The following is a 55421-nucleotide window of genomic DNA, read 5'->3' on the forward strand; positions in this document are numbered from 1 at the left end:
CACACATCATTAGATTGACCATGAAATCGAGCTCAAGTTGGGACTATGCAGATAGCAGAAGGGTTCTTAAGGGCAGCAGTGACTGGCTGGGGAGGGCAGTGCCCCCAGGAGCCTCCTTTTCCATTCTCCTGGGTAATTGAAGGGTTACTATTTGCTGCCATGGGGAAAAGTAAAACATTGCCATGTGAAGCAGGAAGAGCCAAAAAGAGAGTCACGGGGTTCCTGGAATAGGGACAGAGTAAGCCAAGATTGGCTCTACAAACAGAATGAGGTGACTGCTTCAGGCAGAGGATACTGGGGGTGGTCCAGTGATGGAAGAGCCTCACGCCCCATAGCTGTTCCTCTCTGTTGGTGGATACATAGATAGAAAGCTGCTCACACTGACTGGCAGAAGCTCTCCAGAGTTTTAGGCAAGGGTGTCTCCTATCTGGAGAAACTGGGGGTTGAACCTTGGACCTTCTGCATGCAAGGTAGATGTTCTGCCGCTGCACTATGGCACTTCCCCATAGGCAAGATAGAGATTCATGGGTAATATGGTGGAGTCATGGGCCTGTGTAGTGGAGGTAAGGTTCAAGTGCCAGTTCAAGAGGAAGAACTATGAAAGGGAATCAGGGGCTTTGGGGAGGGGAAAAGGCAGAGAGGGGTTGGATGTCAGTGGAGAGAAGCAGAGATAGAGAGGTGTTGCAGAGAGATAAAGATGGTAGGGTGTTTTTGAGGAAGGAGAGTAGGAGAGTTGGAGCAGAGGACAGGGTTAGTGGGGTTTTTATTCTCCGGTCGAAGAAATGCCATATGCCTTTCACTGCTGCATCTGAAACTGAAATGGATGCAGTTCTCTTCATGAGGCCATTCAACACTCTACCCCAAGGTCCCCATCTTAGGGCCATGACAGCTTCTCCTGTTCTTATCAGAATTCACAGCTATTGCTTCAAAGTGAGAAAATTGCTTTTTGAAAGCTGAGATTCTTGGCATGCTAGGTGATGAATCTTGTACCAGATTCACGGACTCACATAGCATATACATACACAGTCCTGGGAATAGTTTGATTATCTCCACCCCCACCCCCCTTGGTAGGAAGAGACAACTTTTTGCATGAATCCAGTGATACTGAAAAACAGTGAGAGGCACACCATGGGCATAGCCAGGACTTTTGTTAAGGGGGGCAGAACCAGTGTGATTGGTCAGTTAGTTAAGTATATTTCTATTGTTTTACCCTGTGTGAGGCAGCTGGCCCTCCCTGCTCCCCCCCCCCCTTGCTATGCCCATGCCACACACACATCCAGCAGACTGGTGTGCTAGGAATGTGGTTTGAGCAGATCCATGCAGAGTTCAGCATGTATACCTAATGTGCAAGTTGACTTTCAGCTGTGTTGTAATCATGCAAACAAGTGGATTAAGTTGGAAGTCGGGTGACAGCAAAGCAATCTCACAACAATTCCACCACATACCGTACTCAGGCTTTGCATACTCGTGCCTTATGAACCTTTCTTGTACTGCTGCTGCACATGTCTAAATGTTTACCTGGTACCGAATACAGCTATTTTTAAATGAAATTGACCTAGTCAAAGGTATGTAGGTTTTATTTCTATATTATAGATGCAGGAATAACCAGTTTAAGCCTCCACATACGTTTTAAACTTTAATTGGTTGTGTAAATTAGAAAGACTAGTTTCATTGTCCGTGCTGGCAATTTTGTGTGAGAAGTTAAAATTTAAGTGAATTTTGCGTGCAAGTGGATCCTGCAACAAAATGTTGCAGTGTGGAGTACTGCTGTTTAGGATTCCAGCTATTTCATGCCATTCCCCTTCCTGTCTGGGTTTTCTCCCCTCCCCCATTGGTCTGGGAGTACATAGAGAACACTCAGTCCTCACTGGTCTGTTTGTGATTGTTGTACTCCCCACAAGCCTGCTGACACATCCCTCTTTTAGGGGGATGGTACTGTTTGGCTGCATAAGGACACTCAAAGCCGTTTAAAGTGTTCCTGCATAGAATGCCAGGCCACACCATTCAATTCTCCATTCCATCCCATCCCCTACTCACAGGTTTTTCTGTTCACCCAAAAAAGTTGGTTGCATTCTATAGCCGCAGAACATTGCTCTGTTCTCATTAGGCTGTTGGAGGGAACATTTCTGATAATTTGCACTTCTCAAACCTTGAGATTTTCCCCAAATCTGCCAATACCTCTCAGTTGCATGTTGGTGGTGCCATTTTGGCTATACAAACAGCAGCACTCTCACCTTGAAGATTAAAATGATCATATCAGGGGAATGATTACTGGAAAGAAGGCTGCTTTTGATCAATAAAAAAAGTAATTGGGTAAAGTATATATGTGTGTGTGTTCATTATTGGGAATGCCACCTGCTTTTTTACAAGTCCTATTTTAAAAATCTTACAAAACTGCAGGTGGCAGGTTCCATCTTGTCTTTTGAAGCTACTCCTTCCCACTTTTTCCTGGTCAATTTAGAAGAGGTATCCCAATATGTTGCAACCTAGGCATACATCACTGGGAAGTTTTCCTTTGGAAGGATTCCTTTATTCTTAAGAAAATGGGTGTAGATTTAATCAGTTAACTGTCCAAAACTCAAATAATTAATCCTGCAAGATTATTTAATTGAGGCTTTAGAGAAAAATATATAGGGGTCACTATCACCACAAGCATACAGCAATTGCATTTCTGCTTTTTCCACCATTTGACTTCTGAGAGGTCATTTTTCTAGTCGTATTATGTATCATCTGAACACATAATTCTTTCCTAATGTGTTTCCTTAGGGCACATATATATATATTACATACACATACACAAGAGGAGACAAACTAGGAAAGAATTATGCGTTGGAATAATGCTGCCAGTCTAATATTAAGCCCACATAACCAAGGAAAAGCAGCCTTCAGTGAGCATTTAACTCCATCCTCGCTCCTTGTTGTTTTCTGCTAAGTGACATAGCAGATGTGCAAACGCAATTAACCACACTCGCATCTACACGGGTGAGCTAAGGACAGCAGTTCGTGTTTTTGCTGGCTTTGGGTGACAACGGGAACCCACAAACTTACCACCTTCCTTGGGGAGGTGGGGCGAGTTTTCATCTGAACACCCCTCCAAAAAATGTGGATGCACACGTGGGGGGGGGGAGTGCGAGGAGGAGAGAGAGCGAGGTCGTCACGTCAACAGCCAGTTTTCCCTTGATGGCCCTCAGGATCCCGTGATGGTCCTCCTCAGGATCGATCCAGTCCACGGCCGGCTTGCTCGCGATCTCCCAACCCCGTTTTCAGGAGAAACAAGCCGCTAGGTGACCTCTTGTGTTGGAGAAGCTGGTCGTAAACATTCATAGAAAAGGCGGGTGTGTGTGTGTGTTTAGGCTGAGCGATAGAAGTGGTCTCCACTAGAAAGAATTTGGCCAGGAGAGACGGATCGAGGTTTCGTAACATTGTGGAAGTTCCCGGAAAAACAAAAAAACGTACACATGCTCCGCGATCCGCCGCCCTCCTCTCCCTTCAGAAGAGCGCGCAGCTGGGCGAGAGTGGCCCGGCGACGCAACTACCTGAGCGGAGGGAGAAGGAAAGTCGCCAGTGGCTCATGGCTGGCACCTTGCAGGGGAATCGAGGAGATGCAATCCCGCCTGCCTGCGTTAATTAGATAGTCGAATTAGCCGGCTCGAGCCCGGGTGCCATTTAGTCGTGGCTGAAGTTGTGCACGTGCTGCGTTTGCCCTGCATGGCTTCCTTTCAAAAGAAACAGAAACGATCTCCCAGCAAGGAGACTCTCTCAATGTTGGGTAAGGGGGGGGGGCAGCTTATCAAACTGGGACGCATCCAGTGCCGGATTTAAATTTAAGCTAAACAAGCTATAGCTTAGGGCCCCCCCAAAAAATTAAAGGGGGAAAAACCTGGATGTACATTTCCAAAATATAAGATAAAAAACAAAACTTACATATTTTGTTATGTGCAAATGGCTTTAGATACCTGTTAGGTCCATAAATTACCATATAGCTTATATATTCAACACAAAAAAACAGTGACAATTTGTTGTTGACAAAGGACAGCTGGACATATAAAGGGCCCCATTACCTTCAGCATCTTAGGGCCTCATCAAGCCTAAATCCGGCCCTGAACTCATCGTATCAATACAGTCTCTCGAGATATTATGTGAAACGCCGCACCGTTCAGGTCTCTCTCCCGCTCCCCCCCCCCATCCCCTTGCTTTTTGCAGCATAATTTTGTCCGCTCCTCTCCAGCTCCCGACGCGAAAAGCCGAAAGCGAGATCTCTCCTCTTCTTATTTTGCAAGGCGTTGGCAAAAGTTGTGTTCGAGCCGTTCCGTCGGAAGGGCTCTCTCTCTCTCTCTCTCTCTCTCTCTCTCTCTCTCTCTCTCTCTCCTCAGATCAAATTACAGAGTTCAAAGCAGTCAGCAATGATCTTCGCGAGAGTTACCGAAGTCTGCTGCGTTTCCTGCCCTCCACCTGCCTCCTCAAGTCGCTAAAAAGTTTGCTTCGGTGGGGTTGACTGAGGTTAAGTTGCTCAATCAGCCTACATTTTTCGATCCCTTGTTCAACTTTCAGAGAGGAGCAGGAAAAGTACACAGGGGGGTTGTGGTGTGAGAGAGAAAGAGAGGGTGAAATGCGGTAGTAGTTGCTCTACATAGGGAGAACCGGGTTGCCTGAGGGGAGAGAGCGCCTTCTGCGATATATGGGGTTTCTCAGAACTGCTGCCCAGGACATCCTTGGGACTCGCTGGGGGGCGAGGCGGCTTCGGCGGGCCGCTGCCTGAGAGGACCCGGGGCTGTAGCGCCGGGCGGGAACTGGGTGCGTGGTGGGACTATGGCTTCCCCTCCCTCGATCTATCGGCCTCTTATTTATTTTCCCGGAGGGAGGATGGGAACTCGAGACTTCGGACTCCCCTCAGGGCAGTTTGATTGTGGATGAGCGGGAGGCGCTATTTACATACGGGCGGGGAGAAGCGGCCCAATGAGAAAGCGCCATGGGGACCGCTCTCCCAGACGGGCAAGCGCCAGGGCCAGTAGGCAGCAGGAGGAGGGGCTTCGCGGAGGGGACTCGCGGCCAACGCCGGTAGCTCATGTCATTCCCGGTCGGATAACGCGGCGGCAGCGGTAGAAGCAGCAGCAGCAGCAGAAGCTGGCGGCAGCGGCGGCGGCGAGGGCAGGTACCCGGCGTTGGCTGGCGGGCCCGGCGGGAAAGAGGCGCGCTTTTCTCGCTCCCTCGGAGGGAAGGAAGGGGCGCTGCTCTTGGGTTGGCGGGACCTCCAGCCCGGTCTCGCTCCGCTCAAGGGGCCGCCTCAGCCTCTCTCTCGGCCCCCGGCCCCTTCGGAGAGGCCCCTTTCGCCCTCCTTCCTGAGGGGAAATCTTCCGGGCAGCCCAGGCACTGGCTGTCACCATGGCGCGCCTCGCACACCCTCTCCCCGCAACCCCATAACAACAGGCGCCGGCCGCTCACTTCCCCGTAGGATCCAAGCCCTGTTCGTTCTTCTCCCCGCCACCACTTCCCCAGCCAGGCGTTGCCTTGGGAGACTTGGAAATCGAATTTCTCTCACTCGCCGTCCTTCTATCCTTTGGAAGAACACCCCCCCCCCAAGACCAGCCCCATTCTTACTAAAAGGGGGGTGGGAAAGGAGGGGAGGAACAATGGCAGATGCTGTGTGTGTATATTGGGGTTGGGGGTGGAGGGGGCGATGTAAATAATGCAAGAACTGGGAGCAGGGCGAGGGTGAAGACGCTTCTAGCCCCCAAAACCACCACTACCAGCGAGCAATCAATTCTTCGGATGCTGATGACAAGACACCTGGCATTTCCAACCTGGGTTTAGAGAGCGTTTAGAAATAAATAAATACAAACGCTGCTGCCTCAGTCATTGCAGTGGAGCAGAACTGCGGAGAGAAAGTAGTGATGTTGTTATTAGCTCCCCCCCCCCCGTTAGTGTCTCCTCTTCATTATGTAAGGAGGAGGTGGAGATGGAGTTGGGGGGGAGGAATTTAAGCTCTCATGTTACTTCCCTTTTTTCATACTATCGGAGACTTACTTGGGTGATGGCTGATTTGGAGCTAGGCAACTGGACCTACTTAAAGATTTGAGAAAAGACCTTTGGAAGAAAAGCACCCTTTTGCTAAAGTGGTATGTTGGAAGTTTTGAGACAGAACTGATGTCTCAGTGTATTTTGTTGTTTCATGGGCTCCTGACTTCTTTGTTTTTAAGCTATAAGTGTAACTCAAAATAAATGAGCAGGGTTCTGTCTTTGTTTGGGAAATTGAGAATGAAAAGTTGACAAAGTTTATTTATTCCAAACAGCAGTATCTGTCCAAAGCTGCAATATATCATTTATTAGAGGGGCATTTCCTACTTGTATTTAAAAATGCTTATTTTTAAAACTTTTTGTCTAATCTTGCCTTTCGAAGCTTCGTGTAGATTCATCTCCAAAATGATACAAAGGCTCCTTATATAGTGGAGGTAGAAACACCATCATATTCCCAACATTATATACTTTACCAAAACAGTATTTGGAGTTTCCATAGAAATGCCCTAATGCATAAAAAGAGGGAGCTCTTAATCCACTAGAAAGTTTTAATGTGAAAATCCCATTGAAATTTCTAGCAAGAAGAAAACATTGCAGTATATGAGAGAGAGAGAGTACATTAGTCCTATTAAGGAGTTCCTAATCATTTTAGCGGGCCTGTGCAAGAGAACCACGCCAAAAATGGTTTCTGAAAAGGAAGAACAAATCTGTGGATTATTATTATTATTATTACAGTCAATATATGTGTGTATAATTTGCTTTTCTGCCCCAAAGCCCCCAAAGTGGTAAACAACATGTTAAAACAAAATAATTAATAAAAGTACAATAAAATGAAATAATAAAGTCAACAAACAAAGCAATATATCATAACATAGGAGGGCCATAGAGCATTTGCAAGCCAGAGGATTAAAGGATCCTCTTTCCAATCCTATAACACACACTTAGGGGGACAAAAGCCTGTACAAATTATTAGAAATACTAAAATGAATTTACCTCTACTAGAAGAATTAAGGTTGCTCTCAATATGATAGTAATCCAGGCTGGATTATATTGGTCACAAATGGCAAAATGCTAAAAGTAAACTTCAATAGCTTGTTTATTGCATATATTTGTTATTTGATGAACATACTACTAATAAATAGGCACATGTATTGATAACAAGGGATTGTAAAAACTATGAAAGGTAAAACTGAAAGGCTATGTAACTTATCTTCTGATCTAAACAAACAAGAATAAACTTCTGATTTGAATCCTTAGATACATGTTTCATAGTGCCTTTCAAAGAGCAACATAAATTATTTTCAACAAAAAGTATTCTAACGTCCTAGATCCTTAGCATGCTAATTGATTGAGTTATTTTTGTGTGAGCCGTCATTTTACACTTTCACTGTATTCATACTCCTTTTAGGAAGATGGAATTTAATGTAAAGTTCTAACAGACATTTTGAGTTTTAAAAATTCATTATATAACCTCTTTCTGAGAAAAAGTGAAGGTAGCCATGAGCCGTGTCTCATAGGAAAATTCTAAAATCTGTATTAGGGCAATGCCTTTGTTAGGCCAAGGAAATTTCACAAAATAATGGTAAACAAGGCAATGGTAAACAAGGCAATCTGTTGGAGAAATCTGTTTTTGGCTGATGGTACAGCCATGGAATCTGCATATGGTCATGGTGTTAAGATGAAATTGCGGAGGATGTAGCAGACATTCAAATGAGAGTATTTAGCTGCTATGCTGGCATCAGGTTGTACCGTGGCCTTCCAGGAACAAGAATAATAAAAACGGCTGTTTCCCAACCTCTGAAAATACAAGAACTATTATTACCCAGGTCTACCCATCCTTAGGTTAAACATATTGGTAGGTAGAAAACAACTACCTGTTGACAGTGGTCAGATGTGTATCCTTCAGGAACCAATACTAAGTGAAGGATAAGAGCATGCATTTCAGTGTTTAAATTGCCAGGAATTTTTCTGTAGAATACAAAAGTATACTAGTTGTACTTTATGAAGAGTACTCGTTTCTATGCAGTTTGTTGTCAGTAACCTCAAAATATACTTGTGTCTAGAATTGGGGGATGGGGTGGGGGAGGAGATAAAGGCAGATTGGTGGCCAGGAGTTGTGGATGAAAATCAATTCATCATGGAATGATAAAGCACCTTTCCCCTTCACAGCTTCTGTGTTCTCAAGAGTGCCTTACAAAGTATAAGGGGACTCAAAAGAACTAAAGTTATTGTAAACTTGTTTTGTGGAAACTTCTCTGAGTGCTTTTTCATTCTAGCATAAGTGAGATGGAACAACTAATTCATTCATCTGTTTTGTTTAGCAACCCAGTTGTTATTTTATTTGTTCCAGTCATATACCGTTTAATGGCTGAACTCTTTGAGTCACTATGGAGACACAGTTTATAGGATTGATTATGATTATGAAATATGCAAGATGTATACAAGGCTGCAACAACTGGTTTTATGCGAAGGCCTGGGATTTGGCTTACAACGAGTACATGCTCTTATACGTGGGTAGGCAAACTAAGGCCTAGGGGCCGGATCCGGCCCAATTGTCTTCTAAATCCGGCCCGCGGACGGTCCGGGAATCTGCGTGTTTTTACATGAGTAGAATGTGTGCTTTTATTTAAAATGCATCTCTGGGCCCTTGATGCATTGTGGTTCTTCTAGGGAGGATCTCAGTAGGTCATCTTATCTGGAATGAAAGAGAAACCAGTGGAGCTGAGTGCCGCAGTTTTGAAGTAGTGAAAACTCAGAACTGTTGACCAGATTATTGTTTTTGGTATAGATAAAGGAGGCCCATTGCGTTAGGTAGACTGAAAACAATCTTGTGCATTTAACTGAAATTGTAAATATTGTACTTTCAGTGCTGTGCTGGTAAGAAACAGTTCCTTGGGCTCAGAAGGGGCAATAGGTGTGCCTCACTCTTGGTCTCCTACACAACCATCTGATGCCTGTTTTTGATGGTGGGACTTAGCTCCCTGTTTGCCTAGGGGCAACTGCCACTACCTTGATACCTTGAGAGCCAGTGGTGTAGTGGTTAAGAGCGATAATTAAGACTCGTAATCTGGGGAACAAAGTTCGCGTCTCCGCTCCTCCACATGCAGCTGCTGGGTGACCTTGGGCTATTCACATTTCTCTGAAGTCTCTCAGCCCCACTCACCTCACAGAGTGTTTGTTGTGGGGGAGGAAGGGAAAGGAGACTCCTTTGGAGCCGCTTTGAGACTCCTTCGGGTAGTGATAAAGTGGGGTATCAAATCCAAACTCCTCTTCTTCTTGATAAGTGCTCCTGTGGCCATCTGGTTCAGCCTAGGATTGTTCACAGCATTCCTCCAATATCAACCCTCTTTGCTTCTCTCCTACTCTTGTGCATTGAGTTTCCCTCTCTTCTGGGAAAGTTTTGATCCTTTCAATCTAGTTCTGCACAAATATATTTTAAGTGAAATAATTTAGATTTATTTTCATATAAATCTGTTTAGAAACTAGACATAAGTAATCCATATTTTAAGTGTTGGCCAAGGAACAATATATTAAAAAATAGAGCATCCTGTGGCACTAGAAGGCTAACAATTGTATTACAGTATAAGGTTTTGTGCAGCCGAACCACTTCATCAAACACATGAAGTAAAATCCTTCCTTGTTTGTCCGGCCAATAAAAGCTTATACCATACTACATTTGTTAGTGGTCAGGGTGCCATAAGACTCAGTGTCTTGCGGTAAAAACAAACATGGCCACCTTTATGTATTTAGATAATTATATATTTAACAAAAAAAGAGCTGTATTTGAAACATGACTTTCCTTTGGCCTTTTTGCTTTGAATCTGTTCTGAGGGCAACTCTGGAAATTTCCGTTCACCCCCATTCCTAAATATTTTGTGCTGGTGGCTCAGAATTAAAGTACCGTATTTCATCTTTGTACAGAGCTGGTGCTTTAAAATGTTATTCTGTTTCCTTAAATGTTATAAATGCATCCAATTATTTTGCAGAGCAATCCTATACAGTACTCATTGTATGTTAGAAGTGGAGATACGCCACTGCTATGCTAGCAGAAGAGCCACCATATCCAAGGTACGCTTAGCTGGGGGGGACGGGGACACAAGGATGCCATTAAAATGTTGGACATGCCAATAGTGTGGCCTTTATGTTCTTTGCAATCAACATTTTGAAACACAGCACCAAAGGGGAGGAAGGAGAGCCCACACAACACAGTACCCACATAGCTTTGGCAGGGGACCTGCAGAGAACACACATAGCTCTTGCTCAGGATCCACCCAGGGAGGGAAATACATTTTTTACAAGCAGCCAAAGGGAGGGTTGGTGTAAAGTTGCATTGTTGAAGGGGCTATAGTTGAAGAGGCTATAGTTGTGGAGTGAATGGTTGCATCCACACCATACATTTAAGGCACATGCTCCCCCCAATCCTGGGAACGGTAGTTTGACTCTTACAGAGTTACAGTTCCCAGCATCCTTAACAAACTACTGTTTCAAGGATTCTTTGGGGGAAGCCACGTGCTATAAATGTATGGTGTGGACATGACCAGGGAGTAAAGGGTTCAGTGGTACCTCGGGTTACATACACTTCAGGTTACATACACTTCAGGTTACAGACTCTGCTAACCCAGAAATAGTACCTCGGGTTAAGAACTTTGCTTCAGGATGAGAACAGAAATTGTGCTCCAGCGGCGCGGTAGCAGCAGGAGGCCCCATTAGCTGAAGTGGTGCTTCAGGTAAAGAACAGTTTCAGGTTAAGAACGGTCTTCCGGAACGAATTAAGTTCTTAACCCGAAGGTACCACTGTATAGCATAATTGTGCTTCTTCCCTGTGCCATGCTTGCCCCACCCATAAGTCCATCCTATTCACGTGTTCTGTCAGTGTATCTGCCTTGGATGCTATAGTTGACACCAGTCCTGTGGATATAACTGGCCCCTGCTTGTCCTGTGTTAAAGAATACCTTGCAGCTTGGAGAGGTGAGAGCCACCACTTGTGTATGGAATCCTTGCCCTCCCTTCCACCTAAATCTTAGGAAACTGTTTTGGTGCTAGACCAGTGTCTGGTGTCAGTGATGGACTGCATGAGGGTGAACAAATTGATACTTAATCTAGACAAGACAGAACTTGTTCCTGGTTAGTTAAAAGGCACTTGTGCTGGATAGGGATTCATCCCTCCTGCCCCCCACCTGAAAACTTAGGTTTGCAGTTTGAGTATACTGCTGGATTCATCCCTGAACCTAGAACACCAGGTTTGGGCAGTGGCCAGGAGTGCACAATTTAAATTATTATTTTTATCTGTCATTGTGGAAACATATCTAGTGTTTGGCAAACATAACTGGGATGCTGCCAAATTCTTTTGCACCTCAGCTGGTAAATCTTGAGCATGACTGCGCCCTGAAATGTTTTTCCAGACCCAACTGAAAGGATGTTTCTATTGAATCAAAATTGAAGCACTGTAATACAGTTAGAATGCATGAGAATTACTGAGATTGGGAATGGTGAAACTGCAAGGATTCTTGCATTTCTTATTTTAAGAAGAAAGTTTCATTTTACTGTATTGAAAACTAATAAAATATTTTTGAGGGGAAGTAAGTTTCTACCTCATTACAGTTGAGAAAGTAATGGAAACATGGGTGAGCATATACTTCAGTAAAAACCTGACATGATTAAATAGATTAAAAAAAAAAAAAAACTTTTAAAAGCCAGTAATAGCTTTAGGTGCTTTAGATGCTTAACTAATGGCAGCATCCAAATTCCGGTGTTTCTGTTCACTCCATCTGGTTAGAGTGAAACAGCTGGGGTCCACTGTTTTTGGCAGCAGGTCTGCTCTTTTTGATCATGTATTCCTGTCTCACACTGTTGGGTGTGAATGGTTAGTTTTCACTGCAAAAATTACATCTTAAAAAACCCACAATATACACTCACACCTTTATGGGTATATGTGCACATAAGTAGCAAAGGGGCCTGATGGGAAAGGTTTGAAAGTTGTATATAATCAAAATGAGAGGGAAAAGTCTTGATAGGAGAAGGCAGTCTAATGTTGTCAAGCTTCACAGATATATAGTTAAAAGGTACCAAAATAAGATTTAAAATGGCTAGAAAAAGAGTCTCAAAATTTTAGTGTTGTGGGAACTTCCTTTTTTTGTGGATAAATAAGTGAGGACAACAAATTTATAAAAGGAAGATACAGATTATAACCATAGCATTCAGGCAGGCATTTACTGTGATGTTAAAGGGCTTACTATTTTTTTTCAACCAGTCAATATGCAATAAATTTATCTTATTTCAAGGTAGCATTTTTTCAAATCTTGAAAGCACAGTATCTTGTATAGCAGAGAATATGGTACTGTTGTTTTTCTATCTAACACAGCTATTGCAATGAATCATAGTATCATACAATTGTAGAGTTGAAATGAACCCTGAGGGTCATCTAGTCCAACCTCCTGCTATGCAGGAATCGCAACTAGATCATGTGGCCACTCGAATATCATGGACATCTATTGGATACGCCCTCCCATCAGTTGTCAAGGAAATAAACAACTACCTGAGAGGCAGCCCTGTTTAGGGAAGTTTTTAATGTTTGATGTATTTATCATGATTTTAATATTCTGTTGGGAGCCGCCCAGAGTAAACCCAGCCAGATGGGCTGGGTAATTATTATTATTATTATTATTATTACACGGAAGCAGATTCTGTTACCAGATTCCAGAGCAGAATTCTATGTGGAATAGAATTCAGTTGCAACTTCAGCTGCTTCCTGTGACATGAGCTGCTGAAAAGTAGTCTATTCAAGCTTCCTAAAATGTAATAATGGATTTACTTGTGGCATTATAGAATTAAAAGTACAGTAATATAAAATGGCTATGTGCCAATTGTGCAATGTGGTAATATGTATTTTTTAAAAGATATACCAGCATATCTAGGGGCTCCTTCAGACTAGTGGTCTTCTGTAGGTGTATTCTGCAACATGCCATTGATGCAATAATAATGCATTAGTGTTGGGTTGTTGTTTTTTACTAAACCATCCACATCCTGCCTGGTCCTAAGATGCATATGGCACTGGGTTGTTGCCACCTGTAGGGGCACTATTGTGCTATACTCAATCAAAACAGGACCAAAAAATCCCCACAGAATATTTGTGGTATAAAAAGTTACAGAAATTCAGCAGAAAGCTACGGGACACACACTGACTGGAAGCAAAGCGGTATGTCCACCCAAAAACGTCTGTAGGCATAAATGGTATTGAAAATGAGATACGGTAATTGCCTTGATATGAACACAAATCATAATGGATGCAGAATAAACTGATTTAAAAACGAAAATGAAAGACTCCATAGAGGGCCCACAGGCTAAGACCTATTGAACACAAAAAGGCTTACTGTGAACTCTCTTCTCTCTTCTCTTAGCACCCTCAGAGACAGACTAGGACTGCATTTTAATTGTACTGTTTGTGTGCTGTGCAGCTGTGTTGAAAGATATTCCAGAAAGCAATACTAGTGGCTGCTTCATACTTCTGCAGTTATTTTCTTCAGTTCCTTGTTTGGTGTAGTATCATCTTTCTGTTCAAACTAACTTTTCTTGGTATGGGTTAAATTGGTAGATGGCTTGAGGTGTAGTATTATTTTAACGGTATGTCTATGTTTTTGTTTAATATTCTATTACATGTCTTAAGCTTTTAGGATACACAACATTTGCATTTGAATCAATAAAAATATAAAGCACAATTGGGGGAAATGATATTGGTGAAAGTCCAAAGTATACAAGCCCTTTGCGGTTGATGCACAGGAGAACTTTGGAAGTGACTAGTTGCCTTAGATTTCCCCCCAGAAAAATAAAGAAAATCTGCTTTCTAGCTATCATTTGGATTTCATCAACAGTAGGGAAACTTTTTATAAATGGCATTAAAAAAAACCCCATACGGTTGAGCTTCTAAGCAACAGTTCTTCAAGGCTTCAACTCTGAGAGTTGTTATAAATCCCTGAAAACATGGTTAACAAAACAGTCAGTAATCAAATGGTATTGCTGAAGATAAAAAACGCTATGTTAAAAAAAAGTGAATTTTAATGACAGGGTCTTAGGTGAGTCATTAAGGGGTGGTGAGACTGTTGCATTTACAGTTAGTATTGATATAGGTCCTACTGGTCTACTTTGTTCCTTTGATTAGAAGTGATAGGTTATTCGTGATATCACACAGCTCAGTGTGCATATAAAGCTGGATCAATATATTTTAATAGGCTATTGTTTAATCTATGCTTTAGTTTTCTAAGAGAGTTTATTTGAATCCACCAGCAGATCATGGAATGCTTGTGAATGGATTGCTAGGTTGCCAGTGTAGTACTGTATCAGATGAGTTTCTTATTGGGAATCGTTTTAAATACTAGAGGCCTGTAGCACAAGATTTGGCTAAGAAGTTACAGTCAACACGTGTTATCTGCAATTTTGTTGTCTCCCAGCTCATAGTCCCCCACCTTCTACCATTTCATATGCATATTGAAGCCTCCACTGTTAAACTAACTCCTTTTTAGTGAGAGATTTGTGAGTAGACAAAGAATGCTCTGAGCAACAACGGCAGGAATTGTGATTTCCTTTTCCACAGCAACTGAGCCTATACATATACAGTATTTACTTAAAAGTAAGTATCATTGACTTAAATGAAATTTAGTAAGACTAGGCTTCTTTGAAATCAGTGATAATTGTTTCCTAGTAAAAATGTATAAGCATGAGCTATAAGTAGGTAGGGTGTTTGTGTGTGATATCTGGTGGCTACCCTGGGTACAGGGAAAAGCAGTGGTTCCTTTGCTCTGGAGAGGGAGAGTTAGGATAGCTCCCTAAATAAATAACACTTTACTCATAATTAATGTATCTGCATTAGAATGGTAGCTATATTCACACCATATAGGCAGGGATTCAGAGACCTTTGAATACCCACACAGTGCTTTTGCATATGTGGCACTTTTGTGCATTTGTTTAGGGTGGTTCTCCTATTGTGCTGCTCTGAAGGATCTCCCAGTATTTCAGGGTAGCATCTTATGTGGAAAAGTCCCTCTGTGTGTACTGCATAGTGTATGTGGCATTTTGTATTTTTATTTGCATTGTTCTCGGTGGGACTTGCTTCTGCATAAACAAACACACACTGTTGGCCCTCCTGGGTGAACTAGTGTTCCTATTTCACGCCCTCTGTCTAAATTTGGCTCTGCAATTTGCTTAGTTATCAAATTGTGAATATTTATAACTTTGCATGTTAACCAGCTAGAATCATTTGTTTGCCATCTTATGGGAATACAACTAGTTCTGGAGATTCATTCAACAAACACGATAAATGATTTTACCTGGCAAGCACGCATACAAACGAATCCATGTTTTTCTCCACTCCTTTGATACATTGTTGGTCCTAGGAATGAGAGGAAAAGTTCAGCAGTATTGTAATTATATTAATTGGCCCAGTCAACAAATGAATATATTCAGCTGTTTCAGCTTCCTAAGACTGAATGAAAAAGAGAAATACTGGATTTTGAGAAGTTGTTTCTTGATTCCACTCTTTTGTTCAGCAACATGGAGCTTGTGGTTGCAGTCCTGTGTACATTTATTTCAAACCAAGCACCACTGAACACAGCAGAACTTGCTGCTGAGCATAGGATTCTCCTGTAAGGAATGCAGATACAATAGAAGATAATAATGCTAATGACTGTGGAGATGAGAGGGAAGATAATGATCTGGTTTCAACTTGAATGAGATCAATCTGATGTTGGTTTAAAAGTGGGGTTTCAGTACAAATTGGAGAGGAAACATTATATGGCTTGATTCTATGCATATTTTCTTGGAGGTAATTATTACAGAAGAAAATCTGACTCACTTCCACAAAAATATACATAAGATTGTAGTCATATAATGTCAGATCCTAATTAATGCAGAAACTTACAGTTCTAGGTCAAATCAGTGTTTTAGTGTGTAATAAAGAATGCTATCAGTATGATTAATTGTTTTCATATGAAACAATCTCCCTCCTTGCCTGCCATGTTACTTAAATGAATAATTGATACACAATCTCATTGTTGCATTCATGTTGAGAAATGTTGATTAAAACATAACTGGATTGGTCCATTAAAGCAACCCGATAGTGTTTGTTTTCTATTCCATAGGTTTTTGAACAATTGATACTGCCACTTGGGGAGCTAGGACAGTTTAAAATTCCAAATTGTTTCTGAATCCCATTAAGCTTGATGAGAAAACAAGGAAAACTTAGGGGGGAAAGCCATGTATTATTAATCATTTGTAGCAGTTTACAGCACCAAATATAATGTTCAAACTTTTAAAAATCTGGAAGTACAGATTGCTGTTGGCTAATTTTATTTTATGAAGGGGAAGCCCAGCTTCCGTAAAAATCTTGTTCAGAGAAGAGAGCAAGCAGCAAGCAGGTAAACTCTGCAATATTGTTACAAGAATAGTGTAGACCAATGTTAGGAAACGTTCCAAGAATAGGGTGGGTAAAGCCTTCCTTCTCCCCCTAAATTTCCATATCATAAATTAAAGTGTTTGCAACATACTGTACAGTGGAACCTTGGTTTTTGAACATGATCTATTCCAGAAGTCCGTTTGACTTCCGAAACTTTGAAAACCAAAAATCAAAGGGCTGTCAGCAAAGTGAATAGTGAAAATGGAAAAATGCACCATGGAAGCTGTTCGACTTCCAAGGCGCGTTCGAAAATGGAAGCATTCACTTCTGGGTTTTTGGCGTTCGGCTTCCAAAACATTCAGCAGCTGAGACGTTTGAAAACCGAAGTTGCACTGTAGATAATATTATTGAACATACATAATTCATATATTTAATTAAATACATGATTAGTAGATTTAATATATTTATTAAACAGATCAGAGCCATTCTTTTTTGAAAAGAATTGACCAGAAAGATCTGAAAACAATGAGGCTACTGGGCAGGAAAGAGGAGGGAGAGGGAGAAAGCAAGGGAATTCTTATTGTTATTCTATCTTTTGCACTCATAAGCAGAAGGGCTGAAGTCTGGGAAAATATAAACTATTTCCACCCTCTATTCTTTTTGCATGAAATGCACATCCTAACCTGCAGTTGTTGGAGTGGATATGGAATTATGGAAAACTCAGATTGCTAAAATGCAAATAAAATGGTGTCATCTAATAAGGACACCCTTAGGTGTTCATTCATATATCACATTTCCATGAATTGATCCAGATGCTGGGCCAGATCCCCAAATCCTCCATTCTCTGCAGGTCAACTTTGATTGGTCATAATGACATCTGGTGATTGAACTTTTACAGAGGGCAAAGGGGATTGCTGTAACTGCCCATCAACTGATGGGCTGCTATGATAACCACCTCTGAAGGGATGTTGCCATCCCTAGGACCGGTTTGGGGAGTTCATCTTCAACGGGGCTTGTACATTAGCACAAAACCATTTGCATTAAAACTGCTTGCTAAAATGGGGAGGGGGGCTTCATATTAGCAAGCATTTTGCATGTGGCCATCAGGCTGTTGGTTTTCTCTGCTGCAGCTGCACCATCCAAGTCAACAGAGTGATTGACTAGGCCATATTACAAGCAACTTCAAGAGAACTGAAACAAGACCCTTCCTCTTCAAAGGTTCTGAACCCAGCACTCTGATACCACAGCATCTTTAGACCCAGTCCTCCAGATGCCCCTGTCATTCATTTTAAAAAATCACAATATTTCCATTTCCACCCTCTTTTAACTTTCCCTACTGTGCTATAATGCTAAAGGGCTCATGCATAGGCTGGCTGCCCAAGCACTTTTTGCTGTATAGTATAGCAAAGGAAGGAGTATTTTGTAGAGTGGAAAAAATAATATCATTTTCTTTCCTCACTCCTGAAGCTTCTTCAGGGAGATGAATTTTTAGCCTCATAAAGCCCCTAATCCTAATCTCTCAACATTCTGTAGGCTCTGGAAACCACTGAAAATAGGTCGTTTTTGTGCCACTTCTAGGGGTTTTAAATTTTCTTTTAGTTTACTCATTTATATCCCCCCTCCTCACATTTCTGAGTGGTCCTATTTCACTGGCAAACTGATATGTACTGGACTACACAAGTACAGTAACTGGTCAAATAATAATTCACACCTACCAAAATATTTTGATCACAAAATTGTAACTCAGCCCGCTGTATTCTTTATACACACTTAGTCATGCCTTCAGAATTGTGTAAGCCACTCACCAAAGTCATGCCTTGGTTCACCATCTGATTTCAAAATGGCACCCGGTACCCAATGGTCAATGAAGAACCCAGTCTTGTGAACCCTCCTGAGTTTGGTGATATCTGCCAAAAAATAGGTGAAGTCACACCATAACGATGTCTTAGTCCACCATCTTGATTCAAAGGGGCACCCAGTGTCCCAGTAGTGTCAGAATGTGCTGCCCCCACTTCTGGGACCCTTGTACCAAGTTTGGCGATAATGTCTCAAGATACGGCTGATCTGAAGCAAAAAACAGGCAAAGTCATACCAATGTCATATTTTGGTCCTCTATCTTGATTCAAAATGGCGGCCAGTGTCCCAACATCAATGAAAACTGCCATCCCACCTTGAAATTCTCATGCCGAATTTGATGACAATATCTTGAGAGCTGACAATCTATAGACAGACAGACAATCCATTTCCCAAAATATATACCGTATTTTTCGCTCTATAAGACGCACCAGACCACAAGACACACCTAGCTTTTGGAGGAGGAAAACAAGAAAAAAATATTCTGAATCTCAGAAGCCAGAACAGCAAGAGGGATCGCTGCGCAGTGAAAGCAGCAATCCCTCTTGCTGTTCTGGCTTCTGGGATAGCTGTGCAGCCTGCATTTGCTCCATAAGACACACACACATTTCCCCTTACTTTTTAGGAGGGAAAAAGTGAGTCTTATAGAGCAAAAAATATGGTAATAGATCATATATTAAGAGTGGAGGTTCCCCCTGAAACTGCCCTCCACCAGCTGTTTTTCTCATGACGTGGATGATGGTAGCTATAGTGTAACAACATATTGAAGTCCATGGGTTAGCCATCACTATCTAGAGTTTATGCAGAAAGCAGGAGGCTGATGTTATAGTGGTTTGGTTGTTCGTGTAGTACCTGCTAACTGTGGTGTTTGTGGATTCTGGTTGTGTGATAGTTGCAGGGAAGGGGGGAAGAATATTGTGGCATCCTCCTTACAGCAGAAACTGTCCCACTTGTAAGAGTGTATACAAAAAGGGAGGAGCAACCCCAGCAGGAGCAACCCCCAATTTACTTTTCCAGTGGGTGAATGGTCCTTTATAGAAGCATATGAAAACCTCTAATAATGAAAATGATTGATTGGCAAGACCCAAGTTTTATTTCAAGACAATCTGTCATATCCCTAACATCCAGATTCTGCTAATGGGTTTTGGCCTGTTGTTCTCCCTACCTCATAAATTTGTTAAGAAAATTGTTTCCTGTTGGTTATAAGCTGTAAAAATTAGCTTCATGCAGCTACATAACTCATTTATAGAACTATAGAAGGGGGCTGATTGCTCATTTGTTTTGTTCTCCCACTTTGTTACAGATGATCCCTAAACTTAATATGCCTGTATATTCTTTAAATCAATTTTGAAAACCTCTATAAAGTCTGTGACCCAACATCTGGAGGCTAGTCCACATTTAAAATGTAGTTATAGACAAACAGTATTAACTGAAAATGAAATAATATACTTGCTTAACTGAGGTGCACTAAGGAACTTTGGAAAAATCAAAAGCTGCCCTACTTGAAAAGATAGTATTTGAGAGAGAGTGAACAACTACCATGTCTGATTATTAACCAGGATACACAAATGCCAAAGCATCATATGTTATTGACCAAGAGAGAATTCTGTACCTTTTAGAGTTCTCATTTTTAACCCAGCTAAAGAAAAATGCATTTAGAAAGTGTTAAAGAGGAGAATTCTGTCATTTTTCTTCTTGCATATCTGTTGTTTCACAAATACAGCCAGCACATTAGCACAAGTAACTGAAAATATTGGCCCTCATTTAACAGTTTCCTCTCTCCAGATTGAGATGGCTGGTAATCAGTATACTGTAGCAAAACAAAGCACCCATCTGTGCTAATGTTCTTACAATTCAGAAAATATGCATTCATGACTAAACAGATTTTTGCAAGTCAGTCATACAAATTATTGAGCCTTTTCTTTTTCTAGAAAAAGAAATCCACCTAAGAATGTTATATATGCAACAGGAAGTCACAGACTTAGAATATTTTCTACATTATTCTATAATTTACTTTGATATTCAGCACCAATAATCCAAACATGCTTAGGACCTAATATCAAACAGGTGATGAGGAAGAGAAAAAATAGGAGAAAGTGGCGGCAGAAAAAGAGAGAAGAATGGCATTAAGAATGAGAAAAGAAGTCGGCTCACCCACCCTTGGTTCTGGTTCCAAGACCCTCACCAGAAAATAGTTTTTCCAGCCCTGTTGTAAACCTTGCCAAATAATATATTGTATCTTAAAAAGCAGAGACATCACCTTGCCAACAAAGGTCCGTATAGTTAAAACTATGGTTTTCCCAGTAGTGATGTACAGAAGTGAGAGCTGGACCATAAAGAAGGCTGATCACCAAAGAATTGATGCTTTTGAATTATGGTGCTGGAGGAGACTCTTGAGAGTCCCATGGACTGCAAGAAGATCAAACCTATCCATTCTGAAGGAAATCAGCCCTGAGTGCTCACTGGAAGGACAGATTCTGAAGCTGAGGCTCCATTACTTTGGCCACCTCATGAGAAGAGAAGACTCCATGGAAAAGACCCTGATGCTGGGAAAGATTGAGGGCACAAGGAGAAGGGGACAACAGAGGATGAGATGGTTGGACAGTGTTCTCGAAACTACCAGCATGAATTTAACCAAACTGCAGGAGGCAGTGGAAGACAGGAGTGCCTGGCGTGCTCTGGTCCATGGGGTCACAAAGAGTCGGACGCGACTAAACAACAACAACAACAACACTTTCAAAATACACCTACCACCCTGCCCCTGGCATCTAAGAACCATGATGGGTAGCCATGAGATGCAGAGTATTCTTGGTGGTTATAGTCCGATTACAGAACTTTCTCCCCATCTGAGAGCTTAGCTGAGTATAGCGATAATATAGGGACATGCAAGTTTTTTATTTTCATACTGCACCATCTGCTAACCTTCTGAACCCTTTCTACCATTTGCAATGAAGAATTAATCAAGACTCCTTTCATTAAGACAACCTGGGCATACCTAACTTCCTGATGTATGAATTTGTGGCAAATAAACTCATTCATTAACTTTAACACTTGGCACTGTGTACACATTTTGACATGCATGAAAATTATATCTGTGCAAGAAAATCTCATATGTGAGGCTGTCATCATAACTACTATTGCTCAGATACACTTGTTTCCATAAAACCATATTTTATTTTTGTATTTGTATTTTTGCGTAAGGCACTCTGGATTCATGCTGCCTCTGGATTTATACTGCAGGGGAACGAAATGGGGTTTAATCTATTGACGTCCTGAGATTTACCTATTTGGAGAGCATAATCCTGGCTCTAACAAAGATGCTTGCTATTACAAAATACACACCTTAAGCTTATCTCACTGGAACAAAAATAACATTAAGTAATATTGTGCTCTTCATGGCTGCCATTATTTTTTCCTGCAAGCTCAGCTGTGGTGTTCTGAAAAGAAAAATCTTTATTACTCTATTACCACATTAGTCAGTTATTTTGATACCTGACTCACTACCAAAGAAGGCACATTGTGTTCTTCCTAGAACCACTTCAAAATTAGAAACACACTAAAACAGCTCCAAACATCAATCCAAGGCATTCAAAGCTCCTAATATTGAGTTTCTAGCTTTAAATTTTTAACATTCTAAATTGTGAAATCAGTTAAAAACATTTGTGGTTGCAGTTCCCAAATATATGTGTGTGTAGGCGCATGTGCACACACTTAAGTTTATTGTTTAAGTACATTATAGCATTGCACTTTTTACATTTTGAGGTGGCTTATGATCAGCATTAAAAAAAAAAACTAGCTTCTTCTAAAAAAACTATCTTATAGTTCATGTGTTATTCAGAATGTCAGGAAATATATTGAAAAGAGTCACAATTAAATAAAGCTTTAACATATCACCTTGCTGTCAAACATTCACTGGTAAAGTACAGTGGATTGTAATGAGCCCCAGTCTAGATAGAGGGAGTATAGATTTTAAAACAATAAAAAATTCTGTACTCTTTCAAGCTTGTGTTAACTGTTGCTCAGAAACATATATGACAGAGCTAAAGGACAGTTTATAATAAATATAGTTCTATGTGCTGTCCATTCTTTTAGAATGCCTTTTCTTTCAGGTTGTATGTAATGCCTTTTGAACTGATGAATTTTCCTTCTGGCTATATTTTCAAAGGAAAGTTTCACAGTCATAATTACTTGAATGTCTGCTCTGTGTAAAATACTGCTTCCTAATTCTGTGTCATGCATTTCCTGATTACTTTGCTAGGAAAGAGATTTTTAAAACTTAAGGTTGTGTCCTACAATCTTTATAAAGTTGTGTCCATAAGCTTACTAAATCTTTTGTTATATCTAATGAGGTATCTACAGTAGGTTAGTTTGTTATATCTATTCAGCTCCTAAACCTGCTTCATCACCTTCCCACTAGCTTGGTTTATGGATGTCCAAATCTATGTCTGGACTGGCTATAGATTAGGGATTCTAACAGCACTCCAAAACTAGGCAGCAGGGCTGCAGAAAACCTGATCAAAGCCAACCAATTAACACTTCTGTTCCACAGATGAGGAACATGGAGGCTGAGAGAAAAGCCTTTGATTTTAGGCTATGGCAGACCAGGTGGTTTTTTTGCTTACTATTCTTATTATACTGGGAGTCACGAACTGTTCTGATCTACCACAGATCATCCATACATCTACTAGTAGATTCTGATCTACCTTCTGCCTGTCTTCCTTGTAGGAGCTGTGTCCAGTTGAGAGTGTCCAGAGACATATACACTCTTAAACACACATATCTGTTGAAGAATGCAAATACTGTATTTTAAGTTTGCATGCTGAAGTTTGGTGGTGGTAGGGTGGAGAAGAATGGAAACAGTCTGGTTTGGTGTAATTCCAGTTGGTTGGCCATTTTGGTACAAACTGTGCTGTTACCATTAAACAATGAGTAGTTCAGAGCATAAGGTTTAGTTTTATTATTGAGAAGAGCTAGTCTTGAGGTATAATACTAACCCTCTGATGTTGATGGCTGAAGGGGTTAATGTGTGTAGGCCTGAGACTGGTAGAGAAAATCACTGCTGGGGATGCTCTGCCACAGCAGATATGAAGGTATTGTCCATGGTTGCACCACCAGTAGTAGCTAACAGCCTCAAAATGGGGCATGTTATGGCAGGCATGGAGTGCTGGAGGCTTTCAATCCATGGGATTCCCCAAGGGACCCAATCCTTTGGCTACTCAGCTGTACCAGTCAGGTGAAAACCCACCACCACCTTTTGTGCTGGCAGGCGTGGGCAGTATGGGGTTAGAGCTACCACCTTGTTGTTCTTGGTTAGGAATTTGGATTGCTCTGCCTCTTAAGAAATATTAAGTGGTATTTGACAATATATTGAAAAGTCATTTGGTATAGTGACAGAGTATGTGGTTGACTAATAAGAAGACTAGGCCTACTTATTGTGTTTATTACGTTTTATATCCTGCCTTTCCTTCAAGGAGCTCAAGGTAGCATACATGGTTCACTCCCATTTTGTCATCACAGCAACCCTGTGAGGTAGGTTAGGCTGAGAGAGCATAACTGGGCCAACTTCTTCTCACATATTCCATGTACAATGGAGAATATCTAAAACACAGATTAATGAATTTGATTGATTCATGTGTGTTATAATCTCCTACTTCATGAGTATTTGCCTCTGAATTATTCTGTTAGAATGTCCAGGGATTCCAATAAGGAGTTAAGTTTTATTACTCTATTCATACTGGCTCAGCTTTTATTATTTACAATGCTGACATAATAAATACCAGACTTTAAGGTTTTTTTGAACCCAAGTAGGACAGGTTATCATTCTTTGTTCATTGTTTGTATCTCTGTGTGTTTCATAAGGTTGTGTCTGTGAAATGAGACCATGACAACTGATGAGGCTACAAAGAAGGAAGGAGATGTCCAGAAAGCAACTCTTGTTGAACAAGGCGAGGATATCACACCAAACAAAGACAAAGGAGTTCTGAAGGTGAGGCTTTGAAGAAGATAATTAAATGTTCCTTTCTAGCTCCTGGACAAACACCAGTATCTTACTGTTCCCATTACAGCAAGGCAGAGATTCTTATTCTGCTGTGAAAATATCCGCTTAACATAATACAATAAAACAAAAATTCTCAGTGTGTGATAAATCCATTGAATGGTGTAATTGGAGCAAATATATAAGTGCTTTACATATATTTTGCAATTACCTCACTTTCATTTCATTTTATTTTATTCGTCACTTGACCCATTCCAAAGGCTTGTGAACAGAGGGGGAAAGAAAATCACAAAATGTTAAAAATGTTTTTGAAAACCTTATGTAAGGAACAGTATGTTTGAAAGACCAGCTCATAAAGGACTTCCAAAGCTTACCTCAAAGTCAAAAGAAACCTGGAGTCAAGGAGAAGGAATACAGATGAGGACCAACACCCATCCCTCTTTTAGGGGCCTTGGGCAATTAGGAAATAGTCTTATGAAGTGCCACTGATGTATCCCTCCCCACCACTGTAACAATTAGTTAATAATATTTGTCAGATTCTGCCAGTTTTAAAACTCCATCTCTATTTTACCTTATTCTTGGCTATCAAAAACCGGTTGAAAATCTTAAGATACTCAGACTGGGTTTCCTGGAAAATTAAGTTTGGGGGCAGCCCTTGGATGTCTAGATTGGCACCTGAATGGTAAATGTAAAAGGATGAGGAGGAGCTAGATGATTGGACATATTAAATGTTACAACTAAAAGGCTTGTCCTTAAGGAATCACAACCTACCTTACCTAGCCTGGAGTGGTTAAAGCTCTTTACCTCATTCTGCTATATGTGGTAGACTAGGCATCATCATATGATGAACAGAGATTTGGGCGTATAATGAAACTCTTCTAGATCTACTTTGTGCGGCCTTCTGTAATGGATCAAGTGCCACTGTCCACTGCAATTTTGTTTATCTTTATTGGCTCTCATATGGCTGATTGACCAAACATATAATAACAGCTTTTGGTTGTATGAATCAACCCTGTATTTCTGGGTTAGAAAACAATGAAAACCAATAGATTGAGGTTCATCAAATACAACTGTGAATGGATTGAAAGTAGTATAATTTCTAGGAAGCGATCCATATACAATTCCTCATTTGCAATCAAGTGATAGATTTTCAGATATCCCTCATTCCCCGCATATGGATGTAGAGCGCAAATTTACAAATCAGTGTACTGAACTAACACGAAAGACTCTCTGGAATAGGTTAGCTGATGCACATGAGCTCTTATTTCTGATATCAATTTCTTTTTTCATATCTTCATTCTAGATTGTGAAGAGGCCAGGGAATAATGATGAGTCTCCCATGATTGGAGATAAGGTTTATGTCCACTACAAAGGAAAGCTGGCCAATGGGAAAAAGTTTGATTCCAGCCGTGACAGGAATGAGCCATTTATCTTCAGCCTGGGCAAAGGTAAAGAATGGAAAAGGTGGAGAAAGGTAAAGAGAGCCTTAGGGATATAAAATGGGTTCTTGCCAATTAAATTACAGTTGGTTTATAATCCTGTTTTCAGAAAGACGGTGTGACTGAGAGCAAGCAGGCAAAGAGCTGAGTATTGGAAGATGTCTTGTTTTGCTATTACTTTTCAAACCTAATCACAGAGCAACAAAGGAAAAGAATCTCGTTGTTCAGCCTGCCATCTCAATGGCAGAAACCTGTGTGATCATATGAAGCTGCCTTCATTCTTCATATGAAGAGGTCATTGGCAGCACCTCTCCTAAGTCTCAGGCAACAGTCTTCTTTGGCACCTGCTACCAGAAAGGGCACCTCTAAATGTACTCATCAGTCCTACTATAGTTAATCCAAATAACTAGGAATCTGTTTAGTGGCAGAAAGAAAATAATAGATTAAAAGAGTGTAGTTACTACTCATTAAATTATAACTCTAGGACTCTAGAGCAGTGGTTCCCAATTAGCTAAGTGGGCCCCTGTTTTTCAAAAGCCAAACTATGGACCCCCTTACTTCTGAAAAAAATGATAATGTAGTTATCTCTATGGTAATCTCTATGGTAGTTTTTTTTTTATGTGAATGGTGCCACGGACCTCCTGGGTGGGTTACATGGACACCCTAGGATCCGCAGACCACTGCTCTAGGACAATCCTTTTTGATCATTAACAGAATGTTCACTTTTTGTTTCCCTTTACTGTTCTCTGGACACAGTCGCATTGAGAGTGTTGACATCTTTCTATTTCCTTTGATTTGTCAGAATGTAGTAAAACAAAGTATGTGTTAATCAGCACACAGTCGTTGTTAGTCTGTAGCATCAACAGCATGTTAAGGATTGTGGCATCTTAAAAACTAACATAGAATCACAGAATTGTAGAGTTGGGTGGTACCCCAAGGGTCATCTAGTCCAACTCCCTGCAATGCAGGAAAGAGATTTATTAGGGCAAATGTTTTCAGGAAGTATCACTAATAATTCACAAACCCTTTAGAGTCTTATGATTATTATTTAGAGGTTTTAAACTCCCAAGTTTGTCTTCTATACCTGAATTCAAACAAGAATGAGCATATTAATTGGCAGTTACTGTAAACTGGAAAGAAATGCAAAGAAAAATTAATACGGATGGAGTTGCCCCCTGAGAGTGTGCTCTACTCAGCTGCAGTGTGTTCGACTGAGAGACATTTTCTATAATTATGCCCAGCTTTGTAGAATCCTTGCCTAACTGGTATATGAAATATTGAAGCTGAGAATCTTTCATCAGAAATGAGATCATTGCTTTCTGGCAAGCATTTAATGGTTTCCAAAAAGTATTGGTTTGCTTTACTTGCCTCTTTGGTTTTGCTTTTATAAGTTTTGTTATGCTTTTGGAGTTCTTTAGAATAAATGGATTACCAAAAATTAATAGCCACAGCTCCATAGACCCAGCAAGCTGTTCTTATGATATTTGTTCATATGGCCATGTTTGGAATTAACATGTGCTCCACGTTAATTGCTTTCCATTGGGATACGTTGATTTTTCTTTTGTCCCCAGCCTTGCTCTAGTTCTTAAATGATAGGTGCCTTGGCCAGAGATGGGAAACATTGAGGCCTGGGAGCCATATATAGCCTTCCAGCCCTCTCTGGACTCTGCCCAGGTCACACCCCACCCCAGACCCTACTTTATACTCTCCTTGAAAGTGTCCTTGAAATCTGATCATGCTTCTTGCTTGCCTGATTGGAAGGTAGAGAGGTGTGTAAGTGTGTGTAGAAACCAGCTTACCTTGCAAAGGTAAAATTCTCATTTGCTTTGGTCTTGCCCACTTTTGCCTCTGGCCCCACCTACTACTCCCATGTGCACCCTGGAAAGTTGCCTAGATGGCACCACAGTCCATGAGCTGAAAAATCTTCTCCACACATGCTTTCAATCATAAACTTTAAATATGGTTTAAAAGTGAACATGCAGCCTGCTACTGCACAGTGTGAAAATCGCAGCTATTTCACTCCTTCACCAGTCCTGCTGTAGTGCCAAGGGCTAAACTGAACCCAAGCTTGATAATCTCTCTCTCTCTCTCTCTCTTTCTCTCTCTCTCTCTCTGAACAAACCTTGAACCTGGGTTCAGACATAATGCTAAGCACTCAGCAGCCATGGCAGGAGCAGAGAGGTGCAAAGCAGTCAGTTTTTGCACTGGGAATCAGCATGATGTGTGCTCACCTTTAAATCATAACCAAGGTTAAAAGTGACAAGTGAAGGCCGCTAGTGCTAAATGATGGTTTAACATTCCTTGTGTGATATTCTGGTTTGTTTTCAGATAACAGTGTATGTAAACAAAAATAATCTTCAACTTACTCGAGCAATTATCTGATGCAGAAGCAATAGAGACACACAGTTTAGTATCATGGATTTTGCATAACAGTTCGGTTATTTGACTACTACACTGTACATGTCTAAATGATCACAAATTGTAAATGTTTTTTTTAAAAAATGTGTCTGTGTCTTGCTTTGGTAAGCTTACTAACTGAAACTTTTTAATTGAAATTTCTTGTTATTAGGCCAGGTCATTAAGGCATGGGATATTGGGGTTGCCACCATGAAAAGGGGGGAGATCTGCCACTTGTTGTGTAAACCAGAATATGCATATGGTTCTGCTGGCAGTGTTCCAAAGATCCCCTCAAATGCAACACTCTTCTTTGAGGTAAGTGTATCTTTATTTGCTTATTTTATTTTGACTAAGTACATTGTTACCTAGTGAGTGTAATTTGCCAGTAATAGCAGATGTGCAGCACAATGTTTTATAGGCAGAAGTGAAGCAAACTAGCAATGACCATGAATCCATCCACTAAACTCCACGGTGTTGGGAGAGGCCCTGAGTTAACTAGATAGGATATTGTCATGGGAATCTTCCGGTAAAGGCTAAAATGCAGTTGGGGACCACTTTGATTGATAGCCCAGGAAAAATACGTATACTGTTTTTGGATCTAAATAAAGTCGGGTGCCACTGTTAATTCTGATAACGCTAATCATCAGTCCATTGAAGGTGAAACTAAATTCAGGCAACTCTTCACCTCTTTCCCAGTAATCTCTCTGCCTCCCTATTCCTGCCCACCAGAATTGGAAGAGTTGGCAAGGATGCAGACAGATGGGCTATAGCACACATTATGTGGAAACATGTTGAACCCCAATATCAACCAACCTACCTGTATTTGTTCTTTCAAAGAAAAACAGCTTCCAAGGGACACCGTTGATTCGTAAAACAAAAGGGAAGGGTGCTTAATTATTTTGGTGCTTGCTGTTTCTCTACTTGAGCCCAGACATTTTGGACCCCATGGGGAGAATAGCTGTTTAGGAGAGAATTTTAAACTATGATTTGGGGACAAGAATTGTGTTCTCTTTTTGCCTACTCAGAATCATCCCCTCCTGTCCCAAAATGGTGTGTGTGTATTTTTGAAGTTAATATTGTGGCCCTATTAGCTTTTTTGTGTGATATATAGCTAGCCCCAAAGCTTAGGGCTTGTGCAAACATTTTAAGGCACAATGCAAGCATTTTCACTCTTCTACCCTCTAACTACCCTACTCTTACTGCGGTAATGCTTGCTGTTCAAATGTAACAGCGGGGAGAACCTTGCTGACTGGAGAAAATCCTATGCTGTCACTGTTTTATAATGGGATATGCAGTTTGGAGAGTGAGTAGGCATAGACTTCAAATGTTGGAAAATCAGCTTGGGGTAGAAAATGCAGATTGGGGGAGAGTATTTTTGCCAATTGGTACCCTCTTGGTTTGCGCCCTGGATATTTGAGCACCTAGCAACCCTCCAGGGGGAGCGGCACAGTGATTTGCTCATATGCCTGCTGTGCCTGCAAGCTCTTAGTCACCTCAGAGTCATTGGAATACAGCCATACCTCGGGTTGAGAATGCTGCAGGTTGTGCGTTTTTGGGTTACGGATGCGCCAAACCCAGAAGTACTGGAACGGGTTACTTCTGGGTTTCGGCGCTTGCACGTGTGCAGAAGCACTAAATTGCGCTTTGCACATGCGCAGAAGTGCTGAATCACATCACACGCATGCGCAGACACGGCGCTGCGGGTTGCGAATGTGCCTCCCATACAGATCATGTTCGCAACCCAAGGTCCCACTGTACAGTATATGCAAACAAAACATCAAAACTGTGTCTTATAATTCTTTATAGAATGCAGTGTAGTAGACAGATTGCACCCTAAACCTGGGGAAAAGTGGCTTCCAGATTTCTACAATTTATGACTTTTTCTAGTGAGGCCTTATGCAGATAAGGTAGCATTTGCTATATTGTGGGACTTCACTAGCTTGCTTCTCTTTCTCATTGTTTTGTCAAACTCTTTGTAGATTGGGCATATTTTGATCCCCACTCATTCTAAGAGCTGTAGTGCAGGGCTGGATTCACATGAGAACTCTGCTTGCAGTTGATGCTTTTTTGTTGCTTATGGTAAATCTGTGTGATAAGGAGATGGCTATCCATGAGAAATATGGGAGCAGATGCTACGAATGGAGTGAATAATTCATATAGCCCTTTTGTCATGTGTAGGGTGGTAGTGGAAGCAGCTGACTAGAAGGATGGCCCATGTGAGTTAGCCCATAGATCCAGTGTTTGTGTGTATTCCAACCCTTGTGGATTATCACACATTTGAAGTTTGGTCTTATTGTTGTTACCGTTATTTTCAGATTGAGCTGCTAGATTTCAAGGGAGAGGATTTATTTGAGAATGGAGGCATCATCCGCAGAATCAAACAGAAAGGTGAAGGATACTCCAATCCCAACGAAGGAGCTGCTGTACAAAGTGAGTGTTGGTTTGCATGCAGGACTGCAAGGATGTTCATGTCAGTTGTTTGGAGCATTTGAAATCTAGGGGTACTTTGCTATCTCTGTTCATTACCAGCTCTTATTCATAGAGACAGAAATATGTGAACCAACTGCCCTGGCAAACATCAGCTCCAAAACCTGTCCTTCCAACCTAATAGTAGTAGTAGTAGTAGTAGTAGTAGTAGTAATAATACTTAGCTTTGTTTAGAGGATTCAAGTGTAATGTTTACAACAACCCTGTAAAGAAAATCAGTATTATTATTCCACTATACTGCAGATGAGCTGAGGCTGAGAGAGAGTAGCTTGTCAAAGGAGGCCTAATGAATCAAACCAGAGATTTTCTGATTTCACTGCTCAGTTGCTTAGCCACTGTGCTGAACCACCTTTCAACCATTAGTTTTTACTCCTGATCTCATGTGCCCAGATTCATACAGCTACATTTCCCCATGTCACCCTATTTTCTAATATCTTCTTCTCAATTTTGCCTATTCCTTTTTTACCCTCTGTCAGGTACATTCTTGAAACCTGACCCTTCTCATCTTTCTCTGCTTTGTTATCAGCTTGAAGTAGCCACTCACTTCATGGGGTTCATCCCCTGATTCTTCAGAATTCCATGTTTCTTCTGTTCTTGTCACAGCTGAAATTCAGTACAGATCAGAATGTGCACCTGCTTGCTGATGACCACGTAATGTTTCTTTTAAGGCTCTGACCTATTTAACACAGACTCATCTAGAACTTTAAGCACTTTCAGTTACTTTCATCTGCCGGGGAACTGGCAGCTTCAGACAATTTGATTAACTCCATAGTTTTGAACACCCCATATTCTTGCAGGCTTTGATGAACATCTAATCTACCAAATATATGTTCCACATGAAGCTTCATTTTCTCTCAGTTTACAAAAGCAATGGGGGTGTTGTTGTTTGAGAACTGTTCTTGTTTGAAAAGCTGAGTATTAACACTCAATAGGCTTTGAAAAACAGTTGTGTTTTTGTTTTAGAATCTGTAACAAAGACCTTTCCTCTTCTGCTATCCAGTTCCTGCTTTCAGTTTAGAACACACTGATTCTTTTTTCTTGGTAAATCCAACTGAATAAGCACCAGGACTACAGGGTTCTGAGGGTGTAGCCCGGGGGTAGGGAACCTGTGGCCCATCAGATGTCGCTGAACTATGGCTCTTGTCATCCCTAATGACTGGCCATGCTAGCTGGGAGTAATGGAGTCCAGCCACATCTGAAGAGCCACAGGTTCCTCACCCATAGCTTAATGGAAAATATTATAAAGCGAGGGCAGTTAGCTGCTGAGGGAAGGATTTGCTGGTAGGTCACCTGAGTTCTGAGTCATAGTAATCCTTTTTCTGCCATAAGGACCCCTGTGGTAATGACTGCAAACCATCCTTAAATTCTACAGCTGTAAATTTTTGGCTGCAGGATTTCTAACTGATAAACAGAAGAAAGCTGGAAGGTGTAAAAACGGATAATCCAGGCTTTAGTGTCCTCATTTACAGTGTTCAGATCTTGAAGTTCAGTAGTAGAACACATGCTAGGCAAGCAGAAGGCCTCAGGTTCAGTCCCTGGTATCTGCAGGTAGGGCTAGGAAAGGCCCTTCCTGAAACCTTGGAGAGCGGCTATCAATCATTGTCAGCAGCACAGAACTATATAAACCAGCAATCTCACCTGGAATAAGACAGCTTGCTGTTCTGGGTGCATAATTGTAATGATAGTGCTTTGGGACACACCATACAGCATCCTTTATCAATCTCAAAACCATGCTTTGTATATGATTATGATTGCAATCTCACATAGGTTTTTCTTCTGAACTCATTATGTAAGGCATGTAGTGGCAGGCACATTTGTGATAGGTATCTAAAAGCAGGTAGCATATTGTCAGTTTTATGTTGCCTCTGAATCTTTTCTATCCTTTGGGAATAAGGCTACCTATTCTTCCTCCCTCCCCACTTGGCTAAATCCCGGATGATTGAGGTTTACAGGAAATAGCTGTTGAAGTCTGTGGTTTATTTCAAGTTTAAAAACATGTCCAAAGGGGTTGTTGCAGGAACAGTAGGGTAGTTTAGTGGAGTCTTCCAAGAAGCTTCTTTCTAGCAAGCTGGAAGTTCCCAAGGGCTCTCCCTCCCTTCCTCTTGGTTGGAACATTTGTGCCAGACCACAACTCCCACATGAGAAAAACAAACCAACGAAACTTCATTGGTAAGCTGCAGACACCTTTTTTTAAGGTTGCTATTTGTATACTAATGAAGTACGTTTTACAGTTTATTATGCAACAAGTAATTTATCTGCCTAAGTAATACTTGCTTGTTGACATGGAATAAGAAAAGTTTTTGTAGTATGATCCGACGTGTGTGTACTCAAGTCCCACTGAGTTAGATTAGACTTCCTTGCAATAAAGTATGCTTACAGCAAAAGGCCTTTCAATTAGGATTTCAACTCCCAATGAGAATTCTGAGTGGTCATGTTCAGAACTGAATTGTAAATTTATTAGCAATTTGTTCTTTTCCTGATTAGTTTATTAATTCAGAAGTGTTTTCAGTATCTTATAGATTTAGTTGTGTGGTTCACAAAAATAACATGACTCTTAAACTAAAGCAGAGATATTAATTTAATGATTAAGTTTATTCCCTTTGAACAGCTGCTTTGTGAGACTCATGGAAATAAAGCCATCTGCAGCAGTCTTCAGAATACATGAAGTGTAACCCAGGGGAAATTGGGCATGCTAAGAGACAGTGATACCAAGTGCCCACCTTCCTGTCCCCAGTTGGTCCCCATATTGTCAGTAAAGCAGAAGTAGAGATGGAATGTTTTGAAGAAACTAAATTTATGTTTCCTACCTCTGTTTCTTGTTCCAGTAGTTAAATGCCTCTGGATTGACAGCCGCATTTCAGACTCGTTGTCAGCTACTGTGAAGTGGAAATGTGCTGATAATTTGACTTGAATAGAGCAGGTTGGCAGAAAACCAGAAGAGTAGTTATGATTGCATTTAGAAGCCAAGCAGGTGGTAAAACCTCGGCAACTGTGCTTTAACTGATAGTGTTTCTGCTCAGTTTTAGTAAAACCCAATATTAACTTGGGAGCTGATACAAAGATTCCTGGCAATTATATTACTGCTATAATTAGAATGGGAGGAAATATGCATGGAGCAGAACTGAAGTATTTGATCTGGATTTTTGTAGACAGTGTTATTAGCTTGACTGATGGGGCATAATTCACATCTCTGCTTCCTAAAACACAGGCTGCAGTTGAATATTTGCATTCCAAGTTGTGTTACAGCCCCTCTGCTGTTTTAATCAGAGTACAAATTGCTGTCAGTGCACAGAGTTCATGTGCCAGCCACATTCAGAACACAGTGTTCTGTGCTCTTCAAAACAAAATTGCTCTAGGCACTGAGAGAACAATAAGTTAGCTCAGCAGCTGAAGTGATGTTCCCTGGTCTGGCTAGAGTTTCTGACTGTGTAATCCAAGTGTAATTCTATCCAAATGATCTGCTTTAGGCAGCACTTAAGTAACTTTGATAATCAAGTTGTGGAGTTTTTCTGATATCATGTTTATACAATTCATATGAAATCACTTCCTCTAATAGTGAATGGGGGTTGTCCAAAGTGCCTATCAACTTGGAAGCAAAAGAAAAGCACCCCAAAATAAGGAACATGTTTCTGTACAGTTAGGGGTTTCCCTGGGTATGCAAAAGTGTAAAGGTTTGCAAATCTAAACCCTTCAAAAAAGGCTTAGTGAGGACTTTCAAGGACTGAGGACATAGAGATAGCAAAGTTCACACTGAATGAATCCCAAATACAGGAACTCAGGTTTTTTGCTGCTACTTTTTGCGCAGTGTATGACTGAGAGCAACTGAGAGAAAGAATATTAGTACAGTGTGTCAGTTGGGGATAATTGGGGTGGAAGGAGTTGAGGAAAGGTTGAGAGCCATTGAGACATAGACCATGATCAGGCACATTGATCTCAGTGCAATAAATCATGATTTATTTGGGCGAAAACGAGCTTTGTGCCATGTGTTCCCTCCTTACTTTTTCTCTTGTGTACCCAGCTTTCACAAAGATTTCTTCCATTTCTTAAACTGAAATGATTTCCTGTGTCATCAGCTGGGTAATGGTAGTTTAACAAACTCTGGAACAAGCTTATTTGGCTGAAGACTGTTACTTTTGAACCCAGCCACAGATTTGACAATGATGGTTGAAAAACAAAGGGAAACCTAGGAGGAGTTGATTGCATGGGTCTTTTCCACCCAATCACATTACCCATCTAAACTGAGCATCAGTTTGAGGAGGCCAAAGACTCCCATGTTGCTGGTGTAATTGGAATCCTTCCAAACACTCCCCAGCGACTTCCCATAGAGCGCATACTTACACACTGCTGGGCAATATACTATATGTGAAAGAATCATAAAAGAAGTCCTTAATCTCCAGAAATGCTCTTTTATAATGTTTAGTATTTATAAATCAGTTTTGCATTTTATAATTATATAATATTATATATCAGTTGTATTATATTATATTATATTATATTATATTATATTATATTATATATTATATTATATTATATTATATTATATTATATTATATTATATTATATTATATTATACTATAATGTATCATATGTTTATTACGGTATATTATTTTGGCTCAGTGACAGAACACATGTTTTACATGTGAAAGGTTCAGTGTTGGCATCCCCAGGATAGGGACAGGTGCATGCAGAGTTTGTCTGAGGCAGCTTAGCCTTCTGAAGTCTTGGGCAAGTGTACCTAGTTGCCCCCTACAATCTGCATGCGCCTGAGTAGGGCTGCATTGAATTGCAGGGGGTTGGACTAGATGACCCTTTGGATCCCTTCCAACTCCACAATTGTATGATTCTATGGCTGGGAAAGACTCCTATCTGAAACCCCAGAGAGCTATTGCCAGTCACCGTAGGTAATTGCTTCAAGAGCTAGGTATCTTCCGTAGAAAGCAGGACAGAACTAAGAGATTGCTACATAGGGAGAAAGTGAGGGATATACTTCTGTGCATGTCACTAGGACTGAAGTGAAGTTGACCCTTCAGAAATACCTAATATGATTTGTCTTTGTTCATGTGAATGAAGCTTATGATGGATGGTTGCAATACTGTTGCATTATGCCCTGCTGAGTTCTGGCATCTAGTTATGTTTTTGTTTCTGCATGGTGTTCATGCTTGATGATCAGCAGACATCTAGAAATCTTGATGTTTGCTTTCTATGCAAATGGTGGTCAAGGGAGAGGGTTGTTCTGGTTTCTTTTTATTATTATTTACATGAGAAACTTATTTTTTGGTTGAACATACAGTGCTGGCTTAGAGGCGGGAAGGCCATAGGTTTAGAAGCATTAGGCAAAGAGGTGGAAGTGTGCCAGGATTGAAATTGTTTCTTCACAGCCTGTGTTCTTTGATTTGCTGCTCTCCAGTAGAAACCTGAGTACTGTAGATAGTACAGTTCCTGTAGCCCTGTGTGTGATGAATGACTAACCATCTACAACTTAATGAAATATTGCTCTAAATTCAGAGACTGGCCTGCTGTTCACAGGGCTGGTTTTCCAGCTATTATGAATGTTCTGGAAAGAGGCACTAACAGTGCTGATCTCTCAGCTGCCTGCCCTCCGACTTATTCAGTGCACCAAGTACAATGTGAGCATTCCATTCCAAGTACAGTTGAAAGGATGAACCTTGTTGTTCCTTGCTTTTTGGAGAAACTTCAGAAACGCATAGCTATGTGAACCCTGACCATCAGCTGATTCACAGGGCTTTCATAGGTCCATGCATGAGACTTTACAGATGCCACCAATAAGCTCATGGTAGTGCTTGCAAACCTTCTTTAACTCAGCCATGTCTTTACCTGCCATCTTATATGGCATCTAGGGATAGGTTATCTCTGTTTCTCATTTTTCCAATCTTACATTCAGTTCTCCAGGTTTCTGTAATTATATTTTGAGATCAGCAGTTTCCTCTTTTATGAAGAATAAAAGTTGGTATCTAGTGCAGCTTAGGTAATGATGTGAGTCTTCCATTCAAACTTTACCTATGTCACAAACTAACTAAATGGCTTTAGGAAAGCTGCTATCTCTATAACTGATATTATGAAAACTGGGCTGAGCTTCTGAAGCACTAACATATTTATGTGTAAACATAGGAGATCATACCCATATGTACGTAACTTATACCAATAACTATTGGACAAAAATTATGGAGGGAAGTGTTGTTCTGCAGCCCATATACAGGCAAAAGTGTCATTGACTTTTTAGAGAACTTTGACTTCAGTATGATTTTGAAAATGACTTATTTGAACAGAATTCCAGTGAAACAGCCCTGTGAGAAAAGGGAAACATGTTCAGGAAAATTCAGTTTCATTGATTTTCTCATTTTCTTTTTTGGTGGGGTTGCAGGAGCAGGAGGGAGAAGCAGGATGATGGTGAACCAATCATTCACCTTAAGAAACCAGGGTGCAAGGCCAGCAGTAACTGTTGAATAGCATTCCAGTGGGATCCCCCTCTGTTTCTGATTATATATTTTCAGAACATGAAGAGGGATGTGTGTGTTCATTTGCTGCAACAGACTAAGAGTCTTGTGACACCTTAAAGATGAAGATGAAGAGTCTTGTGGCATAAACTTTCATGAAGTACTATCCCAAACTGGCTGGTATATATATGCATTGTGGTTTGCTCCCCCCCCCCCATTTCATTCCCCTCTGCTGGTTTAGGAGAACACTTCATGCACCTGATGAAGTGGGCTCTGGGCTACGAACACCTATGCTGCAATAAATTTGTTCATCTTTAAGATGTGCCACAGAACTGTTTGTTGCATATCTTTCAAGTCAGTTCTTTTAATATCTGAGAGTGAATGTGTTATTTTACCTTGTTGTGTTCTAGCACTAAGTATCAAGTAGTTTTCCTTTAAAGAAAACTTTGTAGCTCTTATTGCATGTGGCTAGCAGATACAGCTATAACAATATTTGCACACTTTGCAATAATCAATCTTAGATTTACAAGTCAGCATGTCAAAACTCAATATCTGGATCCAGCAGAGCTGCTTAGAAACCAGGAAGCAGACTAACCATTATGTGTTACTTTGTCCTTGTTCCAGAAAGGCACAGTTAGTCCTTATGGGAACATAGTGTTTTTTACAGCACTTGTTCTTTCTTTCTTTCTTTCTTTCTTTCTTTCTTTCTTTCTTTCTTTCTTTCTTTCTTTCTTTCTTTCTTTCTTTCTTTCTTTCTTTCTTTCTTTCTTTCTTTCTGGGAGGCACTTATATATGCAAACAGATGTTCAGTCAGAATGTCCACATAGCTTTGTTAATCCAGGTAATATTTCTATTGTGCAGGTGTATTACTGTAATTTTACTATTTGACTTCGCACCACAATCTGGCCCAGTCACAAACAGGAAGTATAAAGATTTACAAATGGATTGCTGCACAGGGTCACAGAGGAAATTTTCCCTGCCAGCACTGGTGGAGGAAGAGGAGTGTAGGGGGAGCGCACTGCTCCCGACAGCGCGATCCTGGTAGGGTGCCATTGCAGCCCCCCCCCCCGCGCGCGCTGGGTGCCATGCCTCTGCAGGTGGCGTGGCATGCCCCTGCGGGCAGTGGTCCCCGCCCCCGGGACACGTGCCAGCCCTGCCCCCGCCTGCTCTCCACACCGTGGTACCAGAGCATGAAGCTCCACCACTGCCTGCCAGTGCCACGCAGGTGCCCTTGTATAGCATTTTTATGCTGGAGCAGAGTGCCAGTAGCTTTTGCAACACTGTGTCCCAGTTTAAATACAAAAACACCAGTAGCAAGCTCACTTCTACATCAGGAGCCTACTGCCCAGTGCTAGGAGCTGTGATGTCTATGCAATGGCTCTGAAAACTGGGCCACAACATGACTAAACTAATTTATTTGTAGAAAAACTTTTACTAGACTCTGAAAACTTCAAAGACTATAGAAATCATCTGAAGTACTCAACTCTGTTGGCCAGAGGTCTCATTTTAGAAATGCATTTATATATTGATGTTTAATACATCACAGCAGTTTACAACAATATAAAGACATAAAACCAAACAATAAAATCAATGGAACAGAATAGAAAAATATTCAGCAGGCATTTAAAAGATGGCACAGAAGTCTCCTGGTGAATTTCTATTGTAGAGAGTCATGGGCAATGTGGCTCTGGGGTTTATTTTGGGGCCCAAATGCTGACAAAAATGTGTTTTAGCCATGAAATGCTTTAATGCCTGTCAAAATATTTGCAGTCAAACAGTGCTTCACAGTGCATTGTTGTTTTCTTCCTCATACAGTCCATCTGAAAGGATTCTGTGATGGCAGGATGTTTGATTGCAGAGATGTAGCATTCACGGTTGGAGAAGGAGAAGACCATGACATTCCCATTGGAATTGACAAAGCTCTGGAGAAGATGCAAAGGGGAGAAAATTGTATCCTACATATTGGAGCACAGTAAGAAACTTGAGATTTCTCCCGTCTCTCTCAATATTTTCAATAGTTGGTGTGATAAAGCAAAGATGTGGAGCCACCCTCTGAATACAGGTGTTGCTGCAGCTTATCGAGCTGGTGCTTGAGCAGGGCAGCTGTGAGGTTGATGCTGTGTGGATGTACTGACAGAGCCAATATTGTGCTCCTGTCAATGTTTTTACACAGCCACAACATCACCACCACCACACAGCTCTGTCCTGGTCCCATTCAGGTCAGCTGTAGCAGTGCTGGTTTTGGGAGGACAACTCCACAGCTCTGCCTCACCATACTGACCACTACTGTCTGTCTCTTACACATGCACACGCTACACAGCTTCTACAGCATTCAGCTCTAATGTAAGCAAAGATGCATTTAGACATTATTTTGCCACAGGTTCTGTGGCTGTGGCTCCAGTGTGCCAGAGTGTTTTGATTGCTGGATTTTGAACACACACAGTTACCCACAATGCAGAGCAGTCCTGTAGTTTTTAAAAAATAAAATACTGCTGTTTGATCAGCTTTCCTTCAAAGTAAGGTTACCAGATTTTTTCAATGAATCCGGGGACACTTTTCAACTTTAATGGATTTTGTATGGGGACTGATTTATAAATCCGGGGACTGTCCCCGGGAAAGTCTGGTAACCTTATCTCAAAGCAGCTTCAATCTGAAAGGAAAACTTTACAGTTACCGTAAGCTCTGGTGTGTACGTTTGAATCAGCTATTGCACATGTGTAGACAATAGCTTTGTGAATTGGAGTTGGGGATATAGGCAAGAAACCAAACAGGTAAAGCGCAATGGGTGGCGACATCACTGTCCCCTCTCAGGTATATACAGCAACATACAAATGCAAATTGAAATGCAAGGGAGGAAATTACCTTGCTGTGCTTTAAGCTACTAACACATGCATATTCTGTGTTAACCTTTGTCGCAAATGAGGCGATTAAAATATGTTAAAGCAAACCAATTGTGCATGTAAAGTGTTTTTGTTAAATGATTTTCTATCGTAATACAGCTCTTGCAATTAATAGTGCCAGAACTACATTCTATTGCTAGCTAATAGTAGGAATCTTACATATGTCCTCTGAGGTATTATCTCTCTTAAAAAAATAAAGTAACATAATTCATATCTGGCAGATTTTAAGGGTCGGAGTAGAAAGAATTTAGGCAATAATTCCAAATATTATTATCTATTTACCCTTCTAAAGTTTAGTGTGATTATTGAAGATCCTAAGACATTTGTGAAAAATCTCATTACTGAAAAATAAATGCATGTTCCATTGAAGAAGGTATTAAAATTGAGTAGGAACCAAGGTATATAATAGTATCTAATCTGAATACAAAGGAAGTAATGATAAGCCTAGTATAGTGTGTACAAGCTGTCTGTGTTGCCACAGATGAGTTACTTGGCCACTGGTTTCCTAGGCAACATCTGTTTTGTTTCCAGGGGCCGATGTGTAGCTACCCACTGTTATCTCCACGTGAGTGCAAATATTCAGAATGCTGAATTAAGTGCCTCATCCTATGCTGTTTTTGTTTAGTATTTTGTTTCCATGCTTTGTTTTAGATATGGATTTGGTGAAGCAGGGAAGCTTAAATTTGGCATAGGGCCAAATGCTGAACTTGTGTATGAAGTTACACTGAAAAGCTTTGAAAAGGTGAGAATGGGATTTATTATTTTTTTTTTGCAATTGTAAACAGCTATAATACACACACGCACACACACTGCTGACATTTACCTACAATATCTCTTCTGCAATGAAAACATTTAGGATGTCCTGTTCTCTCTCCCCCTCCCTGCCCCTGCATGTTTGTGACAAAGCTTGGTAAGGCAGATACGTCAACTAAGGTCACAGTGTTCTTGTGAGTGTGTTTGTTTTATTGTTTTGGGTGGGGTCCAATACTTGTTCTGGGCTTGTTCCTTTTGTACTTCTTTTTTCCCCCTGGGCTGCAGACAAAAAAAATCATGTCCTGCCAAACAGCACTAAGAGGAGGGCAGGGCAGAATTGCCAAACAGACTGTGCCCTCTTTGGGGTGCTGGAGAATGTACCCATCTCTGTACAGTATAGTAAAGGAACACGATGTACATAAGGTGGAGCTGTGCTTTTATAGTCTATACTGGGGAATGTTTGCAGGAGGAAGGCGTTGTTTTCTTCTCCACGCTTTCTACTCTTGAAAGATTTGTAGAGGTTTCTCACACTTTCATGACTTTTTCATCCTATCACACTTCCCAAGACAGTGTGATTTTTAGCAGAGCTATAATCATTTGTAAAGTGGGTCCCCAAGTTTAGGGCAGCATCCGCAGAATGCTATCTTCATTGAAGTGTCAGCCAGTACCTTTAATTTGGATTTTTCCTTAATGGGAAAAATCTGATAAATATATTATTATGCATCTGCAGTCATTGCTGGTGTGGAACCTGTTAAGTGCTTTTTGGGTGGGGGAATAATTTGGCACATGTGTGGTGATATTTCAGTGGGTAGCTTCCATTGCCACACTTCTGCTACCAGTTGCTCCCCACATGGAGGAGATTTGCACAAGCCTTGTAATAATCAAAACAAATGTGTAGTGCTGCTTAATGCTCTGAATGGAGGTGGGGAAATGTGTGTGCCAATCTTTCTTTGAATTAAGACGGTACCTCTCTCTTTGCCTTCTCCAACTAACATTCAATTTAAATGTAAAGCACCTGAGGATCTGTTCATGTTGCTGAGATGGAGAGGGGAATCAAGTCAGTCCTGAGTGTCATCTCACTATTTTTCCAATCCCCTCCAAGAGTCTCTTACAGCTGTAGGTAGAAGCCCCGCTGCACATAGCTATTGAAGATGATGGGTGGTGGGGAGGGGAAGGGAGGGGAGAAACAGCAGGAAGAGGCAAGCAGGAAGCCCCCCTCGCCACTTCTTACTTCACCCACCATCACACTCTGATCCTGCACAAGACACTCTTCATTGAACACTCATCCTGGTTTGTAGGGAGGTTAGATGACATTGACTATTTATTGAGTATTCATTCTGATTTGTTTGTGAGGAGGATAGATGATGTCACATCAAACAAGAGTAATCACACACTTTCCAGTGCATGTTCCTGTCGCTTTTGGAGGGTTTGTTGTACAAGAGCTCCAAAACAAACTTATTTTTCTGGAATGTGATTGAATCCCACCTGAAAATAACAAGTCTGGAAGCATCATTACAGAGGTTTGGGAAAATGGCAAGAAGAGGTTCAGGAGACTCACCTTTGAGGTGAAGTTGCTCATTAGTTGGAGAAGAGTGGGAAAGAGGAATTACCTTAATTTATAGAAAACTTGGCACATGCCCTCCACACATTCAGAGCACTAAACATGCCTGGTTTGTTTCTATTATTACAGATATTGTGCAATTTTGCTAAATCAGAATTGTGCAAAACTAAAACTTTTTTTTAAAGAGTAAAACAATTGCTGTTTAATCCTGTGAACTTGCTGGGGAAAAGAAAGAGATTGAGAGGAGGGACAAAAAAACTCACCCAGGATATTTTCTACCGATCTCTGCCCAGTGGTCTGCATGACAAGCAGCAAAATAGCAATGAATATAGTGAGTGAAGCCCTCACATGCCAAATGTGTGTGAAGAATAAATGGATTGGAACAACCCATTTGCAAGACATAGCCTTAATTTCAGTGCCTTAAATATTTAGTTACTCTGAAACTTGCTCTTAATTTCTAAAGCCAGATGTAGCTTACCTAGTATCCTCTATAGCTTGATGGTAGAGCATGTGCTTTCTGTGCAGAAGACCCCAGATTCAATCCCCAACTGGGAGAGATGCCTGTTGGAATCTGGAGAGCCACTGCCTGTCAGTGTTGGTAATACTGAGTTAAATGGACACAATGACCTGACCCAGCATAAGGCAGCTTCCTGGGTTACCCTTTGTATGTAATATCCTCTATTCTTTCCTACCCACTGATCCCAATGCTAACACTACTGCATTACTTGAAATAATATGTTCAAATAATGTCAAAGTTGGAAATAGTGAGATTCTGTGAGGTTTACCGTGTCTCAGGGTCTGAAGACAATTTCTAAGAAAGAAGCAGGGTTTGTCCTTATATTGTCCTTATAATTACCTAATTATTGCTATACATGTTTGCTTTCAGGCCAAAGAATCCTGGGAGATGGACACCAAAGAGAAATTAGAGCAGGCTGGCATCGTCAAAGAGAAAGGGACTGTGTACTTCAAGGTCTGTGTCAACATGTCTAGAAATAGTACCATCAATAATTGGAATTTCTTCTGATAAATGCCCTGTAGTTTAATTGCCAGTGATGACATTTTCAGAAGCACTGTGGTTCTCAATCAACCCTAATGATGCCTCTTTTCCACCTCAGCTTCTCATTCCAAAGGTGGAGTTGCCTGTAAGCTGGACTGACGCTAGGAGTAGAGATGGCATGAGATATATTGGCGGTGGTTTGGAGGGTTTCTGAAAAATTCTTTCTAGGCACATGGTAGTCTTGGCAGAATGTGACATCACCAAGACTATATGACACTACTGCTTGCCAATACTCTCCTGACTTCCACACTTTCAGTTCCCATTGATGTTGCACCTAGCCCTTCTGTATTGCTTCCTTCTCATTCTGTTGCTTTCAAATTATAACAAATTTCATAGTCAAATATATTTCACATTCATAATCTGATCTTCTTTCCCCTATGCTAGGAAGGCAAGTACCTACAGGCAATGATTCAATATGGGAAGATTGTATCCTGGTTAGAAATGGAATATGGCTTATCAGAAAGGGAATCTAAAGCTTCAGAATCGTTGTTGTTGGCAGCCTTCCTCAACCTCGCCATGTGCAACTTGAAGTTGCGGGAGTATATGAAAGCTATTGAGTATTGCAATAAGGTAAAGAGACATTTGGCCATGTGGGGTTTGGGAGGCCATTGATGGTGGGTGGTGGTGGTCATATCCTGCCCTTTATCAGATGCCAAAATACCTTTTTAAAAACTTAAAAAAGCAACAAACTGCTATCTGATAGATTTAGAAATAGAGCTTACTTTATAAATACTCCTGTGCTGATGGATTGTTGTGGCCATTGCCTGCAGAATACAACAGTTCTGTGGCATCTTGGAAGCAAAGTGCAAATATATGCAAAGAGTTACGTTTAACAAATCCATTAGATGTTTAGTCCCTGTACTGTACCGTTTACACTGAGAGGAATGATTCCTCATTATGGCTATTATTCTATACCCACTTACCTGAGAGCAAGCCACATTGAACTCGGTGACATTTATTTGTTTGTTTATTGACATTTGTAAAAAAAAAAGAGTGAAAGAAAGCACAAAGCAAAGGCAAATAAAAATGTAAAAAAAGACAGGACATGTATAGGATTTCACTGTGAATATTCTGACTTCTCTACGATTTGTTCATGACCATTACAGGAGTAGGGCTGTACTTTCTAGAATGTCCCTTTTGACTACAGAGAACATGAGTAGTAAACTGATTTGGGAAGAACTGCATATGATCCTTAATGTATGATTCTTTAACTGAACACAATGCAGGCAACAACCATTTTGCGCATGTTCAAAGCATGCACGACCATGCACACATGCATCTCTGCAAACCCGGATGTGGAAGGGAAAGCGGGTGGGGTGAACTTATATGCACCCCGACGTAGCATGCAATGACCCAGAACACAACCCCTGCACAAATTGGGGGTTGCTATTGCAGGAACTTTCTTAGGCAACACCCTCAGGTGTACATGTAATACATGAACTATGACAGCATCTCGAGGCAAATTTTCAGGGGTGCCATGAAACAGGGGCCTTTTCCGTTTTAATGTCAGTCACATAATAGCGACAATTTCCATAAGTTTATTCTTTAATACTGTCGTGTTGTTACAGCAGGGTTTATCTGCATTGCATACTGTTTTCCATCAGTTAAGCATGCATAGGTATTATTTTAGAATGGACCACATTCTGGGTTTGGCTAGAAGTCTGCAGAATGGAACTGCTATTATGTGTTTTAGGTCTCTGAATGCAGTACACAGCTAGAATGAAGTGTTAAAAAATGAGCCAGAACATTTAAATTAGTAAAATAATTATGCAAACGTAAGGCATGTGCTTACGGGTACAACTATAAATATCTGGGGTTTGTGAGTCATCATCTAAACATTGCCTGTAAGCTCTCTTTTGGGCCTCTGTTTGGAAGCTTTAAGCATAATATCCGTTTGCATTTAGTCACTGTATCATATTACTCTTTTTTGAATGTTCTATTTGTAGTTGAAGATGACTTGTCATCTACAACATACACATTTCCAACTAGTTTTGGAGACAAATCCATTTTGTAGATCAGTGGAGAGATTTCCACCATTTTAGTGCCAGGAAGTTTGAGAAAATTACCTTGTTGGGTTTAAAATTCTATGCTTGATTCAGTAATATTGAAGCTCTTATTTTTACATCTGTAACTGAGGCACCATTGAAACATCTGATAAAAACATCTGGCATCTGGATTTGGATTTTTGATTAAGAAGTTCAAATGCCAAAAATTCAGGGTATGCAGCAGATATATAGTACGTGAGGTTTAATTGTTACTTCACTATTTTTTTTTTAAAAAACAGCTTTTGTTACTAAGGTCAATAAATAAGCTGTATGTCTAGAAACTCGGCTTTGTCATTTTGATATGTCTAGTGTGGCTCCCAAGATTATTATGTACAAGCACTTCAGCATGCGTTGACCATTTCCCCTGCCCCTTCTGCAGCTCTGCCCTCCCCTCCCACATGGTATGCCATTCTGCTGCAGGTTTTCTTAGGGATGAAGTGCTGTATGTGGTGGTGGAGTAATTCCCTCTCCCCCACATTCACATGTGCGCATAGAAATGCATTCTGTGCGTGCACAGTAATCTTTGGATGACACCAGTTGGTCAGATAAGAGACATTAAAATAAAAGGATATACCTTCTACTGCTTGCATTTTAAGGGTTGAAGTCATTTTTCTAGAATATTACCTATTCCTGTGTCAGTGACTCATGTCCTTGCTCTTGAGCACTTAACAGCCCTCCTTTTCATTGGACTTGGCAGAATCAGGCTTTTCTAGAAAACCATATGACTGGGGGAAAAATGTTCCTCTTTTATTTTCCATAAATGGAAGTTGAGAATCTAGGTTATCCTGCCTCTATAAGGCAGTCCTGGTCACAGCTGTATGATTCTATATGCGGTTGTTGTTGTTTTTCTAATGTTGTCAACCTTAATTAAAAATAAAAGCTGTAATAACACCTCAGCACAGGACTTTATGTCCAGCATACATACTCAGGTTTTTTTTTAAAAAAAAATATAATAATAATAATTATTTATTGTAGTTGTGTTTTCTACAGATCACTTTCATTTGTTCTGAGACGTTAGCGTTGTGTGCACTGTTGGGTTGGAAAGAAAGGAGGAGGGGGCATGGGGTGGGCAATGCTTCTATTCTTCTACTTAGTGTATGTGTGGGATTTTGTGTCAGTGTCACTTGTGTGGGTTCTCTTTCTATTCGCTTGTTGTATTTCCTTGGTGGTGAAAGAGGTTGGGGTGGCCTAGAGTGTGTGGTTGGTTGTCTTGGGTTGGCTGTAGTAAGGTTTGTTTATGTGTGTGAGGGGGTGGGTTTTTTGGGTCAGGTTAGCCATGTTGAGCAGACATTTTCTTTCTGTCCCATATCCTCTACTTGAGTCCCGTTTTCCTCCTTCTTGTTGTCTCTGTCTGTGGAATCATTTTAGCTATGTTAAATGTGTGGATGTATGTTTGCAGGCATTAGCACTGGACCAGCTCAACGAAAAGGGCTTGTACAGAAGAGGAGAAGCACGACTACTCATGAATGAATTTGAATTGGCAAAGTGTGACTTTGAGAGAGTGCTAGAAGTGAATCCACAAAACAAGGCAGCCAGGTCACAAATCACTGTGTGTCAGAAGAAGACAAAGGAGCACAATGAACGTGACCGAAAAATATATGCCAACATGTTCAAGAAATTCGCAGAGAGAGATGCAAAGGTTTGCACCATGCCAATATGGCCTCCTTCCAACCTCTGTCCAACTTTAACGGTGCCAAAATACTGAGGGGGTGTGGTATATAATTATACAGAAATATTAACAATGCATTGGGTGGCATTCCACAAAGCTTTACTTGACGTAGACCCAGTGAAATTAATGGACCTGACTTAGTCATGTTCATTAATTTCAGTGTGTCTACTCTGAATAAAACTTAGTGGAATACCACCCAGTATAGTTTCCACAGATGGTGGTGGTGGTGGGTTCTTAGAATTCTCTTCTTGGGGGGAAATTAAGGTGGCTTGGCAGCACATGGAGGAGGTGGCTCAGAGTCTCAGGGACATCTTCCAGCATCCCACCACAGAGGGGTTTCCCCCCCTTTGTTTACGGAGGGGTATTCAGTCCTATGATGAATGCTCATTTGGGGCACAAAAAATGGCACAATTGAGGAGACGCTTAAGTCGGATTGTAGACACTCAGCCGTGAGCCCATAGTTGAATAATTTTCAGATTACCAATTCAGGTAGGTAGCCGTGTTAGTCTGACGCAGTCAAAATAAATAAGAAAATTTAAAAAATTGTCCAGTAGCACCTTAGAGGCCAACTAAGTTTATCTCTAAGGTGCTACTGGACAATTTTTTTATTTATTTCAGATTACTGTTCAGTGGCACCTTAACTATATAGCTCATCCAGGCTAATAGGCTTTGAAATTCTCTTATTTCCTTATAGAGGTGCATGTGTGAAGCTTCTGAATCACAATCAACATCTATATGCATACAATATTGTAAGCTCCAGATGCATTTTCATTTTGTGACAAACAATTTTTATAATCTGAAAGTTTTCCAGAAACCCTTACAACTGCTAGCAAAGACTAATAATGAATGCATTCATCGTATTCCTTTTCTTATCTCTAGCAGTAGAGGTACCGTAATTCTTTCTGTTCACCTCTGTGTATCAGAGATGGCTTCAGATAAAATCTAGAATGTTTTGTAAGCATTGAGGATTCACCTGCTTCTACCATTTCACAGTTCCTTGTACACTCAGAGTGGGGTTTAGGTAACAGGCAGTTTACAGAGGCATATCTTCCCGTTCCTTTCTACATTCATGTTGCAATTTCAGAGGTTGTTAGAGTTGTAGGTACCTGAAACATTCATTTCCCATGCTGAGTTTCATGTGCCCAACTTCATTTACAGCAATTAATGGAATGGTATTTCTAAAATACTGCTAGGAAGCAATTCCCTTTGCATTATTTTTTTGGAGTTTAAAAGTTCTGAGAATCTTTGAATTTATCCTTTAAGAACTTCTGCATTTACTTCCTCACGAATCTCCACATTGTGTGTTTGCTGTTGGTTACAGGAGGAGGCCAGTAAACCCCCAGGAGAGGGAGAAGAAAAGTCTTGCTCTGAAATTGGGCTTAAGGAGACAGTGACGGAAGGCGAAGAAGCAGAGGGCCATGTATGATTGTGCAGCAGAAAGACAATCCTTCTGAATTCTGCCTGCATTCAAACAGGTTTCTGAAGAACTCAGAATTCAACAGTGTTTATTGTAAAGGTTGTTACAGTAGGCGTTATTGTGGAAGCAAAAAGCCTATTCAGCAGCTTCACAAGAAACTATAAAATCACAGCCACTGCTGTGAGCATTCTCGGCAGTGGAACATGAGCAGAGCGACAGTATGGGACCACTCCAAGTGGAACAAATGGTTTTAACACACACACACACACACACACACACACACACACACACGAGTCTTGGTTATAGAAGATTTTTACTGAGGTGGCTCAAAGAGAACTCAATCAGTTTGCATCAGTTCTAAAGGCAGTGACCAGGGTTCTATAAAATGAGTTAGCATTTAGGAGCTGTCAGCTGTATAATTTTGGCATTGCATTTGGTGTACTGTAGTAGCACCACATGGGTGTATGTTGTCTGTCTTAAACAAAAACAAAACAAAAGATGCAGCTGCTACCAACGCAAGGCATCCCTCTGGCCCTACTAGAACCATGTGGAAAGCAGTTTATGGCTTTGAAAGCCAGACTCCTGGGATCTTTTTCAGTCTGTCTTATATTTCCAATGGGTTTCTGTAGCACAAACTGGTTTCTCAGGGAGCTGAGCAGTCCAAATCACACTATTATTTTTAAATGATTGTTTGCTGGAAAGGTCCCTGACCCATGGATGACTGAGCATGCCACCTTCAAGGCAAGAGTATCTTTTCTATCCCCACCCAATAAACTTCTGCAGGTAGAATGAAAGGTGCACCTGGACTGAGTCAGGAACCCCCTTCTCCCCACAACACCAGTTGCGTGAGGGCACATCTATAGTCAAGTACTGTAGCCTGATTCCTTTTATGGATTTGTCTTACAGATTTGCGGGAAAGGTATGCAGTGATAGACTTGGATTATGTGTTCAGTCCTTTTCTGGGGCTTTATAGATACCTTTCCTGAGATTATAATACAGCGAGTAATGAAAATATTAAGAAAATTACATTTCCTTTCAGGAAATTATTGCCATTAGTCCTATTAGCAATCCAGTTTTGTTTTCCCATCACATTATAAGCATCTTAAGAAACAAAAATAATATTTTGGTTTTAAAATTCTGTGCTTGTTCTTGGGATTTCGATCTCAAATTCTTACTTGGATTTCTCCCCAGAAGCTGTGCCACTGTCTTGTTTTTGTTTGCTTTATAAAGTGAAGAGGGTCCATTCTGCATCCAACCAATGGTTTTTTCGAAATGATTTTAGCTTAAAGCAGTGCAGCAAATGTTCACTGCAGATGAAGTATCATATCAATCTTCATTGTTTCTCAAAATACATAACAGCACTGAAACACAACTCCTAGAGAAAGATAATTGTACTCAAGTCCCACTGAAATTATGATGATTTTAAGTGCAAAAAAATGTTTCTGAGTTTGGGTCAGCAAGTTTACTGATCTGTAACGGAATGCAAACAAATCCACAGCATATACTGCTATCGCACCATTACAGACTAGGGCATTTTGCTTTCCTATATACCAGAATGACAACACTGCTATGTTTTTAAACAAACTTTTTTTAAAAAAATGCTCTAATTTTAAAAAAGGGAATTAACAAATGTTTAACATCTTTTCCTGTTAGTATCTGTTTTAAAAATGCATTTTCTTTTTTCCTATCTCTTCCTGGTCCTGCTGGAAGCATAGTTTTCTCCATCTCTCCTTTCTGCTTCACTGTTTGGTTGTTTAAACGAGCTAAAACTTATTGGTAACTTATTCAAATAAAACCAGCTATTATGGTGCCATTTCTCCTGGTGACATGAGGATGTCCCTAAAGAGTCATTGAACAGGGAAAAAAGGCAGGTGTTCTCTTCTGATGGAGTTCAGCACTTGAAATTTGTGTGGTAGTTTCCTGCTGGTTATTCTGTCAACTTTAAAGGAAACTAAAACCCAGTCAACAGCCAATCCTTACCTGTAAATTGTTGTACATCTCTCTACGTAGTGAAAGTGGCTGAGCACTTTTCCATACCCAGATTTTGTTGTAGATTCATTTAGGTAGCCGTGTTGGTCTGATGCAGGAGAAATATATAAAAATAATAAAAATAAAAATAATTTAAAAATTGTCCAGTAGCACCTTAGAGACCAAATAAGTTTGTTCTTGGTATGAGTTTAAGTGTGCACGCACACTTCTTCAGATACACTGAAACAGAAGTCACCAGACTTCACTATATATAAAGGTCTGGTGACTTCTGTTTCAGTGTATCTGAAGAAGTGTGCATGCACATGAAATATCATACCAAGAACAAACTTAGTTGGTCTCTAAGGTGCTACTGGACAATTCTTTTATTATTTTTATTATTACTATTTTACAAATTTTGTTGGTTTAGGATAGTGTGAGATGAAGGGATAAAATCGTACTAAACATTCACAGAATAGCAATTTGGCCGCATGACATAATGCTTATACAACAGTTTGCTGTATACCAAGTGTTTTGCATTTCTATACCAAATCTTAGGCTTAAACTCTGCTTACATGAACCAAATTGGCATAACAGGGAGCAAGTTCTGCAAGACTGCACGTCATCATTTTCATTTTTGTTTTCTCTGATATTTACGTAAGCCACGTGGCTTATTGTGAAAGTCTTAAACTCGCCCATAAACAACTAGAAAGAAAATAAAATCTGCCCTGGGGGTGGGCTCTCAGTATGGGGTTTTTCCCCCAGATGATGTTGGTGATTTGCAGTGCTAGGAAGAGAGACCAAATTGGTAGCCTTGACCTTTTGCTCCTGACTAAATCTATCTGCCTCCAGTGATAAAACTGACTCAGTCCTCCATATGTTCTTGCTACAAATGCAAGAAAGGGCAAACAACGCAGCACAGTTTTTTGTTTGTTTGTTTTTAAAAAGTGAAATGGTACCAGGCACACATTTTATGTAGTTATAATTTCAGTTTTGCTATGACCATACAGGAAAGATGTCCATAAAGGCCCCTCCCTAGTAGGCAGCAGCAGTAGAAGCTACTATGTTATGTCCTCCAAAGATAGAATTTCAGAATAAGGAGAATGATGGGCATGTAGTATTCAAAATATGTTCCAAGTTTTGTAGGCTTCCATACTGTATTTTAAGTTCACTTTTGCACTCTCCTATAACCTATGTCTGGGACAAGGTAGTCACTAAGCACAATCCTAACCATATCTACTCAGATGTTAGTCTTGTTAGATTCAGTGGGATTTATTCCCAGGTAAATGATGTTAGAATTACAGCCTTAGTTTATCAACCTCTGCCAGAATTCATTGTAGCCTTTCCCCCATTTTCTCTTGTGGCTATGTCATGTGGTGAGCATTCCATAATTTCCTCAAGCAACCCTTTTCTTGACTTAACTAATTCTTCCTCTTCTCACTACATCTTTGCTCAGTTACTCTTGTTTATCATCAAATTGCCCACTAATCATAGAACTTTGCTGAGGATGCCTGACAGTTTTATGTCTTGTGCCTGCTGTGGTTTGGAAACTTGAACCTCTAAAGGTGGATGTTCAAGCAATTTCCTGTTTTGCAATCCTGTAGATCTGTAGACTATTTTTAGTTTTATATCTGTTGGAACATCAAGATAACTGCATCTACCTCAGTATTAAGTGGCTATCATTTTGTTCTTGAACATAGCCATTTGATGTTCATTTCCATGCTCCAAACTAAATTGGCTCTTTTCTAAAATTCTATTCCACGCTGAACTAGAACCTCTGTTGTATTGTTCCAAGCTGTTTGCACTAGCCCAAACTCTGTAGTACCTAGATTAGGTTATGCTAAGGATATTCTTATAAAAGAAAAAGAAGTGACTTCTACGTCCTCTTTGGTATTTGGCATTGAAGTGGTAATTTTTTGCTTCATCAGAAAGAAAGGATCACACCCTATTATTAACAGCTGAATGCTTGTTGCTGGGTGAGTCTAATTATCCTGTGCTATCAGAGGGTGGTGGCTCTCCTTGGCAGTAGGTTACTCCAAAAACCACCTTTTACCTGTTAGAATCACCTGCTAAGAAGAAAAAAGCAGAATCAGTAGCAGACCACTTGCTAAAATGACTTCTTAATGTGCCAAAACATTGCTGACCATGCACTGCCTTTTCTATTTTCTATGCTCCCTCTCTAGTTCTTGTGCCTGTATGGGGTGACTAACCAACTCAGGTGGCCTTTTTACTCTGCTAAGAAGTCATAATTATGTATTCATTGTATCTGTGTTGTAACAGCGGACTAAAAAATCCAGTCACAGTTTGTATTAAGCCAGCTTCAAAATTTCACACCCACCATTCACAATATATTATTCTACTCAATGTCCACTTCAGATCCATCTGAAGTGCGGGCAATGCCAAATACTCAGATTCTTAATACTGTCTTATTTGAGGCACTTTTCCCTCTTTCTCTTTTGATCCAGAGCCATTTGTCCTGGCATCATGAAAACCTAGACATTTTGTAAATTTCACCAGTTTCCTCAAAGTCTTAATTCAACAGCCAGAATTAGTAACAAATTTAGCTTGACTCACTACCCCCTCTTGCTATTTTGTTTCGCTGCCATGATGCTCACACCCAGGGATACATAAATTTTGTGTGGTTACCACTGAGCCTGCCTGTTGCCCACTTGTGAAAAGGGGACAGGCTTGTGCCTGCAATAATGATGGACTTGGTTTTCTGAGGCACTCAGAAGGAGTAAAAACTGTTTCTGAGCACCTCTGAACTCCAGTGTGACTTCAGAGATAAATACCTAGCACTCTGTCCCTTGGTGTCTGCAACTGCTAAGGTTAAAAGTTATGGGTAGGATTCAGCCCATGAGATCTGCCAGCAGGAGCCCATCCTAGTGTAGCAGGCCTTTCCCACTCTCCTCCCCTGTGCCTCCCCAAATTGGCTTTAGGGGCATGTCAGGAGAACCCTCAGAACAGTGTATGGAGAGAAGGGGGCGGATTGTTCATGCTTGGAATGATCTGCTTAGCATTGCATTTAATTCCTTCCTTTGCTTGCCACAGGCAAGTTCATTTGTGGACCCATAACTGTGTTGCTATTTGTTTTCTGGTAGTGTAAAATTTTGGATGCAACACAATTCCTCCGAGTCAGCAAAGTTTCTGCATTCTGCATGGAATTTCTTTTCTGGCTAGAATGACCTTGCAGCTCCTAGTTAAGAAATCAGTACCTGAAAGAACAAGCAGGTTGGTAATCATCCCAGTGGGTTAAATGTGTCTTGCACCTTAATAGTTTGAAAGTTTTTCTTCAAATAAAACACAAAAAACAGAAGATGACAAGACACAGCTGTATTAATGTATTACTGGTAGCTGGAAAATGAAGCACTGTAGCCAGCTATTTTACCAGAGGTCTCATGTTACAAGGATAGTATACAAGGGATTTCTGACCCTCTGTTAACTTTCTGGCCTACTACATATCCTGAAAACTTTGGAACAGGGAGAGCCAAGTTATGTAGAAGGTTTAAAGGGGTGGGTTAGATGGATGTACAGATGGTGTGAATGGCTATTAGCTAGAATAACTAGCTGGAAATTTCCATGATCATAGATAAGGTGCCTCTAAATTAACAGAGGTTGGAGAAAAACAACAGAGAAAAGTCATCGCCATCATGCCGTGCCTGTGATCCTTCCAGCAGTATCTACCTGGTCACTATGGGGAATAGAAATAAATGAACTTTTATTTAATCCTTTAAGGCAATTTTCATAACCTTGTGAATTGAGATCTCTACTAAGCTTTGCTTTGCTTTGCATATATAAAAATGTGCTTCCTGCCCAGGATTCTATGCGTTGTGTTGTACAGATAGAGCTTCTCTTGTCCAAGAATCAGAAAGCCCACTCCAAGCATGTGTGCAGCAAAGAATTGTGCTCAGAGAAACTATGTTGTAAACTCTGAAAATTATTTAAGGATTCAGAATGCATACTTGTGAGCAGGGCTGGCCCACCTTTATGCCTGAGGTGGAACATCAAGTACCCACACCCCCAAAAATTTGAGGTGCATACACGAGGCAGGCAGGTTATTTTGGCATTTGAGGCAGAAAATCCCACAAATGTTTATCTGCTGGAATAAAATGGCAACTTTTGCAACACCCAGAAACTTCTGCCTGAGGCAGCCACTTTGCTTAATGGTTGGTGGCATGTGAGACCATCATTCATTCATTCATATATATAATACAAGGTTAATGCAAGTGTTGGGGAAACTGTATAAAGCAGCCATCTAAATTACTAAGGGGGAAGGTGTCCATCCCCTCCCAGCTCTCATGCAACTGGTGTTTTAGTAACATTATGCACAGAACAAACTATAGGAGCTGAAGGTGTGTTTTTTTGGGGGGGGTACAGTTTGATAGAGAGTTGGAGTTACGCCCATGCAACCCTTACAGCTTGGGTCTCTGGTATGCAAAGAGCTATGATACAGAGCCTACAGGCTTTGTGTGCTGTTTCTTCCCAAAGTACTATGAACTTTAATACCAGGAAGTAAAGCTGCATGCTTGGTGCCCAAAGGGACAGCACAGAACTATGGAAGCTATTGGCAGGAGCAGTTAGCTGCCATAGTACTTGCCCAGGGGAAATGGTTAGTTGCCCCTTGTGAACAGGTAAATATCAAACTACAGGACGGGTGTAAAAAATACACAGGTGGTTGCATGAGTGCAGTGGGCATATGTGTTGGGAAGCCAGGTTGTCTGCGCATGCGATAGTGTTCTGATGTGTTGTATTTGTACTACTACTAATTTACTGCACTTTAAATTTGGGCATCTCGCACAACCCTGGTCCATCCTCTCTTTACTAGGCCACATTGGTTTTCACCCCCCACAGTGAAATAGCACTTGCTACTTTTTAATGCAGCTTTTCTAACCTGAATGCTTATCTCCCCGTCAAGGGGGAAAATAACATGAAGTGGCCTTGAAAGAGAGAGGCGACTGAGAATTTCAATTACCATTTACAGGAAAAAATGCAGAGCAAGCCACCTACCTCTCCAGGCCAGAGACTCTG

General features: G+C 40.8%; 1 protein-coding gene across 5 annotated transcripts; it reads left to right on the forward strand.

Annotated features, from left to right (window-relative positions):
- Window positions 1-5001: 5001 nt before the first annotated feature.
- FKBP5 (FKBP prolyl isomerase 5) lies at window positions 5002-51328 on the forward strand. Of its 5 annotated transcripts, none has more exons than XM_081915952.1 (11): window positions 5002-5152; window positions 24113-24239; window positions 25552-25696; window positions 28257-28399; window positions 30400-30514; window positions 38842-38998; window positions 40578-40668; window positions 43127-43210; window positions 43682-43867; window positions 46742-46981; window positions 48333-51328. In XM_081915952.1, the coding sequence occupies exons 2-11, from the start codon at window positions 24135-24137 to the stop codon at window positions 48435-48437; spliced, it is 1371 nt and encodes a 456-aa protein (XP_081772078.1). In that variant the 5' UTR covers window positions 5002-5152; window positions 24113-24134; the 3' UTR covers window positions 48438-51328. The 5 variants fall into 5 exon arrangements, with proteins under 5 accessions (XP_081772078.1, XP_081772081.1, XP_081772079.1 ...); XM_081915955.1 differs by having other exon boundaries at window positions 5104-5148; XM_081915953.1 differs by lacking the exon at window positions 5002-5152 and adding an exon at window positions 5996-6116.
- The last annotated feature ends 4093 nt before the right edge of the window (window positions 51329-55421 follow it).

The sequence above is a fragment of the Podarcis melisellensis genome, assembly GCF_964234715.1.
Source record: "Podarcis melisellensis genome assembly, chromosome: 6".
In the NCBI taxonomy this organism is placed as follows: Eukaryota; Metazoa; Chordata; class Lepidosauria; order Squamata; family Lacertidae; genus Podarcis; species Podarcis melisellensis.

Bases quoted from the DNA above. Each gene is read 5' to 3' on its own strand.
- FKBP5 (XM_081915952.1), top strand. From the start codon at position 24,135: ATGACAACTGATGAGGCTACAAAGAAGGAAGGAGATGTCCAGAAAGCA. The intron at 24,240-25,551 runs GTGAGGCTTTGA...TCTTCATTCTAG, and splicing joins AAGACAAAGGAGTTCTGAAG to ATTGTGAAGAGGCCAGGGAA. The intron at 28,400-30,399 runs GTAAGTGTATCT...CGTTATTTTCAG, and splicing joins ATGCAACACTCTTCTTTGAG to ATTGAGCTGCTAGATTTCAA.